At 41.0% G+C, this 72,089-nt stretch overlaps 1 protein-coding gene and 1 non-coding gene across 2 annotated transcripts; both read left to right on the forward strand.

Annotated features, from left to right (window-relative positions):
* Positions 1–25,832: 25,832 nt before the first annotated feature.
* LOC128265027 (deoxynucleotidyltransferase terminal-interacting protein 2) lies at positions 25,833–27,449 on the forward strand. Its single transcript, XM_053000793.1, has 2 exons — positions 25,833–26,545; positions 26,996–27,449. Exons 1-2 carry the CDS (start codon positions 26,072–26,074, stop codon positions 27,341–27,343), a joined length of 822 nt encoding a protein of 273 aa, XP_052856753.1. The 5' UTR covers positions 25,833–26,071; the 3' UTR covers positions 27,344–27,449.
* On the forward strand, positions 26,645–26,935 carry LOC128265032 (small nucleolar RNA U85). The gene has a single exon (XR_008268794.1). It is a non-coding gene; the product is annotated as a small nucleolar RNA U85 (small nucleolar RNA).
* Positions 27,450–72,089: the final 44,640 nt, after the last annotated feature.

Raw genomic sequence — 72,089 nt, forward strand, 5'->3', positions numbered from 1 at the left:
AATTACGCTACTAGCGAGCGGGAATTATTAGCCATTGTTTGGGCACTAGCCAAGTTACGCCATTACCTATATGCAGTAAGGGATATAAATATCTACACTGATCACCAGCCGTTAACCTTCGCGGTTTCATGAGTCTAATCCGAATGCGAAAATTAAACGATGGAAAGCTCGCATCGACGAGAGCGGCGCCAAAATGTTTTATAAGCCCGACAAAGAAAATCTCGTCGCGGATGCCCTCTCCAGACAGCAACTTAACGTTGTGGAGCAGGAAGAAGCCAATTCGTGTGCGGCCACTATCCACAGTGATATGTCGCTCACACACACCATCGAATCCACGGACAAGCCTTTGAATTGCTTTCAGAACCAGATAACTCTGGAGGAAGCAGGCTTTCCGTCTAAACGCAGCTTCGTCCTCTTTGGAAACAAGAGGCGGCATGCGATTAACTTTTCCTGCAAAGAGTCATTACTTGATGAACTCGCAGACATAATCGTTCCTAAGGGCGTAAACGCCATTCATTGTGATTTGCACACACTGGCAATGATACAGGACGAATTGGTTCGGCAATTTCCGGCCACCAAATTTTGGCATTGCAAAAACCGTGTAACGGATATTTTTGCAGTTCCTGAAAGGACGGGAAATCCTCACCGTCGAGCACAATAGGGCTCACAGATCGGCCCAAGAAAATGTTAAGCAGATACTCTCCGAGTACTACTTCCCGAAAATGACCAAGTTAGCGAATGAAATCGTCACTAACTGTAAGACCTGCGCTAAAGCAAAGTATGACAGGCATCCAAAAAAGCATGAACTCGGCGAAACGCCAGTCCCATCGCAAGTGGGGAAATGCTACACATAGACATTTTCTCTACAGACAGGAAATACTTCCTCACATGCATTGATAAATTTTCAAAATTTGCAATGGTCCAACCGATTCTCTCTAGAACAATAGAGGATCTCAAACCGGCGCTATTACAACTCCTGAACGTCTCCCAAAGCCAAGGTCATCTACTGTGACAATGAACCCTCGTTGAACTCACACACCATCCTGACCATGCTGGAAAATCACTTCGGAGTTAGCATCTCGAATGCGTTACCTCTCCACAGTGTCTCATACGGCCAAGTGGAGCGTTTTCACAGCACTCTGGTGGAGCTTACCCGATGCCTTAAAATCGACAAAGGCATCAACGACACCGTAGAGTTGATTTTACTGGCCACGACTATATACAACAAGTCTATCCATTCGGTCATCAATAAGAAGCCCGCCGACGTGGTAGTTACACAATCGACTGACCCACAGTGCGACATAGAGGATAGACTAAGGCATGCCCAAAATAAGCTAAGAGATAGGGAAAATGCCTCCCAACAAAACAGAGTGTTCAATGTCGGCGACAAAGTCCTAGTGAAATCCAACAGGAGACTAGGCAACAAGCTTTCGCCGTTATGCGAAGAAAAAACGGTGGAAGCGGACATGGGGACGTCATTATTAAGGGGAGGGTGGTCCACAAGGACAACCTTAGGTAGCCAAGCTTCGCTAGCCTGATAGTTTTTTCCGTATTTTTCATTACTTTACCGCTAGCCATTTGGCATAAGTTTTTCATCATTATTAATTTTAATCATGCTTTATTCTTATGCTTTGGTGGTGGGCTACCCCATTAGTTCAAACAATTACAATGTATTCAAATTACAGGTTCATACCCCTGCTTTTCCTTCTTGCCGCAACATCGGCACGTGTCACGGACTACTCTAAAGCTAAGTACATTCCCATTGTCGATGGTCGAATCTTAGTATGGGAGGAATTCGCGTATGTAAAACATTCGGCAAACCTCTCTGAATATAGGCGCGTTATAGTAGAAACGGAGGGGATGATCAACATGTTCCCCCAGTCGCATATGCAAAAACTTTTGAGCGTTGACATCGCTCACCTAAGCGACCTGCTCGAATCTCTGAGCATTCACTATAGAGTAGCCCGAAGCCTAGACTTCTTAGGGACAGCATTGAAGGTAGTGGCGGGAACGCCAGATGCAGAAGATTTTGAAAAGATTAAATTTAACGAATTCCAACTAAATAACGCAAACAATAGGCAAATAAATATCAACAACAAGGTTCAGGACCAAATCAATAGAATTTCCAACACCGTCAATCAAATTCTGAGGTCGGCCAAACAGTCCCAAGTCGACACGGGACATCTATTCGAAACGTTATTAACTCGAAATAGAATGATGACAATGGAGTTGCAGAATCTTATGCTTGCTGTAGCTCTTACCAAGGTCAACATAGTAAGCCCTAGCATTTTAGATCATGCAGACCTGGAGAATGTGTGGTTGGAAGAGCCCACCGAGACCACGATTAAAGATGTTTTGTCCGTAGCGTCCGTAAAAATCTTACAATCCGCTAACATTTTACACTTCATTATTAAATTTCCTAAGATCAAATCAGCCTGCAATAAAATAACTATTTTTCCCGTGTCGCATCACGACACCGTACTCATACTGGAGGATAACGTAATAGCGGAATGTAACAGGGAGATCTATGCGGTGAAGAATTGCTCCACAACACCAGGAGTTACCTTCTGCCAGCTGGCGCTAACAAGATCGGCCCATGCTGGAGGCACTGCGCACTGCGAAATCCAGCAAAGTAACTTGCATCCCGTCACCTACGTTGACGATAGGATTCTCATTGTGAACGATCGCCCGGCGCGTGTGAGTGTGGACAATGACTCTCACGTCCACTTAAGAGGCACCTTCCTCATCACCTTTAACTATTGTGCCACGATCAACGAAACCCGATACGTTAATTATGACGTAGCCCAGAAGAGGGCTCCAGGAGTAGCCAGCCCTCCTTCCTTGAATATCACCATGGAGCGCAACGTGCTCAGCCTTCCTTACCTTCAGCGTTTGGGTGAACGTAATCTGAAACGCATCGAAACTTCGGGAAGAGGATCAACGACTATCGATCACACCAGATTGTTCTAATTGCTGGAGCAATATGCTGCGCATTGATCTGTATTGGCCTTACTTATCGGCGAGTCACCCAGGCCAGAAAAACTGCGGTCCAACTAAAGAGGGTGATCGCCCAAATAGGGTCGGCCGAGGGCGGCCTCGTTCCTGAGGGGGGAGTAGTTAACTAAGTCTAACCGGGCGACGGCAATGACCGATCTCCGAAGCCTCGCTTTGGCCAAACTGCTGACACAGCGTCGGGCCGGAAGCTCGTGCTTAGCCGGCAAGCACTGCCCATTTAGTGGCCGCTATGGGTCTCTTTCTTTGTTAGCCTTAAGTTCAGATCTGTTTTGAGTTTACTGAAATAAAGAGCTGCTGCTCCCAAACTTTACTCCGGCCTTCGTCGTTATCATTTAGCAATACGCTTACTGCGCTTAAGGCCAGAAGCATAGGAGGGCAGTCATCCTCTCAACGTAAAGCTTCATTGGCAACACTCTGGTACTCCACAGTACCTTTATAGCATCCTCTTCCGGAGACTACGCGGATCGTAGGCGGCACCCCATTCTTGGCTGCCACCACCTACCACCTCTACGGAAAAATACACGGCCATTCAGCGACACCCGTTCACCAGGGCATCGGGACTGCGAAGACGACAGCCACCCGGCTACGGAATTAAACTAATTTGTACGTACACATAGGCGCGAGAAGTAGAGCGGGAGGAAGAAAATAAAATGTTACAAAAAGTTTCTCGTGCAATGTTACAAAAACAAACACTAGGAGCACTGGCAAAGCATGCACAAGAGAATGAAATTACCATTACAGTGCCCAGGGATTAGACAATTTAAAATAAAAGTCTTAAAACTCTAATAGTAGGGAGAGTTGGCGCGGGAGAGCGTCTAGTTCCTCCTTTGGAGGGACTGTAGCTCTACACTGGCAGAAATTACTAACGACTTCTTGACGTGAACACATATTGTTGCTGGTTCGATAGAATTCAAAATTGTTACCATGCCTCATCTCCAGCTTATTAGCCCACTATCGATATCTCTTAAGCAATGAATCACGAGATCGCGTCGCCCACCACTAAAAAGCAGTTTATATGAGATTGGCGGCACGACAACACAATTTATTAAATTTCTATTTCTATTTCGTATTCACTATGAAAATTGTTTGTTGTCCATCGCCAAAATAAAACTTTATCTGGAAAGCAAAGAAGTTGTAATTCTATTTATTGTTGTTGTTGTCTATTTGCCACATGGTGTGGCAACATCTTTATTAAATTTGTAATAGCTGGTCGTCAAAGTGCGCAGAAATTTCTGGAGAAATATTTTGCAAAGTTGTGAAATTCATAATTGTATACACATGAATCTGCGCAGTAAGAAAAAGTTGGGATTCGAATTGAGCGAAATAGCTGGAACATCTACTCCGACGCCAAAGAGTCAACCAGAATCAGAAGCAGAAATGGATTCCGACAAGGATAAAACAATCATGGATTTAAAAGAGAAGGTCCCCGAAAATGTTATCTTTCGGAATATGATGGACATGATGAAAAGCATAAAACATGCTCAATCAGAATTAACGGCTCGAGTTAATAGCCTGAGTGATGGTCAGGCAAACCAAGTCATACTTATTGAATCCCGTTTGGTGAACATGTGTAAAAGTGAAATCAGATCTGCTGTAGAAATGTTGGAAGAAACTACAAAGCGTACATTGGCACTCCCACATCCTGACTCGCATGGCGGCGCATACGTTCTTGTCGCTCATGGAGGCGCATACGTTCCTGGCGCTAATGGAGGCGCAGCTGATCTTGGCGCTAGTGGAGGCGCAGCAAATCTTGGCGCTCATGGAGTCGCAGGTAATCCTGGCTCGCATGGAGGCGCAGCTAATCTTGGCGCTACTGGAGGCGCATACGTTCCTGGCGCTAATGGAGGCGCAGCTGATCTTGGCGCTACTGGAGGCGCAGCAAATCTTGGCGCTCATGGAGTCGCAGGCAATCCTGGCTCGCATGGCGGCGCATACGCTCTTGGCGCTTATGGAGTCGCAGGTAATCCTGGCTCGCATGGAGGCGCATTCGTTCCTGGCTCGCATGGAGGCGCAGCTGATCTTGGCGCTCATGGAGTCACAGGCAATCCTGGCTCACATGGAGGCGCAGCTAATCACAACGGTTCTGGAGAAGCATTCAGTCGCGGACCTACTGGAGGATGTCATGGCTTCAACGTTGCTGGAGAAAACTTTCAACGTCAAAATATAAATGTCGGTATGTACGGGCTTGATAATGTTGGTGGTGTTAATGGGCATGGTTTAGGTAACAATAATAGCAATGTAGTTCAATATCAGCAACTCCGAAGTATACATCCTAGAAAACTTATAGATTTACCAGAATTCAATGGCAGTCCAGAATCGTGGCCTGTATTTTCAACCATGTTCTGGGAATCATCGAACGCATATGGATATACCAACTTGAAAAACTATTTGAGGTTGCAAAAGAGTTTAATAGTAGTGGCTAGAGAAGATGCTAAGGGTCTATTAATTAATCCGGCTAATGTTGTATACATTATGGAAAGACTTCAATTTACTTATGGAAGGCCAGAAATGTTAATAAATAGTCAAATGAACATGGTTAACCAAATAGCCCCGGTTACAGAAAATAATATAGAAAAGTTGGTCGTGTTCGCTTCTAAGGTAGACAACTTGGTTATATTTTTGAAATCAGCAAATGCAACTCAGCATTTACAGAATCCTTCTCTGATAGAGCTTAGTAGGTAAGATGCCACTCAGTAAGCGAGTTCAATGGATTGAATATTCATCGCCAATTCAGCCAAATCCTAATTTAGACCACTTCAGCAATTGGCTGAGCACTATGGCAAGAAGCATTGCAAGGGCAACCATTGCAGCCCCAGTTAATATTAAACAGACGAAGAATGGCAAATCTATTTTACATTCTTCGAATAATGCACCTAAAGGAAACAAAAAGGAATGCTATCAATGTCAGGGCAAACATTATATGTATAACTGCGATAAATATTTAAAAGCTGATATAGCCGAAAAATTGAAAATTATAAAAACTCTTCGCCTCTGTTTTGGTTGTCTTCGACACGGACACACTCTGCAAGCTTGTAAGTACAAACGCGAGTGTAAGAAAAATGGATGCAAGAAAAGTCACCATACTTCTTTACATTCAGACGATTCTCAAAAGGAAGATAACATTGAACCAAAAGAAGCTACGATTAACACGATCAAGCCAGCTTCTCGACAATTATTGTTTAAGGTATTGGCAGTTGAGATTATGGGGCCAAACAATAAGATCATACAGACTTACGCGTTCTTAGACGAAGGTTGGTCTGCTATATTAATAAACGAGAAATTAGCAGAACGTCTGGGTGTACTTGAACCAAAGAGAAAATTGACTTTGAACTGGATAGAAAACCATGCTAAAGAATTTTTGTCCATGGAATGCAATCTTCGCATAAGATCACCTGGAGCTGATAAGAAATGGTAGCATTGAAGGTAGTGGCGGGAACGCCAGATGCAGAAGATTTTGAAAAAATTAAATTTAACGAATTCCAACTAAATAACGCAAACAATAGGCAAATAAATATCAACAACAAGGTTCAGGACCAAAGCATTAGAATTTCCAACACCGTCAATCAAATTCTGAGGTCGGCCAAACAGTCCCAAGTCGACCCGGGACATCTATTCGAAACGTTATTAACTCGAAATAGAATGATGACAATGGAGTTGCAGTATCTTATGCTTGCTGAAGCTCTTGCCAAGGTCAACATAGTAAGCCCTAGCATATTAGATCATGCAGACCTGGAGAATGTGTGGTTGGAAGAGCCCACCGAGACCGCGATTAAAGATGTTTTGTCCGTAGCGTCCGTAAAAATCTTACAATCCGCTAGCATTTTACAGTTCATTATTAAATTTCCTAAGATCAAATCAGCCTGCAATAAAATAACTATTTTTCCCGTGTCGCATCACGACACCGTACTCATACTGGAGGATAACGTAATAGCGGAATGTAACGGGGAGATCCATGCGGTGAAGAATTGCTCAACAACACCAGAAGTTACCTTCTGCCAGCTGGCGCTAAGAAGATCGTGCGCCCAGGAGCTCCATGCTGGAGGCACTGCGCACTGCGAAATCCAGCACCTACGTTGACGATGGGATTCTCATTGTGAACGATCGCCCGGCGCGTGTGAGTGTGGACAATGACTCTCACGTCCACTTCAGAGGCACCTTCCTCATCACCTTTAACTATTGTGCCCCGATCAACGAAACCCGATACGTTAATTATGACGTAGCCCAGAAGAGGGCTCCAGGAGTAGCCAGCTCTCCTTCCTTCCTTACCTTCATCGTTTGGGTGAACGTAATCTGGAACGCATCGAAAACTTCGGGAAGAGGATCAACGACTATCGATCACACCAGATAGTTTTATTTGCTGGAGCAATATGCTGCGCATTGATTTGTATTGGCCTTACTTATCGGCGAATCACCCAGGCCAGAAAAACTGCGGTCCAACTAAAAGAGGTGATCGCCCAAATAGGGTCGGCCGAGGGCGGCCTCGTTCCTGAGGGGGGAGTAGTTAACTAAGTCTAACGGGCGACGGCAATGACCGATCTCCGAAGCCTCGCTTTGGCCAAACTGCTGACACAGCGTCGGGCCGGAAGCTCGTGCTTAGCCGGCAAGCACTGCCCATTTTAGTGGCCGCTATGGGTCTCTTTCTTTGTTAGCCTTAAGTTCAGATCTGTTTTGAGTTTACTGAAATAAAGAGCTGCTGCTCCCAAACTTTACTCCGGCCTTCGTCGTTATCATTTAGCAATACGCTTACTGCGCTTAAGGGCAGAAGCATAGGAGGGCAGTCATCCTCTCAACGTAAAGCTTCATTGGCAACACTCTGGTACTCCACAGTACCTTTATAGCATCCTCTTCCGGAGACTACGCGGATCGTAGGCGGCACCCCATTCTTGGCTGCCACCACCTACCACCTCTACGGAAAAATACACGGCCATTCAGCGACACCCGTTCACCAGGGCATCGGGACTGCGAAGACGACAGCCACCCGGCTACGGAATTAAACTAATTTGTACGTACACATAGGCGCGAGAAGTAGAGCGGGAGGAAGAAAATAAAATGTTACAAAAAGTTTCTCGTGCAATGTTACAAAAACAAACACTAGGAGCACTGGCAAAGCATGCACAAGAGAATGAAATTACCATTACAGTGCCCAGGGATTAGACAATTTAAAATAAAAGTCTTAAAACTCTAATAGTAGGGAGAGTTGGCGCGGGAGAGCGTCTAGTTCCTCCTTTGGAGGGACTGTAGCTCTACACTGGCAGAAATTACTAACGACTTCTTGACGTGAACACATATTGTTGCTGGTTCGTTAGAATTCAAAATTGTTACCATGCCTCATCTCCAGCTTATTAGCCCACTATCGATATCTCTTAAGCAATGAATCACGAGATCGCGTCGCCCATCACTAAAAACCAGTTTATGTGAGATTGGCGGCACGACAACACAATTTAATAAATTTCTATTTCTATTTCGTATTCTATATGAAAATTGTTTGTTGTCCATCGCCAAAATAAAACTTTATCTGGAAAGCAAAGAAGTTGTAATTCTATTTATTGTTGTTGTTGTCTATTTGCCACATGGTGTGGCAACATCTTTATTTAATTTGTAATAGCTGGTCGTCAAAGTGCGCAGAAATTTCTGGAGAAATATTTTGCAAAGTTGTGAAATTCATAATTGTATACACATGAATCTGCGCAGTAAGAAAAAGTTGGGATTCGAATTGAGCGAAATAGCTGGAACATCTACTCCGACGCCAAAGAGTCAACCAGAATCAGAAGCAGAAATGGATTCCGACAAGGATAAAACAATCATGGATTTAAAAGAGAAGGTCCCCGAAAATGTTATCTTTCGGAATATGATGGACATGATGAAAAGCATAAAACATGCTCAATCAGAATTAACGGCTCGAGTTAATAGCCTGAGTGATGGTCAGGCAAACCAAGTCATACTTATTGAATCCCGTTTGGTGAACATGTGTAAAAGTGAAATCAGATCTGCTGTAGAAATGTTGGAAGAAACTACAAAGCGTACATTGGCACTCCCACATCCTGACTCGCATGGCGGCGCATACGTTCTTGTCGCTCATGGAGGCGCATACGTTCCTGGCGCTAATGGAGGCGCAGCTGATCTTGGCGCTAGTGGAGGCGCAGCAAATCTTGGCGCTCATGGAGTCGCAGGTAATCCTGGCTCGCATGGAGGCGCAGCTAATCTTGGCGCTACTGGAGGCGCATACGTTCCTGGCGCTAATGGAGGCGCAGCTGATCTTGGCGCTACTGGAGGCGCAGCAAATCTTGGCGCTCATGGAGTCGCAGGCAATCCTGGCTCGCATGGCGGCGCATACGCTCTTGGCGCTTATGGAGTCGCAGGTAATCCTGGCTCGCATGGAGGCGCATTCGTTCCTGGCTCGCATGGAGGCGCAGCTGATCTTGGCGCTCATGGAGTCACAGGCAATCCTGGCTCACATGGAGGCGCAGCTAATCACAACGGTTCTGGAGAAGCATTCAGTCGCTGACCTACTGGAGGATGTCATGGCTTCAACGTTGCTGGAGAAAACTTTCAACGTCAAAATATAAATGTCGGTATGTACGGGCTTGATAATGTTGGTGGTGTTAATGGGCATGGTTTAGGTAACAATAATAGCAATGTAGTTCAATATCAGCAACTCCGAAGTATACATCCTAGAAAACTTATAGATTTACCAGAATTCAATGGCAGTCCAGAATCGTGGCCTGTATTTTCAACCATGTTCTGGGAATCATCGAACGCATATGGATATACCAACTTGAAAAACTATTTGAGGTTGCAAAAGAGTTTAATAGTAGTGGCTAGAGAAGATGCTAAGGGTCTATTAATTAATCCGGCTAATGTTGTATACATTATGGAAAGACTTCAATTTACTTATGGAAGGCCAGAAATGTTAATAAATAGTCAAATGAACATGGTTAACCAAATAGCCCCGGTTACAGAAAATAATATAGAAAAGTTGGTCGTGTTCGCTTCTAAGGTAGACAACTTGGTTATATTTTTGAAATCAGCAAATGCAACTCAGCATTTACAGAATCCTTCTCTGATAGAGCTTAGTAGGTAAGATGCCACTCAGTAAGCGAGTTCAATGGATTGAATATTCATCGCCAATTCAGCCAAATCCTAATTTAGACCACTTCAGCAATTGGCTGAGCACTATGGCAAGAAGCATTGCAAGGGCAACCATTGCAGCCCCAGTTAATATTAAACAGACGAAGAATGGCAAATCTATTTTACATTCTTCGAATAATGCACCTAAAGGAAACAAAAAGGAATGCTATCAATGTCAGGGCAAACATTATATGTATAACTGCGATAAATATTTAAAAGCTGATATAGCCGAAAAATTGAAAATTATAAAAACTCTTCGCCTCTGTTTTGGTTGTCTTCGACACGGACACACTCTGCAAGCTTGTAAGTACAAACGCGAGTGTAAGAAAAATGGATGCAAGAAAAGTCACCATACTTCTTTACATTCAGACGATTCTCAAAAGGAAGATAACATTGAACCAAAAGAAGCTACGATTAACACGATCAAGCCAGCTTCTCGACAATTATTGTTTAAGGTATTGGCAGTTGAGATTATGGGGCCAAACAATAAGATCATACAGACTTACGCGTTCTTAGACGAAGGTTGGTCTGCTATATTAATAAACGAGAAATTAGCAGAACGTCTGGGTGTACTTGAACCAAAGAGAAAATTGACTTTGAACTGGATAGAAAACCATGCTAAAGAATTTTTGTCCATGGAATGCAATCTTCGCATAAGATCACCTGGAGCTGATAAGAAATGGCTGCGGATCTACCTTTGCAATCGGTAGATGTCGAGAAGCTCACGAAAAAGTATGCTCTGCTAAGAAATCTTTCAATAAACGGATATACAGATGCAGATCCTTTGATTTTAGTTGGAATTAATAACTGTCACTTAATAGCAAACATTAAAAGTGTATACTTAGATACAAATCTAGTTGCAGCTAAAACACCGTTAGGCTGGCTTATTTATGGTTCCACCGATGACCCAGACAAAGGATCATCGCGATTATCTGTTGTCCTACACGCCCGTTCCAATGAAGACAACCCTGAACAGGAAATGCATGACATGATATCAGATTACTTCACTACAGAAAATTTTGGTGTAAAGATTCCAATTAAGCTTTTAGAATCTGCAAGTATATCTAGAGCCAGGGATATATTAAAGAACACATCTAAAAGACTAGATGGATGCTATGAAACTGGTCTTCTTTGGAAAGAAGATGTGATTAAATTCTAGGACAGCTACAAAATAGCTTTTCAGAGGCTACAGGGCGTAGAAAACAAAATGCACGGACTCGGGAAAATGGAGGAATATGACAAAGCCATTATGGATTTTATACATAAAGGATACGCGGTAAAAATGTCTGATCGTGAGGCCGCTCTTGTTGGACCACGAACATGGTACTTACCTCACTTCGGTGTCGTAAACATAAACAAGCCCAAAAAGATGAGATTAGTATTTGACGCGGCAGCTACGATCAACGGCATTTCTCTAAATACCATGCTTTTAAAGGGACCTGATGAAACCCCACCATTGACGACGATTCTTTTTAAATTCAGGCAAGACCAAGTCGCAGTATGTGCTGACATCAAGGAAATGTTCTTGCAAGTGCAAGATCGTAGAGAAGATCAAGATTCGTTGAGGTTTCTTTGGAGACATGGTAATCGAAATGCTCAGGTCGACCCATACAAGATGACTGTCCTTATATTTGGAGCAGCATGCTCGCCCTGTTGTGCTCAATACATAAAGAACATTAACGCACAAAATGCCGAAAGTTACAGGGAAGAGGTAATCGATGCCATTCAAACAAAGCATTATGTGGACGACTTCGTAGCCAGTTTCAAATCTGAAGAAGAAGCATTTCAGAACAGTTAGGAAGTTAAACGGGTCCATAATTTGGGAAAGTTTGAGCTCAGAGGCTTTGTTTCCAATTCCAAACGTATACAACAATCGCTTAATGTCTCAAGGAACACTGATTTGGTGGAACCAACGGTTCGAATTAACAGCGAATCAACGGATAAGATTTTAGGAATGTGTTGGGATAGTCAGTCTGATAAGTTTGTATTCGATCTCAAGCTTAACCGTGTCGACAAGGAAATCTTGTGTGGAATGAAGTGCCCTACTAAACGCCAACTGCTAAGTCTAGTTATGTCCATTTATGATCCCTTTGGAATGTTAGCAGACCTAATGATACACGGCAAAATCTTGATCCAAGATGTTTGGAGATCTGGGATACACTGGAATGACATGTTACCGGAAAATCTATTTGGCAAATTTAAGCTTTGGGTGCTTCAGTTAGAGCAAGCAAAACAATTTCAACTAAATAGATGCTATCTGCCAGAATTTTTGTCAGTCAAAAATAATATCGAATTGCACATTTTCGTGGATGCGAGCGAACAGGCTTTTGCAGCTGTAGCATATTGGCGCGTATCTTGTGGTGAAGGTGTTAAACTAGCCTTTATTGCCGGAAAGACCAGGTGCGCTCCGTTAAAATTGTTATCTATTCCCAGACTTGAGCTGCAAGCAGCGGTGTTAGGTACGCGTCTAATGAAAAATATTTTAGAAAGTCATGATGTTAACGTAAACAGGACAACGCTTTGGTCAGACTCTAGAAAGGTCATTTCTTGGATTCGATCGGATCATCGACAGTTTAAGCCTTTCGTTGCCCATCTGGTAAGCGAGATTTTGGAAACGACGTCAGGAAGTGACTGGCGCTGGGTTCCAACGCATTTAAACACAGCAGACAAGACTTCACTTTTTCATCAGATGACAGCATTGAAAGGCGTAAATCTACCATGAACGTTCATACCATATAGTTTTTGGATATCAGCCGATTCTCAAACTATCTTCGATTAAAGCGCATGATGGAATGGTCTTTGAGATTCATAAAAAATTGTCAGAATCAGACTCAAGGCAAAGAAAAAGGAGAATTATCGGCAGATAAGTTATTACTTGCTGAAGTTAAGTTGTGCAAAGTAGTGCAAAATCAAGTATTCGCAGAAGAGGTTGCAGAGTTACAAAGTTCAGATTCTGTGGCTAAGGGTAGTTCTATTTACACCCTTTCCCCAAGGCTGAATGCTTATGGCGTTTTAGTAGTTGCAGGAAGATTGGACTACGCCATTAACATTCCAATAACTCAACTACAGGCAATAATATTGCCTTCTCGACATAGCTTCACCGAACTAATTGTGGAATGGTATCATGAGACTTATCAACATCAAAATGATGAGACCATTGTAAACGAAATAAGACGCAAGTTGTGGATCACAAAACTACGAAGAGCGGTCGTTCGAGCAAAGTCCAATTGTCAATACTGTAAGAATCGTAATGCCAAGCCAATCACTCCTGTGATGGGTCAATTGCCCAAAGAGACAGTGACACCGTTTCAACGGCCCTTCTCATTTGTAGGAATAGACTACTTTGGCCCGGTTATGGTTACCATCGGAAGGCGGCAAGAAAAAATATGGGTTGCACTCTTTACGTGTCTGACAATCAGAGCCATGCATTTGGAACTGGCTGCCGATTTATCAACAGACGCTTGCATTTTATGTATACGGAATTTCGTTAACAGAAGAGGTGTTCCTATAAGTATACGATCGGACATGGGAACTAATTTCGTTGGAGCAGATAATGAGCTTAAAAAGATTAAGGACCTTTTTGAATGGGATTACATTAAATCGGAAATGTCAAATAAAGCTATCGATTGGCAGTTCAATTGCCCTTCAAATCCCAGTTCAGGTGGATGCTGGGAACGCTTGGTAAGGTCGACTAAACGAGTTTTAAGCGTAACGCTCAAGGAGAAAGCGTTTCACGTCGAAACCCTAAGGAGTTTGCTTATTGAAGCTGAAAATATAATAAATAGCCGTCCTTTGACTCATCTACCCATTAACATAGATGATCCGGAGCCTTTAACGCCCAATCATTTTTTACTCGGGACAACCAATTCAACTCAAACTCCAGGAGATGTTAACAGCTTCTGTCATCGTAAACAATACCGAATTGCGCAACAATTAAAGGATCACTTTTGGAGTCGATGGATTAAAGAATATCTGCCGACCTTGACTAGACGAACCAAATGGCATTCACGAACCAAGCCGATCGCCGTTTATGATATAGTAATCATTTGCGAGGATAATCAGCCCAGGGGATGTTGGAAAAAAGGAATTATAATAAGCACGATTCCGGCTAAGGATGGTTACATTAGATTGGCAGAAGTCGAGACATCTTCTGGGATTCTTAAGCGTCCAGTATCAAAGCTAGCAGTATTAAATGTGCTAGGTAAAGCCCCATAGTCGTTTTACGGTGGGTGGGATGTTGCTGGTTCGTTAGAATTCAAAATTGTTGCCATGCCTCATCTCCAGCTTATTAGTCCACTATCGATATTTCTTAAGCAATGAAGCAATGAACGAGATCGCGTCGCCCATCACTAAAAAGCAGTTTATGTGAGATTGGCGGCACGACAACACAATTTAATAAATTTCTATTTCTATTTCGTATTCTATATGAAAATTGCTTAATGTCCATCGCCAAAATAAAACTATATCTGGAAAGCAAAGAAGTTGTAATTCAATTTAGTGTTGTTGTTGTCTATTTGCCACATGGTGTGGCAGCACATATTATTAGAGCATATGGGGTTATTTTTATAAATAATAACAATACATATTAATTTAACTTTAAGTCATAACTATTTATATTTTGTTAAAATGCATTAATAATTTATCACTATTATTTTGCTCAATAAATTGATTTAACCTGGTGATTTTGTGGCAACGAAAATTTCATTTAGATTGTAGGTCTTATAGTGCTGATTAGTATAGAAAATATTTTTTCCCATACCTCGGATTTTCGTCTGGGCCCATCAAAAGTTATTTTAATTACTGGCTTAATTTTTCCGTCTTTAGATTTGGCAATCGTTTCAAAAGACTCCGGGCTCAAAAGACTTCGAAACTCTTTGGCATGGGTTCCAGCTGTAAAAGAAGAGTGCTTTCCACTTCTAATATTTATGTAGGTTAGACCTGCTTTAGGACCTCCCATTTCTCCCGCTTGAATTGTCACTCCTGCATAGACTGAAGAAATAAGCTTATGTATCGGAGCAATCACCCAATCGTGATCTGGGAGTTTTAACTTGTGCACCAAATGCAATAGGAGCGGGGCTTGCTTGGTGACCGCAGTAAGGGCAATTGGAACTTTGGCCTTGTGATCTTGTGACAAGAAAAACACTTGAGTTTGGCCGAGAACTGAAGCCAAGCTTTCAAGATATTCGATGGATCTGCGTGTTTCTTATGGAAATCAGACTAAAACGGTCTTTTTTCACTTCATCATTGAGAACTGTCAATGTCTTCACGCTGGTTATTTTGTTGATGCGCCGCAATTCATACGCAGCACTTCCGAACATAGCTATTTCTTAAACAGTTTTGTGTCATCTCCTTATGAAAATCTTTGAGACATTCTCAACTGCAGGAATTCAATTCTTTGATCAAAGCAATCAAATTGCCTTTTTTTAACCCTGTATCGCTCATGGGCTTCGCCACGTTTTTCCTTTCTTAAGTGCTTTGTCATTATTTCTTCCTATGTTTGCAGCAGTTCTTTTTCGATTTCGGTCCTCTGAGCAAATTTTAATATATTGTCATTTGCCTTTTTCTGAGCAGGTTTTGCGTAAACTTTATCCTTTTATACATTTAATATTATTTAATTATTTATGCAATTTTTTCTATTAAAAGGTTTTTTTTTTGGATATGTACACGTGTCGGTTCTAAGAATGTGTGAAATTTGCAACTTCGAATTTGTTTTCATGTACATGTTTTTCCGATGTATGAAAACTTCATTATTATTTACTTCCTTTTCACAAAAAGTACACTGTCTTAAATTTTTTGTTTTGTCGAAATTGAAAAATTTACGGCACGGGTTTGATTTTGGCCGTGGCTTTTTATAAGAGTGACAACCGTCTTGACCGATCATTCAAAGGCAACTGCAACTTTTAATAACGTAACAGAAACGTGAATGAAATAAAGTTAGATGTAGGCGTGTATAAAAAGTAGCAAAAAAATACGTTTCGCCAATTGGCGGCAAAAATTGTTCACATGTATTAGTTAATATCAATGCAATTAAGTATATCTTTACGCAAATTCTTGGCGCCAAAATTTGCTCACATGTATTGGTGCTGTATGTTTGGTTCTTTTATGTTGAACTTTTTTATTGTCGCGCCAATTTTAGCACCTATACACGTACATAAACTTTGGCGCACTCAATATACATACATACATGCATAATAAACAAATTTTTGTATGTTCGGGTTTCGGTTTCGGTTACCGGTTGAGAATAACGGTTAAGAAGCCTACATACCCTGCCGTAAAGTATCCACTTGTGTGGAAATGCTTTAAAAAATTGGTTTCAGGTCAAGGGAAGAAATTATTGTTTAAAATTTAAATTTAAAACTAATCTTAATTTAAGCAAAGTTATTTGAAATCAGATACTTGGCAAAAAAAAAATTTACAAGATGAAAGCAAATATCTTAAAAACAACGAAGCTATTCAAATTTTAATGTTTTATATCCTCAAAATGGTATTTTAATTTTAGTCAAAAGGACTCATTCCCTACCCTAACAGCTTCATTAGGAGTGTCGATCTAGCCATGTCCGATTGTTTTTCCACTCGTTTCTAAGCAAACTAGCCCATCAATTTTAAAGCTATTAGTAGAAGTTGAAACGAGCCGGATCGAACGACTATATCATATAGCTCCCATGGGAACAATCGGGAAAACATATGAATAAGCTATAATTCGGCTGTTTTTCGATTGATTTAAATACACTTCGATACAAAGTACTGGTTTATTGTTTCAGAATTACGGTTCTAATTTTGTCAAACAAAAACACCTCTTAGCGAGGTAAAAAGAGTTGTGACAATCGACCCTTAAACATATAAGAAATAAAATTTTGTGACGCAAAATGAAAAAATATTCGGCTAAATAAATACACTTTTTAAACGTTCCCATTCGTCACGCTGAGTTAAAATATGCTTGTGTAGGCAAGAACCTGGATTTAGGAATTGCACACAATAAAGAAATACCACTATAATTTTGAACATCCGACTTTCCTCCCTTTTTATGGAATGAATAAGTAAAAGAATGTTTCCAGATAGTTGGACCAACTGATGTTGAGGTAAACAATTGAAACAGTTTAAGAATCGGTTATCAAATAATTGGGGCACAAAGCCCGTCCGGCCCTGGAGAGTATGTTGGTGTTGTGGTCTCCAATTCCCTTAGAAGAGAACTTTCTGTTATTTGACCTGTTTAGACAAGAATCCGCACTATAGTTAGTTTGGAAGAACTTATCAAATAATTCAGCAATTTCAGAGGCAGAAGACGCTTGAGTTCAATCATATTGATGAAGGCACGGCGGAGTTTTTTCGCTTGACATTACAAAATTATATATATGCTTCGGATTATTTGAAAATTGTTCTTTACACCGTTTCAAATACATAGAATAGGATTGACTGCTAAGAAACAGTAATAAACAATGCTCAGCAGGACATCTATAATGCGACCAAGGCATTTGCCAACTTGGACGACAAGGAAGAGAAGCTGATTGCGTTGTTATGACGGGTTTGCAATGAAGACCACCACAGTTTCCAAAAAGGGCTTAAATCCCAGTATATGTGGGAGAGGTTTTTTATGCTAGAGATCCAGCAGTAATGCATTGTGGTACTGCGAGCAGAATTTGCAGCGTGCGCTTTAGTTTTCAGTCATTTTTATACAAAATAGATTTTATATTCAAAAGACATCAAAAATTGCGCCAACCTTGCATATAGAAAACAGCTGTTGTAGTGGTGGCACGAACAAAATATCGTTCAACATCTTTATTTTCCGGTATTTTTTTTTTAAATGTTCGGGGCGAATGGTTTTTAATCGCATTTAAAAATCGCATTTATTTTAAATGCGGCATTAAGCCTTATGGGATTGCCTGTGAAAATAAATGCGCATTAGACTAAATGCGTTTTAATGTGCCAATGGAATCAGGCTATTAAAGTGTTTTTTTTTTTAATCTTTGAATGTTTAAAATATAAGTGTTTGTGTAAAACACGGACGTCTGTTATGTCTTGGAGAAAGACTGGCCGGAACGCATTCATTCAAAAAATTATTTAAAACGGTATAGGATAATTTACTTTCCATATTTAAACAGTTAGGGATAAAGCTAATTTGTTGTAATAATAGGTTTAAAAGTCCATCAAAGGCGATGACAAATATATATCTGGGAGATTAAAATCTCTCAAAACAATCAAATGATCCGTGTCAGAAAGTAGAGAAAAAACAGATTTAATAGCAGACAAATTATGTTCCTAAATTATAATGTCAGATCCCGGGGACATACGAACAGGTTACAAAAACAGATAAGGCATGTAAGGAAACTTTTACACTTACAAATTCTATTTCATGGGGCTGAATTATCTCCGATCTTAGACTGGAGTTAACAGCAAAAAGCGCCCCACTTCCCCTATAAGAAACGCGATCGGTTCTTTAAGTGTTAAAGTTGTTTGGAAAACTTCGGAGTTGGAAAACTTCGGAGTTGGAAATCTCCGGTTTCAGCCAAGTTTCTATGAAGACTAAAATATATTTATTAAAGGCAGAGGAGTCAGCGAACTACCTAGGGAACTTAATATTAAGTCCCCATACATTTTGGTAGGCTAGAAATATAGAAGTGTTCAGTTTATTTGAACAGACTCTTTAATGGAGGGCCAATTATTTCTTAGTCTTTTAGGAACAAATTATTTTATTATCATTATTAGGCCAAACATTTTTATTATTTAGAATGTTAAAAAATTCTGGAGAAACGGATATTTTAAAAGAGAATATCTTGCGAGCGTATAAAAATGTAAATTGTTCAACTGTAATGTTTGGAGAATGGTATTTTTCTTGAATAAACTCAATAACATCATCAGAAGTGGTTTCGGGGGAAAATCGATAAGCAGATAATTTTTTTCTATGGGGAACAACAGAAAGTTACTTTTTACCACACCAACACCTTGAAAACTTTGAACAATTTTACTCCGACTTTCTGATGAAAAAAGTGCTTTAGAGCACGCAACTAAAACTTCTCCAGTGACTGGGGCTGATGAACTAGGTTCCGGTAAAAAGTATTTAAAATTGGAATTGGGGCAGATTCCTTTTCTGAAACTGAATTTAAAGAAGCGCCCGTTCTAATGGGCTCGATTTTTTTACGTTTAGGTGACTCACTTTTAGTTTTTTACTACTAAACTGTTAACTTACCGCGTTAAAAAAAAGTCCTCACGTGACCACTTGAGCCCAGACCGCAGATTAATGTAATCTCTTACTCTGCCAACAAATCCTGCACATTTTGCATGCATAATGTATATGTATATCTCTTAATGTAGATGAAAGCTGGCAACCTTTCTTGGAACATCTAACAGACATAATCATTAAAGTTGTTTTAATTTATAGTAAGTAAAGAAAAGATAAAGTAATTATTACGCAATAAATTAAAATAATAAATAAATACCCCAGTCAATTATATTAATTGTTAGCCGGCTCAAGGTCAGGATGTTGAAAAAAAAAACACAAAATTATTTCAATTTTGGTAATTTTGTCAATATATTTCGGTTGCACTTCGGCAACCGTCTTCAGGACAACTATAAAATAATTACAACGATTTTAATATTTTTAACAAACAGAAAACAATTTACATTTGACATACATTCAATTTACACGTCTGCGTCCGGTGACGTGGAGTTGTTAACTAATTTTTTCTTTCCCTAGTAAGTGTCTATATAAATGAGCGCAATTGTCAGTGTCCGTTTTGTAGTTCATCCGTATGTCTGTAGGTGCATCTCGCATCTTCGAAGTTCGGTGAGTGATTACTCCTGGCACAGTGGGACATGAGTGCTGTTTTTTGCGCGCTCGTATGATGTCTAGCGTTGAAGTCCGATTTATGTTGTGCTAGTCTAGTTTTTAATTTAGATTTTGTTGTTCCTATATATATCATGTTGCATATTTCGTTGTTGTTGCCGTTGCACGGTATTTTATAAATTACGTTTTTTTTTATCAATTTAATTTATATTTGATTTTGTTCTGTTGTATATAGATTTTAATGTGTGGTCGTAGCATTCCGATTTCGGATAATGCCGGGACGTATGTAATTGACATATATTTTTTGTTTTTATTGTTTTTAACGCTATTTTGTTTTGTTGTTTTGTGTTCCGATAATAATGTTTTTATTATGTGTTTTGGGAAATCATTGTCTGTCAACATTGATTTTATCTCCTGGGTCGTCTCTTCGTGGTAATCCGTGTCTGAAATTTTGAGCATTCTATGTATACAGCTTCTAGCTGTATTTATTATCATTTGTTTTGGGTGTTTGGAGTTGAAATTGATGATTCGTCTGGACGCAATTGGTTTCTTGTACCATTTTAATTTTAATCGATTTCCACGTCTAATTATCACTGAGTCCAAATAAGGTAATTGGCCGTTTTCTTCTAGTTCCATTGTAAATTTTATATTATTGGTGAAAGAGTTGAGCATGGTCAGTGTATTTTTAATGTCATCCTCTTGAATGATTGCGAACAGCTCATCTACGGATTTTGTCAGTAATCTTGGAGGTCGTCTTAATTTTTCTAACGTGTTGTCCAGGAGAGTTTCCATTATAATATCTGCAATGACCGGCGAGGCTGGCGATCCCATAGGCATTCCTTTTAATTGTGTGTACAAATTGTTTTCAAATTTGAAATATCTGTTTTCTTGAATACAAAATTTTATAATGTCCATAAATATTGTTTGCGGTATTTTACTGTGTTTTTGTATTATTGTCCATTTGTTTTTAATTATATCCAGGGCTAGATCTGTCGGTATACGCGGAAATAATGAAATTACGTCAAATGAAATTAATCTTTCATCGTCGCCAATATATGTGTTGTTGATTTTTTCTTTGAATTCTTCTGAATTTTTTATGTTGTATTTGGAGTCTAATGTTATGTTTTTTAATATGTCAATTATGTATTTGCATAGTGCATAGGATGGTGATCCGATGGAGGAGCAGATTGGTCGTAGAGGGGTTCCTTCTTTATGAATTTTGGGTAGTCCATATATTCGTGGTGGTAAAGCTGTGGTGGTTGTCAACTTATTTCTTTCGATCCTTGAGATCAATTCCATTTTAAATAGTTTGTCCACAATTTCGTTATTTTTTGTTTGTAGTCTAGAGGTGGGGTATTTCCTTAATGTCCTGTATGTGTTCATATCCTTTAATATGTCCTTCATTTTTTGGTTGTAGTCATCTTTGTTCATAGCTACCGTCTTGTTACCTTTGTCTGAGGTCAATATTAAAATGTCGTCATTTTCTTTAAGAAATCTCCTTGTTTGTCCCACTGTGTCTAGTATTGCACGATCAAATGCACTTTCTTTGTTTGATGTTTTGTGGTCTTTAATAAGCAAAGAGAATTGGGTTCGCGCCTCTTCTTGTTTCTCTTTGTCAATAATAGTTTTGAGGGTTTCCTCTCCGTCCGCAATGTATTTTAAGAGAGGGAATTTCTTCTTCAGTCAATTTGACAAATAAAAACACAAAAATTATAAACACAAAAGTAAAAGAAACGCGTTTAAACTAGACCAATGCTATAGCTTGTTAGAATCCGAGTAGTCAACTATTTGTAGGTAGACACTGATCACTTTCACCCACTCTTTGTGTTGAGGAACCTACACCCTTTTTCCACCACCAACACGGAAGGTTCGATGGAATCAACCGATGGAAATTTTGCAACTTGAATTTCTAATCTTAAATTTAAGAAGTGGTTTTCATTAACCAATGTCGAAAAAAACTTTGTCACGTTATGAACTAATGTTGTATCCCTGTAGTCCTGAAATTCCCTTCCCTGCTTTTTCTTGGCCGGCATGTTCGAAAAACAAAAACAAATCGCCTGGGCTTCATCTAGCGAAGTTCAAAACAAAGCAGGCTGACAAAATTCAGTCGGCACTTCTTCCACTGCCGAAGTTCGAACTTTTTTGCTGTGGTTTATTTCGAAGTAATTTGGAGCAGCTGCTGAAAATGGTAGAGGGTTGGACGGAGATAAAACGGATAAAAAAATCAAAATGTCAAGAACAAAAAGAACTGTGTAAACTTTTAAATACCCTTTTTTTGAAGCGCTAGTATATTTATTAATTTTTAAAATGATATATAAATGGTTTTCCGTTCGGCACCTTTCGGCACTTGAATTAAACATTCCTGTATTCTTAAAATGCTTAAGAATATTATGCAAAAAAATTTGTTTGTGCCTAAGAGTGCCATCATAACTAAAACTCTAACCAAACACAGAAAAGACAAACCAAGAAAGCTCCCAATTAAGTACTAAATACAATATTGATTTACACAAAACACAACACATACTGCATACACTTTTTGTTATAAAATGGAAGTTAATACATTTATGTAAAATATTAGGCATTAATAATAATTTAATAAGCTTAAAAAAAATTTTAAGGAAAGCTTCCCTTGCACGTTGTTTACGCTCCTATCATGCTCTCTCTTTCAATGCTGTTCTTCAAGAGGACAGATAGAGCAAAACAAAAAGATGAATACATTTATTTAGCTAGACCAATTATAAATAAAAATTGGTTAAATTAAGGGCGTAATTTTGACTTCGAATTTTTTATTTATGGCCTATGGAACCGACCTCTGTGCGTTGTTCAGAGTTGGATCGCTATCTAATAAAATGCTTATATTCTGAGTAGTTTCCCAAAAATTTCGGCAAAGTCATTCGAGGCAAGTGTCTGTTGTGCATGTCTGTAGTATTTAGGGTTCGGCTAAGTAATGGTCTTTGGTTCGGTGCACCAGTCGACATATAAAGAGATTTTTGGCCACACATTTATCCTCAAGCTCAGATCGCGAGAACAATACCGGATTAATTAACTCAGTCTATGTACATAATTGCTTAAAATGCCTAATCTGCATTCTAATTCACTGGCTCGAACTGCTCCGGCTTGTTGCGTAAAACCTCCCATGCCATCTATATCACCCTTGAAACTTTCAAGTCGCGAGAGTAAGATGTTGGCGCGATTATTGCCATAATCGACACAATTTTGCTGCCGATTTTAACGTCGTCTCGACGGCATGCTGAAACTGTACGTAATAACGTATCTAAAGTAAATCCATAATTTGGTGATCTAATTAAGATAATTCACAATCAAAGGAATGGTTGTCTAGTTTTGCGATAGGTTATGTCTAGTGTTGCGATATGTTATGCGTTGCAAAACTTTGCTTATATGTATAAGGCAAATATTTTTTAATCCTACATGTTAAATAGTGTAGAGCGATAATTACGAAACTTGAGCTTACCGCAATCAAGATGCTGCAACGGTTTTTTAAGCTTTAATCGCGCTGACCGGTAAACTGTACGTTACCGGCGTATGTACAACTATCTGGGCACGTTCCTTTGTATGTATTGGCACGGAAGAACGGCTCGGGCAACCAAAAAAAAAAAAGATATATGTCTGGGGGCGCCAAAAAATGTGTGCTCCAAAAGCCAGATTGCGAATTTTACTTTTTCCTAGAAGGAACGCACTCGGCTTGTTTCCAGAAGTATTGGTTTGTTACTGATTTTTTCGCCACTAAAACGAATGGTGAGGAGAGAGAGAACAGTTTTGACGCTACAATTCAATTTTCTACAAAAGCGTCGTTTAGTTAAGCCAAAAGCATAGTAATTATTGATGATGATTTTATTTAAAAGGTCTAAATAATTATTTCAAATTGAGTCACAGGTAATCTAAGTTATGAGTAAACAATACCCTTGCTTATGTTTCCATTTCACTTAAAAAAGCTCTTATAAAATTTTTAGTTATCTTATTGGCTTAGCAAAGATTACTGCTCATTAAAATTAGCAAAAAATGCTATTTAAAATCTGAAATGGGTTTTTAATTAATTTTTAAACGCTGAATAACTCCCAAAAGCGAATGTGTAGGGATAGATGTGTTGCATTTTAAACGAAGCGTAACCTCAAAAGCTATAAGGACTCCTGCCTCAATTATAAAAGTGATTGATTGATTTGATTGCTATATCATTTATCAAGATCGGACTATTCTTAGATGACTTCGAATATTGCTGCTATTTATAGTAAATGTACTGCCGTCCATAGTAATAGTAGTCTTCTTGCGCACGCTTTCCGGTGCTTATCGTCACTACGTGGACGGCCGTCCATAGTGATAGTATTCTATCTTTAAATGACAATGGCCAATGGACTGGGTCTTATCCCAAAAAATGCAAATGCTTAGTAATCGCATAGAAGCATCAATATCAATATACAAGCGATCTGCAAAGACTGATTTTAAACAACATAAAATTAAGTTACAAAGAGCATGATGTTTATCTAAGTTTTACTTTCAGGAGCACTTTGTCATGAAGTAGTCACATTACGACGGTTACTGGTCGAACATATGGACTCTTACGTCAACAGTCTGCATCCCAAGAATTTTTACCGCATCGTGTACGGTTGCTTGTGACCAAAACTGTCTTTATTTCGCCTTTGTTTTATGGTGTTGAAGTTTTTGGTCATTGTGATTCGCAAGGTATGCAAAAAATTACAGTTATTTTTAATGCTATCGTCGGATACTTGTTTAGTCATAGTCCATCAAATCATGTAGCACATCTGAGTATAATGATTCTTGGCCTAAACTTAAGTCAATGGATTGACTTCAAGTCTCTTATTTACATTCACAAAATTATATCAAAATTATATTAATTATTTTACAGATCAAACCACCCGTTGAACGGAAGTTGCATAAGGCTTTGCCGTTTCAAAAATTATCCAGTAATAACCTTGTTCCACAGAGATCCATCCACCTTCCACCACCTTTTGAACAGAAGGTTAATATGATTTGCCATTTCAGTCCTCTTTCCACGCAGTCCACCCTGAAAAACCGTTGGGATTTTTGAAAGAAGTGAAACTCCGGATTCCGCACATCCACCTTCCAATTAAGGCTGATCTTAACAGCTGTACCTCATCAAAACATAAACAAAGATGGCTGACCAATTGACTTTGTTTAGCTGTTTAATTCAGCTAAAATCGGAGGCTGGATGTGCTCTGTGGAAATTGGAGTTTTACATTTGTTAAAAACTAAAACCATTTCCAAAGGATGCATTCGAGAGAAAAAGACGTTGACGGTAGCAGTGTAATTGAAGTTTCACTTCTTCATCGACTTCTTATCGTTCCTCCAAAAAGACTGTAATGTGAATACGCTATAATGGGAATCCCTATTTAAACTTATATCACATTAGACTAATGCCCTCTTTCCACACAGTCCATTCGTTGGAAACGGTTGGAATTTTCAACTAATGTGATTTCAACAGAGCACATCAACCATCACCCTTCCGATTTCAGCTGATCTGAACTGCTGTGGCTCGTCTAATCATAAACAAAGTCAACAGGTCAACCATCTTTGCTTATGTTTTGATGAGCTACAGCTATTAAGATCAGCTGAAATCGGAAGCTGGATGTGCTCTGTGGAAACCGGAGTTCTATTTTTTCCAAAAATCCCAACAAGTTTTCAGGGATGGACTGCGTGGAAAGAGGGTTGCACCGCAGAAACATCGGCTGACTATCGCATATATTAGTCCGACAAAGTCCGTCAAATTTGCAACGGCAAAACCTTATGGAACATCCCTTCAACGAATGGTGGAAGCTGGATGGAGCTCTGTGGAAATACGCTATAAATGCGTTTTATTGGACCATTGGAATTGGGCTATTAATCGTTACTTTGAAAGGGGAATACGGGTTATTATACCATTTCCTCAGGCGATTTTAGAAAACATAAGCTGGAAAATTGCTAAAATCTTCTCTTTGCGGTGATGTCAGACCAATGTTCAGAGTTCTGTCAGCGATCCCAGCGATCCTGTATCGGTGTGATGTGGTCAGTAGTACTTAGATATACCGGCTCCTGGTAAACTATCGATAGTGACATCAACGATCTCACAACTCTAGAGGATGACACGTTTTTAGCGTTCTTAGTGAAACAGAAATGGTTTCAATGTTTTTAGTAGACAAGGCAGGCAACCAGGATTTTAATGACGAGCAAAAGCCCTTCATTGCATACAACAGTGAGCTACAGTTGCCAGAAAAGAAAAACGGCAGCATTGGTATAGACCAGCAGGCAGCCGAAGTGGGATTTTTTGGCTTAAGACTAAACTGTAAGGAAGTGCATAATATTGTAAGTCCTGTGACTGACACAATTAAAACGGCGTCACAGGTTAGCAGGCACTTAGACGCGCTAGCCGAAAAATTTGAAAAGGCAGTAGAAAACTCCGGAAAATCAAATTTCGTGAACCGGAAGAGGGTCTCATTGCTTGACAACAGTAATGGCACGGACATGGTCATGCGACGGGAAAACGTGGAAAGCAGCATGAAAGTTTCGAGGCGGTCGCTGAATCCAGATCTAGACCAGAGCAAAGCACTTATTAATGTGGGAAAGAGGCAGCAACTTATCCTGAACAGAGTGAGTATCAAGCAAGATCGTAAACGATTGCGCTTTGTGTATGAGGACATTTTCGACATCGGAAGTTGCTCACAAGAGCGTGAAAAGTGCAAAGCTCAGGCTGTGTAAGGCAGCCCCTGCGAAAAGACTCAAAGCACAAACTAGCTTATTCCCTTTCTTCCGTTGAAATCTTGGCTGCTGCACTGTAGAATTTAGCAGTGGCCGTAAGGCCAGCGAAACAACAAAAGCCACAGAGCAAGTCTGTTGTCAGTCGTTAAGTTCAAGACAGATAAATTTTGTTCTGGCATACAGATAATTAACCAAAATAAGCTAAGACTATTGTCGACACGCCAAGCTGCTTAGGCCTGAGCTATTTGCCTAATTGACGACGTCTTTAGTAATCTGAGAACAGGACCGTCGTCTTCAGCTCACTTGTTCTATTTCCGGATTCTAATCCTGTTTGTTTTTCAGGCTGAACGCGCAAAAACCAAGGGGAGCGGATGGTTTCATTTGCCCGCCACAGAAGTCACCGAAAAAATGCGAAATGATCTTAAAATCATTCAGATGCGATCGGTTCTCAACCCCAGACAATTTTACAAGAAAAACGACTTAAAAATTCTGCCAAAGTATTTTCAAGTTGGAACTGTTACGCAAACGGTTTCAAACACCTTTAAGGAACAAAAGGCAACGAAAACCAAGTCTATAGTTGATGAGCTGTTGGAAGACGAAAGCTTTCAAAAGTTCAACAAGAAGAAATATAGTGAGGTGATTCAACGCAAAGACGAATACAAATCATACAAAAAAAAAAAAGGAAACTAAATATTTGATTAACCATTTAACTTCGTTTTAAAATACAAATCTGCCTGTTAAAATACGAACACTAAAGAATTTTTACATACCCATGGGGAGCTGATCAAAAAGAAAATAGTGCAAGTTATCGAACACTTTGCTTTCTTTGACGAGCGGCGGTATAGGATTTTACAACTCAATAACTTCAAAAAAAATATCGCGTTTTGAATTGTTTACCGAAATTTATGACCGGAAAACATATAAACCCCTATAACTGTAGCGATTTGTGGGCGAGGCCAATGTTTGAAACAAACCTGCGTTGTGTAGTAATAACCAAAAATTGCGTGTCAAATCCAAAATATCTAGCTCTTGTAGTTTCCCAGATCGCGACGTTCAAACGAACATGGTTAGATAGATTCGGCTACAGATCCTGATCAAAAATAATTCTACCTGTTACTTTTTTGTGGACGAATACAATACAATCTTTTACTCTACGAATAACGGGTATTATTATAACTTCGATGTTTTGCAATACATGAACCGAAGACGTTGTGGTTGGTTATAAATTTCTTTGTGTTTCGACGTGAAATTTTCTGATTTGTTTTTTGCATTGGTTCTTATTATCTTGTAATGAATTCATGAATTGAAGAAGTTCGTTTTCTGGCTAAACTAATGGTCATGGTTGGTTATAAGGTTTTATAATTTTGCTTGAATATATTTACTTCTAGTCAAAAAAAATAATTCACATTTCAAAACTTTGGTTTAAATTTTATGAAAATCGGACGACTATATCACGTAACACCCATTGGATGATCCGCAAAAAAAATGAAAAAATTTATTTTTGATATTCTTCAAGATACAGTACTGTGAAAAAATACATTAACGAGACAAAGACATACATCTAAAAAACCTCGGTGTGCTGTCGTGTACAGTCAAAGTACCCGTAAAATCGAACTGTTTGGCAATTTTCTTTTTCTCAAAAACTAATGGTGATTGAGATATTTCAAGGACGGGGTAGTGCTCAGCACACCGAGTTTTAATAATCCTGCACCAATGCATTTCTTTGGCTGTTGCACAGTGTAATTAAATATTTTTAGAATGAAGGTTTAAATTTGATCCTAATTGGACTACTTATTTATACAGCTCCCTTAGAAACAATCGAAAACAAATTTAACTTCGCTGCTCTTAAAATGATTTATGTTACGGTTTTATATTTTAGAATAAGGGTTACATATTATTGAAGTCGGACAGCGATATCATATAGCTTTTAAAGGATCGTGAAATATCGATTTTAGATTGCATCGATGTTTGTGAGTACACTTTTGAAAACCATCGATTATTAAACTATGTTTTTAAAATTAAAAAATTGTTTTTTCAGTCCTAACCTTTATCTGAGATTATTCAAGAAATGGTTTTTAATAATTGTGTTTATTGACTGTAACCGGCTTCAGGCAGCTCCTGCGATTGCTTGTAACTTGGCCAGCCTTGCTTAAAGTCCTCTTTTTAAGTATGACGAGCTACAGCTGTTCAGATCAGCTGAAATCGCAAGGTGGAAATCGGAGTTTCACATTTGTTGAAAATTAAAACCGTTTCCAACGGATGGATTTTGTGGAATGATGGCATTAATCTTTGTTTATAAAAGTTTTTTGTTGAGATTGGTTCCTATTCTAGCCCAAATATGTCTATATATTTAGAATACAAATCGAGGAGTGTTTTTTTATGTTCTGGTCGAAAATTCTTTTTTAATTTTGAAATTATTATTTCTGTTCGCTCAAAGTCACTTATATTTGCAATTGTTTAGTTATTTAATGGTTCAAATTTGAATTTGTTTATATAATAGCATGATTCCATTGGCGCATTAAAACGCATTTAGCCTAATGCGCATTTATTTACACAGGGAATCCCATAAAGCTAAATGCAGCATTTAAAATAAATGCGATTATTAAATGCGATTAAAAACCATTCGCCCCGAACGTTTTTAGAAAAAATACCGGAAAATACCGATGTTTAACGATATTTTGTTCGTGCTACCACTACAACAGCTGTCTATATGCAAGGTTGGCGCAATTTTTGATGTCTTTTGAATATAAAATCTATTTTATATAAAAATGACTGAACCTGAGAGCGCACCCTGCAAATTCTGCTCTCAGAACCACAATACATTTCTGCTGGATCTCGGGCATAAAATAACTCCCACATATACGGGGATCCTTGCCCTTTTTAGGAACTTTGGTGGACTCCATTGCAAACCCGTCATAACAACGCAATCAGTTTCTCTTCCTTGTCGTCCATTTTGGCAAATGTCTCGGTCGCATTATGGATGTCCTGCTGAGCATTAAAGAGTTAAGTAAACTCACTCATGTTCATTAATTTTAATTAATTTTATTTGGATTTGCCAAAATTCAAAAGTAAACAAACCCAGATCATCTGTTTGTGCCACTCACATGTCGGAGTAGCATTAGCTAAATGCTAACGCGCCAATGGAATCAGGCACATTTAAAAAGTCCACTAATGCGGCATTGGAATCAGGCTATAAAATTCGTAAATACTTATATGCGAAATTTGGAATTGAATTTCCAACATATATACCGTTTTCTTAGTTAAGGATTAGGATTGGTTCATCTTTTGTAATTATTTTTATTAGTTTATTTGCTTCGCTCGGGGTGGAACAACTATTATATTTTATCATTAGTTATATTGTGAAAAAATTTGAATTTTTTGGCCTGATTTATATTGTGTGGTCTTAAAACGAACAAGTCACTTTACGTAGTAAAATCTAGTTGACAATTAAATATTTTAATTAAATCTATTCCTATTATTCCGTCTTCTGGGTTCGGAACATTTTTAGGTACAATGTGAATGTCATGTGGTAATATATATTTATATATATATATAAATTTATATTTTTTTTAGTGTTCATACATTTGAGAATACACATTGAAAATTTCATATCGTTCCAGTGAATACTTTCGAAGTTACACCCAAATTTTATGATGCGTTTCAGAACAAATGGTGTTTTTAAAGTCGGCGACCAATGTTAATCGAAAACGTCTCAGTCGATTAGTCTAAAATTTTAACACGAGCTTCTGAAATATATTTTGAAATATATTTTAAGCAATTTAACGCTAAAGTTTAGATAAAAAATAAATTTGTTTGTTTGAGAAACCGCTATTTTGTCAAAAAAAAAAACAATTTTATTTTTCTTATTGCTTCGATTAATTACTAAATTTGACAATGCTTTAACGACATCTCTTTGATTTTTTAATTTCGGAGGATCCAGTCCAAAGGTATAGAGGTCACCGCAAAACGCCTTTTTTGAGAAAAAAGTTTAGCTGTAGCTCCTTTCCAAACAAATATTTTTCCCATTGGGTCCTTGGTCTTATGTGTACAAAGTATCAGATTTAATCATTTTCTTAGGAACAATGATCAAAAACTCTATTTCTTCGGCCTTCTAACTGTATTGAACCCCTTAGTGACAAAAATGTTAGCTCCTGCAACATATGTTTCCAAGTTCATTAATAAGAATTGGGGAATTGCAATTGCAGAATGGCTTGCACTAGCTATGAAAATTGGAGATCCCTTTCGAAAGTTTACCGAAATATCATTTCTGTGGCTATTATTAATAAAACATTTATCTGTCTTTAATTATTATTTTTATTATTATGTTTTTTTTTCCGTTTATATTTTAAGTTCAGTCCAGATCGCTTGCTCTGCTTATGTAACGCCTTTTTATGATTTTATTAAGTTAAAAGCAGTTGAGCAACGTTTGAAGCTGGTAAAATTAATAGTAATATCCACATTGTTCCAATTGCATCTGTGTGATAAATTTACCTTAACATTATTCACAACGCCAGCAGTGTTGTCTTTTGGCTGGATATCGTCCGTCCGAACCGAACCAACCCATACGATGTTTTTTTTTTGTAAGTTTCATTTACAATACGTACTTTAGCTTAAAAATTTACGCGTTGCACACTATTAAATATTCGCTTCTGTTTTTTATTGTATGGTAGTTTTTTTATGGTTGTTAAGACATTTTTTGTTATTGCGCTCGAAAGCTGATTTTTATACCCTTGCAGAGGGTATTATAGTTTGCAACGCAGTGAAGGAGACATCTCCGACCCTATAAAGTATATATATTCTTGATCAGCATCACTAGGAGAGTCGATCTAGCCATGTCCGTCTGTCCGTCCGTCTGTCCGTCCGTTTGTACGCAAACTAGTCTCTCAGTTTTAAAGCTATCTGCATGAAACTTTCCCAAAAGTTGTCTTTCTATTGCAGGTAGTATATAAGTCGGAACGAGCCGGATCGGACGACTATAGCATATAGCTCCCATAGGAACAATTGGAAAAATAAATTAAAAAAATTAGAACTTTTATATTTTTTAATTTTTTTTTTGTGCTTCGAGATATAGTAATGGTTAAATATTTCAGAATTACGTTTTAAATTTCATTAAAATCGGACGACTATAGAATATAGTTCCCATAGGAACAACTATAAAAAAAAAATAAAAAAAAATTATAACTTTGGTTTTTTTAATTTTTTTTTAGTGCTTCGAGATATAGTATTGGTTATATATTTCAAAATTACGGTTTAAATTTCATCAAAATCGGACGACTATAGCATTTAGCTCCCATAGGAACAATCGTATAGCTGGCATAGGAACTATCGAATAATTAAGCTGAAAATCATCATAGCTTCAATGTTTTTAGACATACACGCAAGTAAATCATAATTTTAGCGTTTTCAAGAGTATTTAGTTTTTGAAATAGCTGCAAGGGTATATGAGCTTCGGCACGCCGAAGTTTGCTTCCTTTCTTGTTTATAATACATTTTGTTGTTATTAATTCGATTTTGTTCCTTCCTAGTTATACGTTTTTTAGATCCGTTTTCTTATACAGCTCAAAATTCTATGGTATATATTATTGTTTTTTATAAATTTTTAACCTGCCTTTCAAAAAAATGTATCTTTTCGGCCGTTAAAAATTACAATGTTATGTTATTATTATATTATATTAACTTATTTTCCTTCTTTCGTGATTGTTCATATGTCCGGCGCTCACCTTGGCGCGGCGGCGGTGCCGGTGCAGGCTTCGCACAGGAAATGTAATTTTATTTGTTTGTTGTAGTGCAGGTATATTCGCAATATATGTATATTGTGTCATTTTTTTTGACATTCAAAGCTAACGGTCGTGTTATTTTGTGAGCTCTGAATTTTGTTTGTTTTTGTAATAGCCCATCGGTGGGATGTACCAAAATGTATTAACCGTTCTCTTCGCGAGTGTTGTGATCTATATTAACAATTAGTTAAACTTTTGTGTTTTCTTTTCTGTTTTTTGTTATTTGGCAGATTATATTTTGTGCTTTGTCCGTCCACGCCGAGTGTTGTTTTTGTGTTGGAATTGCATGCGCTTACTGCATTACACTCCTGATCTCCCGCTCTTTCCCGCTTTGTTCAAAGTAGTTTCTGCGTTCTTACGGCTCTATTAACTGATCGCTTACAAATTTAAGTTCCCATTCCCTGGTATAGATTTAATACAAATATGAATGAAAAATTTCCGTGTTTCTACAAGAAATGCAGTCTGATAGTCAGGGCTGACCAGTCGAACAAGACTTGCTGGCTTTGTGAAAATTAACTGCACACTAAGTGCGCTGGTTTTACAGACCGAACAAGTGTTGACCTTTCAATGGGGCTCAATCTGCGATTTTGTTGTGACGCTAGTGTCGAGGCTGGGAACGAGATGAAATCGTTCATGCGCCAAACTAAAGGCGGCCGTTTAAAGCTTATCAGCTGTTTCGGTGATGCTCTGGAACTCGCAGTTTAACGGATCTACTGGCGTTGCAGCAGCCAACCAAGGCTGCTAAGATCGTCAGCTAAAAAAGATTCGGAACCGAGAGCGGATGGTGGGCAGCCAGGGACTTCTCAGGGACTTACTTAGAAAGCTGACTTTATTGTATTCTGGTAGTTTTTCTTTTTATCCCATAAACCTGGTTAAAACCGTAAAAACATATTTAGCTCGGAAATTTTCCCGGGTAAGAACACAATTTAAAGACTTCATCGTCCTTTCAGACGAGGAGGAGGAGTTTTGATTACTGTTAACTCAAACATCACGTCTGAATTACTATCTATTAATGCAATGAATGACATCAAACTTCTAGGCTTAAAATGATCGTTCCCCGGTAGTTTTATATATATTACTTGTTCATTCATTCCGCCAGAATCTGAGTTTCTGATTTATGCGAACCGCCTTTTCGTTACACAGTCCATTTTTAAAGAGCTTTCAGAAAGAGATCAGTCAATAGATTTAAGTGACTTTAATATACCATATGCAACTTATAGCCGGATTCCATTGACGCGTTAAAGCGCATTTAGCCTAATGCGCACTTATTTACACAGGGAAACCCTTAAGGCTAAGTGCCGCATTAAAAACAAGAAAGGAAGAAAACTTCGGCAAGCCGAAGTTCATATACCCTTGCAGCTATTAAATAGTTTTTATTTTTCCGATTGTTCCTATGGGAGCTATATGGTATAGTCGTTCGATTTTGATGAAATTTAAACCGTAATTCGGAAATATTTAACCATTACTATATGTCAAAGAACTAAAAAAAGAAATTAAAAAACAGCAAAGTTATAATTTTTTTCATTTATTTTTCCTATTGTTCCTATGGTAGCTATATGCTATAGTCGTCCGATTTTGATGAAATTTAAAAAAAAATTAAAAAACAGCAAAGTTATAATTTTTTTTCATTTATTTTTTCAATTGTTCCTATAGGAGCTATATGCTATAGTCTCCCGATCCGGCTCGTTCCGACTTATATACTACGTGCAATAGAAAGACAACTTTTTGGAAAGTTTCATACAGATAGCTTTAAAACTGAGAGACTAGTTTGCGTAGAAACGGACGGACAGATGGACGGACAGACGGACATGGCTAGATCGACTCGCCTAGTGATGCTGATCAAGATTAATTGTGCAGCCTCGCACTGTCCCTCGCCGCTGTCCGTGAGGGTGAAGACGTTGCGATCCAATTGCCACCGTGGCTGGTCCGGGGGAAGGGGTGAAGACGTAATTGCCACCGTGGCTGGCTGCTCATATGAATGTGCCGGGCGGTTGCCAATGGCTCTCTTCTCTCTTCTTACGAAGACTACGTTGGGAGTAACTAACTCCGTTGCTAACGGCCCTTAAGGCTCGGTAACCAATTTCAATTAATAGAATAAATGTTGACGGCCACTGCCGGAGTTTTACATTCAAGCCAATGCTCTTTATTAAATGTCCAAATTAAAAACTGAAAACATATATGACTTTACGTAAGCTATGCGCGGCCGGCAAGCCGACCGCTCGTGCAGCAAAGTGCTGACACTAGCAAAATCAACATAACTCACCATACCGTGCACCGCCAAGAACCAGGCACGGCCCCTAAAGATGTTTATGCTGATTTTGCAACTAAACACTAGGGTGATCCAATAATCACCCAAGATCTGTATCGACTTATGATTACTCCTTAACAGTGTTAACAACTCTCCCCTTAGGAATATGACCGTCCTCGGTCATCTGGAATTTGTCAACGGCTTGTTGGATCTCCCGTGCGTCTCGTCTCCTCCTCAGCATCATGATGAGTAGGAAGGAGCAGCTGATGAGAAGACTGGCTCCCAGGCCGACTGCGAACAAGTTGTCGATAGTTCCCGACGAATTTACTTCCCCCTTAAGCCCTTGGATAACCTCCAAGTTTTGGTTGTTAATTCTTTGGAGAAGTGGCATGCTTAGTGTGTGATCGTGGCCGATGATATTGAGTAACGGGGATGCCGCCATGCCCGGAGTTTTCCTTATGGCTTCACGTTGGTTCGAGTATTTAGTGCCATTGATGAAAGCCACTCGCTCGAACGTAATGAGGTGTGAGCCGTTGGGGGCTATTTCAGGGCCGTCATCAGTGCTGACTTTAGCTGGGCATTCATTGATTATTATTACTCCGTCATCTATTAACGTGATGGGGCTTAGGTGGCTGGCTTGCGTCTCTAATGTTAGACGCCTCTAGTAGGCTAATGATGGGGACTTTGAATCTCAGTTATTAGTATTCTGTTTCTGGCCAAAAGTACTTCGTACAGGTGGGAAGTGTCAACTATATTATTTTGTTTTGCCTTGATAATTTTATTAACGGCCTCTGTTAATTCATTAATTTTATTCTGCGTCTGCGTATTTATTATAGCCTGCCGGTTATTTGACTCAATTAAACGTGCCTCGGACATTTTTAGCATATCGAAGTCGGCCGCATCAGGTGTGCCCGCAATTACTTTGAGTGCGGTGCCTAGGAAGTCTAGGCTCCTGGCCATCCTGTGGTGTATTTTTAAAACAGACAATAAACTTCTAACATGTTCGGTATCGACGTCTAACAATTTTTTCATATGAGACTGTGGGAATAAATCGGACAACCTAGTAGTTTCTTCTATTATACTTGAAAATTCTGACAAATTACTTGAGTGTCGAAGCAAGTTTCTCTGTTCCCATACCAACGCAATTCCGTCCGTAATTGGGATATACTGCGCATGCGAATAATCCGTCACTCTAGCGCTAACTATAGTTAACGTTATTAATAAAATTCCCGCGATCCTGTAAACAAGCGAAAAGTTAAATCTACTGTTTTTAAACTGGAGTAAGTATGCTAAGGTGTAGTTTATATGAAAATAGGGTAAAAAAGGCAAGAAGAGTTGAGGGGTATTTTATCTAAGGTTGTCCTTGTGGACCACCCTCCCTCTAATAAGGACAGACGTTCCCATGTCTGCTTGTACACGCTCTTCTGTGTACAGAGCGGTAAGTTTATTTCCTAACCTCTTGTTATTTTTGAGGTATACTTTTTCTCCTACCTCAAAAATTCTGTTTTGCCTGGTAGGGTTGCATCTATCTAGATTGGCCTGTTGCGCCTTTGCATTAGCTGAGTGCACGGCCTGCTTAGGTGGTAGTCTTGTCACTGAATGTATTGTCTTGTTATATTCTACTGTGGCTCTCATAATAAGCTCAACGGTATCATCAACCTTTTGGTCGATTTTCATGCACCTAGCTATCTCAGTTAGGGTACTGTGGAATCGCTCCACTTGCCCATTTGAGCTGCTGTGTAGAGGGGGTGCATTAACAATGTCAATGTTATATTGATTTTTTAATAATGAGGTTATTGTCTCCGAGTTGAAAGATGCCTCATTATCACAATATATTGTTTTAATGTTTGGGAAAAAATTTATAAGTTTTAATATGGAGCTGCGGACATCGACTATGGCCCTAGAAAGTAATGGCTGTACTACAGCGAACTTTGAAAATTTATCTACGCAGGTTAAAAAAATCTCTTATCCGTAGAGTATATGTCTATATGCAGCATTTCGCCAGCATATGAGGGGGTTGGTGTGATACCCAGCTCTTGCTTCTTGGGGTGTCTGTTGTACTTCCCCTTGGTGCATGTTTTGCAGTTTACAACCACTTCGTTGGCGATTTTGAACATATTTGGAAAGTAGTAATCCTGAAGGACTTGTTTAACATTTTCCTGGGCTGCCCTGTGAGCGCGGTTGTGTTCGCAGATAATTATTTCTTTTTGTTCATTTGCATCCGTGATGTCATTCACGAATTTTTTGCAATGCCAAAACTTGGTTGCTGGGAATTCGGTCACCAAGGAATGTTGGATGCATGCTAGTGCGGAGAGGTCGCAGTAAATGGCGTTAACAACGTCTACGTTTTCCACCTCTTTGACCAATTCGAACAGCGAGTCCCTGTTATTGAATTGGATTATGTGTCGGTTTTTGGTCCCGAACACTATGAAGTGTCGCCGTAAAGGCTGTTCTGCTTCCTCCAGGATTATTTGATTCCTGTAGCAGTTCAGGGGCTTATCGGTGGTTTCGACCGTGTAGGTTAAGGACAGTTCACTATGAATAGTGGCTACGTCAGATTGGGGTTCGTTTTGTATAGCGTTTATGTTTTGTCGTGACAAAGCGTCGGCCACAAAATTTTCTTTTCCGGGTTTGTAGAATACCTTGGCGTTATGTTCTTCGATGAATGCCTTCCATCGTTTAATTTTGGCATTTGTATTTCGCTCGGATACAGCAAAAGTAAGAGGTTGATGATCCGTAAAAATCCTGATCTCTTTTGAGCCGTATAGATAGTTTTGTAGTTTTCCTATAGCCCAAACAATTGCCAATAATTCTCTTTCGTTGGTTGCGTAATTGAGTTCACAGTCTTTCAACGTACGAGATATCATTGTGATTGGCCTGCCTTTTTGGGACAGTACCGCGCCGATACCGCTTGCTGAGGCATCGGTGGTCAAATCGAAAGGAAGTTTGAAATCTGGATATGTTAATATCACATCTTCTGACGACAAAATGTCTCGCAGGCGCTCGAACGCTCTGCGTTGGGACTCGTCGAATTCGATAGCCACCTTTTTTGACATGTGTTTATTAACCGTGCCATTCTCTCCCTTAAGTATGGAGGTAAGTGGTCTGGCTATGGTAGCAAAGTCCTTAACAAAACTTCTGTAGTAGCTGGCCAACCCTAGAAAAGACCTGAGGCTGAATAAATTTTTTGGTTCGGTGTACTCCTGAATGGTTTTTATCTTTTCCGGGTCCGTTTTGGCTCCGTTTGATGTAACAATGAAACCTAAAAATTCTACACTTTCTTTGAAAAATTTTGTTTTTTCCGGTGCCACTCTCATGTTGGCTTCGCACAGGCATTTAAGGACTGTGTCAATGTGTATAACGTGGTCAGCAGCGTTTTCGGAAAAAATTATCACGTCGTCTACATAAACGTAACAAATTTTCCCGATCTGTTCACGTAGAACGTCGTCGATCGCCCTTTGAAAGATGCTTCCCGCATTTTTCAGTCCAAAGGGTAGACGGCAAAATTCATACTTTCCTCCGTGTATGGAGAAAGCAGTTTTTTCACGGTCTTTTTCTGCCAGATGGATCTGGTGGTACCCCGATTTTAAGTCTAGGGTAGTAAAATATTTTGCCTTTCCTAGGTTCGCTAAAATCATAGGAATACTTGGCATAGGGTAACGGTCGGCGATGGTTCGTTCATTCAGTTTCCTGAAATCGATCACCAGCCGTTTTTTCTTGTTGCCATCTGCATCAAGTCCCTTTTTGTCTACAACCCATGTTGGGCTGTTAAATGGCGACCTAGAAGGCCGGATAATGCCATCCTTTAACAGCTGTTTGATTTCTGTGTTAACGAAATCTGCTGCTCCCATGGGGTAAGGATATAGTTTGGAATATATTGGTTCGTTAGTTTCTGTACGAATTGTGGCGATGATCGAGGTGTTAAAAGGTAGCGCCTCGTTAGAGTGCGAAAACACTTGTTTCCTCTTAAGGATCATTTTTTTAAATGCTGCTTTCACTGAATTTGGGACTACTAAGTCATCGATATTTGTGAAATTCACGTTATCGCATTCGTGGTATTTGAGTTTCTCAGATATGTTTCCATACCTGATTACACTGTTATGTAAATCTAATGCCGCTCCCGCCTGCGTTAGCAAGTCGAAACCTATTATGGCATCAAAAGTGTTGATAGTATCGAGTAAAAAAAATTGAGCCTTTAGGCCGAATATGCGCATAAAGCATTTTTCTTTAATATTACTGGAGCCATGAATGGAACTCACAGTGAAAGGGGAGTCGACAGGCATTATGTTCTTTAGCTCCTTTAAAGGCTTTACATAACTCTTTGCCGCTCCAGTGTCTATTAGGATTCTTATAGTTTTCCCCGCCAGCCCTCGCTCAATGAAGGGCAAGCGGGACCTTCCTCTAAAAATTGACGAGGTCGTTACCGTCAAATGAGTCACTGTCATCGTCAATTGCATTTAGTGCGGCTGTGGCCGCGCTTTCATAATCTTGAGTTTCTGCCGCGCTTGCAGTTTGCTCAACGTTGTTAACCCGCTGGCGCCTTTGGCCAGTCATTCTCTCCGAAGAGTTTGGTCTTTTTAGGCTCTGCAAATTCGTGCTGCAGGGGCTCGTCCGCCCGTAGGATGCCGTCGTCGTTCGGTGCCGTCGTCGCTTCCGGCGGCGGGCGTCCTGTGGGTGAGAAAGAAAAGGCCACGTCGTCCCTCTTGGCTATGCTTATGTCTATGAGGATGAGACAGTTTGGAGGCCGCTTAGCTAACTACAATGTATTGGGCGGACGGGGTACTAGACCCTATCCCGAAAAAGACTCCGCAGTTAACTCCCAGACAAGTTTGCTCACACCAATGCGTAAGCCTTACCTTCTCAGCTCGCCGTCGGCCGCAGAGTCAATCTGTATGGGGCACCGGCGCCCTTTTTATATCCCTCCCGGCCCTTGCCAGTCACAATTAGTGTGACTGTAGTTTCCAAATCCTATAGCCAGTGACGTAACGCGTGTGGCTTGTGGTGGCCGTTGGTCAGTGTGACCGTTTCTTTTGTTTGGCGCGCCCGCCCGGATATTTAAATTTGAATATTTCCGTTTTAATTATATTTATTTGGGCTTCTTGCCTACTTAACTTCTTGCTTCTTGCATTTTACTACTATCTTAATCTATAACTACTGTTTATGTTTATTATTTGTTTATTCTTATATATTATGTTTATTCTGTGCGCTCCTGAGCGTCACACCTCCCCCCCTCTTGAGAAGGCACGAAGTGTCTTATAGTAATTTGGGTTCTCCTTCCAAAAATAACCTTCCACGTCTTTCGCTCGTCTTTTACCAATATGCTCTGCTGCTTTCCCTTTCTCCTTCTGTTCCATCTTTCTTTAATCTCGTCGACCGCCCTGGCCGACATCGTTGCATCCACCCCATCTCGTTCGTGAATAACTCCGCTTGTGGTGCTTGTGAGTCTGGGCGTGCCTCCGTCTCATGGCCTGCTGCCGCTCCCTCTGCCTGTGCCTCCTCCGCTTGCGCCTCCGTGTCCTTTGGGTGCAGCTCCAGGATGTCCCGGTCTGGCGACGGTGTCCTTGCCCGTTTTACCTGTTGCTCCTAAACATTCCTGTCGGCCAATGCCTCAAGGGGCCTGCGGGGAACATGGGCGATCCGGATCCTTTCGCCTCTAGCGGTCGCCACGGCCGTTCTTGCTGGCGGTCGGGCTGTCTGTTGACCCTCTGGTTGCGACGGCTCTTCTCTTTGTAGCAGAGCTAGCCTGCACATGGGTGGTCTGAGGCGAGTCGGTGCTGTCCTGATCTGTATGCCCGCCCCTGCTGGTCTCGCCGGTATTAGCCTCGCCGCTCGTCTTTCTTGCTGCAGCCGTGTGCTGCTCTCCCGGAACTTCTTCTTCGTAATATCGAATTTGTTCATGTTGTTGTTTTCTGAAATTAACAATACATCGCATGAGTTACCTTCTGTTTCTTTAATATCAAGGTTGGTTAGTTCATGGTTAGTGTCAATATATATTTTTAAATCTCCAATGTATGCGCGTTTTGCTTTCTTCGATTTACCGTCGAACAAAAATTGTCTACTACCCACGGCCCGTCATATTTCGGTGCTAATTTGGCGTTGAATTTTTCCGCTGCATTGGATAGGTAGTGTGTTTTGCACCAGACTAGCTGTCCTACACTTGGCTTCCATTCTCTTTTACGTAGGTCGTAATGGTATTTTTGTGTCTCTGCTCCTCCTTCCATGTTCTCGATCGCTTCGCTTCTGATGCCTCGTAGTCTCTTCCACCTCGCTGCCACTGTTTCTGTCGCTAATCCTGACCCTTTGGTGACCCTATCGAATAGTGCTCCCGGCAGTCGGAGTTCTCTTCCGTACAGTATTTGTGCTGGACTGAATCCCGTTGATTCGGATCTGCTGCTGTTATATGCTAGCATTAGCTCCGGCAGATTGTCGTCCCACCTAGTTTGTTCCTCCCCTGCCATTTGTGATATCATGGTTTTTATGGTTCGGTTTGTTCTTTCAGTTGGGTTCTGCTGCGGCGTATATGGTGCCGTGAATTGTTGCTGTATGCCCCACTGTTCCATGGCGGTCTTTGTTTTTCCTCCCGTAAACTGGACCCCATTGTCTGATATCAGTGTTTTTGGCGCACCAACTCTGGCGATTATCCGTTCACGAAATATTTTCAGGAATGCCTCTGCCGTTGCGCTCCTTATTGCCGCGAGTTCGGTCCATTTTGAAAACCTATCCACTATCACTATTAGTGTGGTGTTTCCATGCTTCGTGCGTGGTAGAGGTCCAACGAAGTCGACACATAAGGTTTCCCATGGTGCTTCGATTATTCTTGTCAGCATTTTCCCCGCGGTTTTTTTGTTGAGACAATTTGTATCGTTGGCAGCTCTCGCAAGCCTTTACGAATTTTACAATGTCCTTCCGCATTCTGGGCCAAAAATATCGTTGCATAACCTTCCTCTGCGTTTTTAATATCCCCATGTGCCCCGCTGTTGTGTTGCAGTGGTTTTCTTAAAGCACCGTTTGAATCTCGCTTTCTGAAATGCACAGCTTCCATGGTTGTCTATCCCTTTCTCTCCCGCATCTTTTGTAGAGCCTTTCTCCTTCTACTCTGAATTCCTCGTTGCTTGGGTCTTTGTGCGCCTCCTCGTATGCTTCCTTCAACCAATCGCCCTGACAGGTCGCGGTTTTTATTTCTACTGGTGGAGCCCTGGACAATGCGTCTGCTACTGCGTTCAACTTTCCTTTTCGGTATCTAATCTCGAATTGGAACGGTTGTAGTCCGAGTGCCCATCTGGCTACCTTCCCTGAAGGGCTTTCTATAGAGTTTAGCCATTTCAACGCTAGGTGATCGGTATCCTTCCAGATACATTTTGTATTTGTTGATGCTCCAGTAGATTGCCAGGCACTCTTTTTCTGTGGCACTATAGTTCCTCTCTTCCTTGCTCAGCTTCCGGCTTGCGTACGAGGTTAGTACTGCTCCTATCCCCAGATCGCTTGCGTCTGTCTGTAGCTTGAATTGTTTTGTGAAGTCTGGGCATGCTAGTACTGGTGCCATTGTTAAACTTTCTTTAATCTTCTCAAAAGCCTCTTGATGTTGGGTCAGCCATTCGAATTTTTTTCCTTTCTTTACCAGGTCGTGTAAGGCACTTGCTTTCTCAGTGAACATAGGGATGAATTTCCTGTACCATGATGCCATCCCTAAAAAGCTGTGTACTTCCTTAGTGCCTTTTGGGGTTGGTAATTCTTGAATGGCTGCCACTTTCTCCGGATCCGTTCTGATGCCTCTGTCGGTTACAATGTGTCCCAAGTATTTTAGCTCGGTTTGGAAGAAATGACACTTTTCCGCATTTATTTTTAGGTTGCCGCTTGTAGCCTTCTGAAAACCTCTCTTAATTTCTCCAAGTGTTCTTTTTTGTTCCTTCCGATTACCACGATGTCGTCCAGGTATGCGAACGCGAATGGCTCCATCTCTGGGCCTATGACCGTAACTAAAGCTCTCTGGAATGTGGCAGGTGCGGTTGTGAGTCCGAACGGCATGACCTTCCACTGGAACAAGCCTCGTCCCGGTACCGTGAACGCTGTGTATTGCCGACTGAGGCCTTCCATTGGTATCTGCCAATACCCCGATTTCAGGTCTAGCGTGCTTATGAACTTTGCTTCTCTTAGCTGATTTAAGATGAAGTCCATTCTCGGTACCGGGTAGGCGTCTTTTTCTGTTCTTTCGTTCAACAGTCGATAGTCCACACACATTCTCCACTCGTTGTTCTTCTTTTTTACCAATACTACTGGCGCGCTGTATGGGATGTGTGATGGTTCAATCAATCCTAGTGTCAGCAATTCATCCACTTGCTCATTTATTATCGCCTGTTGTTTCGGGTTCCGTGGGTAGTATCGTTGTTTTACCGGTCTGTCGTCCTTCATGTAAATTTTATGTGTCGTGATATTACTGTTTCCCTTCATTCCCTCGAATACTTGCCTTTGTTGTTCCACAAATTTGCTGATCTCCTCCTCCGTCGGTTCCGTATCGTCTGTGCTCTTCCCGGGTTCTTTTTCTTCTTGTGTTGTCTCTGCCTCGGTGATATCTAACTCCAGGTTGCCGCATTGGATTCTTGTGCGAGTTTTGGCCAGAAAGTCCACTCCTAATAATATTCCTCCTGTCACCTGATTTAAGATGAGAAAGTCCAACTCGAATTCTTCTCCTGCGAACTGTATGTTGGTTGTAAAATCTCCATCCGATCTTTGCTTTGATCCGTTCGCCAATGTTATTTCTGTCCTTCCCTTCCTTCTTTTCCATATTTTCTCAATTCGTTGTATCTTCTCTTGCTGATCACACTCCGTGAAGCTCCTGTGTCCACTGTTCCTTTTGCTTTTACTGGTCCGATTTTTACTGTGGCCAATATTTGAAATCCGTCACAACTTAATTGTTCCCATGTAGCTGGTATTTGTTTTTGGTCCTGAGCCGCCAGCGTTATCTGCTCAGGCCTCTGGCGTTTCCCGCTCTAGCTCTGCAACAGTCCGTTGTTCTTGTTCCATTTCTGCCGCATACCCAGCAAAACAGTCTTGGGGGGTTTGTGCAGGTTCTTGCGGCGTGGCCTGTTCCTCCGCATCTCATGCAGATTTCCGACGTCAAGTTCTGGTTTCCTGTTGTTATTGGTCTGTTGGTTCCTTCCATTGTTTCTATTTCTTCCACCTCTTCTGCCAACCTCAGGAATTCTGTTAATTCCGTCTCGTGTAGAGCTTTATTTTGCTTCTGCAGTTTCTGTATATCCGGTCCAACTTTGTCTCTTCTGAATACTTTGTGAATCTCATCAGTTTCCTCAGGTTCATTGCGTATTCCCTTTTTAGCTCTGTTTCTCGCTGCCGTAGTTGCGTTATTTGTGTTTCCAACTGTTCCTGATATCTTGGTGGCAAATGTATTCTAACAGTTCTTCCCTGAGGTCCTCCCATGTCCTTATCTGGCTTGGTGTGGTGTTCCACCAGTCCACTGCTACTCCTTTTAGGATGAATGGCATCGTCTGGATCAGGGCATCTTTGTGTATGCCGTAGCCTTTGGCCCATTCCTCCATCTTGCTGAGGAATTCCAAGGGATTGGTTGTTCTTTGGTAGCGGATCCCCCAACTCCTTACTCGGTCTAGGATTTCCACTTCTACCTTTTGTTCCTTCCTGTCCGGCATGTCTGGAGTTTCTGATTCCTGCCGTGGTGGGGTGTTGATTTGTTTCACCAGTAGGCCGATCTTGTTCGCTATTGTGTTGAGTTCCTCCGCTGGTGTGCTGCTCTGATCCGTTGCTCCTTTTTCCTTCTTGTGCTTCTCTGCTAGCTCTCACAGTCTTCGCCTGATCGTCTCCGTGTGGTTTGGGTTCCTTGCGATTGCTGATAGTATCTGTCTTAGCCCCTCCCCTTTTTCCTGTTGCGTCTAATCCGAACTCCCTTGCGTACTCGATCAGATCCGCCTTTGTTGCTACCACTTTAACCTGCTTGGGCGCCATATAACGATCCTGCTTTGCTGAGGTAGCTCAACGGTGTCCTGGTGTTCGTTCCAACATTTATTTATGTCAGGAGTGGTTGCTGGAAGAGTTCGACCCGGTTCCCAGAGTATGACACGTAAGCGGGGTTCAGTGAAATCGAATCGGTATGCGTGTACAAACGATAGATATAGTTCGTGCTGCAGGGGCTCGTCCGCCCGTAGGATGCCGGGGACTTCTGCGTCGTCGTTCGGTGCCCTCGTCGCGGCCGGCGGCGGTGGCGGCGGGCGTCTTGTGGGTGAGAAAGAAAAGGCCACGTCGTCCCTCTTGGCTATGCTTATGTCTATGAGGATGAGACAGTTTGGAGGCCGCTTGGGTCTACCAGATTCGAGCAGAGGGTGGAGGCCACTTGGGTCTACCAGTTCCGAGAAGAGGGTGGAGGCCGCTTGGGTCTACCAGTTCCGAGAATAGGGTGGGATCGGTTCGGCAGACGGCCGAGGAGCGCCTCGGAGAACCGAGTGGTGGAGTCCCCAGAAGATCGGGTGTCACTAATGACGGTCGGTCTTGGGGTGTGGGATCCCATAGGTCGGATATCACTGATGACGGCCGGTCTTGAGGGGGGTGGAGAAGGAATCCCAAAGGTCGGATATCACTGATGACGGCCGGTCTTTTGGAGGGTGGGAAGAATGGAAAGGGGGGGAAAAGCTAACTACAATGTATTGGGCGGACGGGGTACTAAACCCTATCCCGAAAAAGACTCCGCAGTTAACTCCCAGAGAAGTTTGCGATCACCAATGCGTAAGCCTTACCTTCTCCGCTCGCCGTCGGCCGCAGAGTCAATCTGTATGGGCCACCGGCGCCCTTTTTATATCCCTCCCGGCCCTTGCCAGTCACAATTAGTGTGACTGTAGTTTCCATATCCTATAGCCAGTGTCATAACGCGTGTGGCTTGTGGTGGCCGTTGGTCAGTGTGACCGTTTCTTTTGTTTGGCGCGCCCGCCCGGATATTTAAATTTGAATATTTCCGTTTTAACTTATATTTATTTCGGCTTCTTGCCTACTTAACTTCTTGCTTCTTGCATTTTACTACTATCTTAATCTATAACTACTGCTTATGTTTATTATTTGTTTATTCTTATATATTATTGCAAATGTTTAAAAATTTTTAGAGTCGATTTTTGGTAATTTTTTTACGTTTATAGCCTTTGAGATTCCTCAACTTTTGGTGTACAACAAATTTTTCTGCATGATTGTTTTCGAAAGCTATTAAGCAACGAAAATGGTTATTTTTCTCAGTTTCGAGAAGTTAACGCTGCTTAGGCAAGAATTTCCTCCTTAAAGTATCAACCTCCAATTTGGAGAAAATTTACAATTTACAAAAAATGGTTTCAGGTTAAACGAATAAACATTTTTATTTCATAATTGTAAAATATTAATGATTGTAAATAAAGAACAATCGATTCTAACAATTTTTTAAACTTTGCAAAAAAAGTAAAAAAAAATTAAAACTAAAAAATTTTTGAATTATTTCATTTAGAGCAATTATGATAAGGCTTCGTGACTAGCAGGCAAAATATTTGGATGAAGCGGTCCGAATGGAAACATTTAAAAAGTGTTTTTATTTAGTCGAATGCTTATTCATTTTCGTCACAAAATTTGATACCAGATATTTTATATGTTGAACGTGAGATCGTCCTGACTTATTTTACCTCGTTAAGAGGTTTTTTTGTTTAATATCTTTTAAAGTGCATTAAAATCCTTCCTCAGAATGTGAGGATCTGACTCTATAATATATATAATGTGTGTGGATACAAAAATGCCCGGTCTAATTTTACCTGTGGAAATATCCGGATTCCAGTGGCTCTTTTAAACGCATTTAGCTAAATGCCTGTTTATTTACATAGGGAATCCCAAAAGACTAAATGCTTCAAACCAGTCGCCCCCTTTTTTTTTTGGCAATTATTTTATTTTACACGCCTCACAAGGATAGTCCTTGTTTTCGTGTATGCGTAAGAGTGCTCAAAGATCCCAAAAATTCAAGTATCAATTGCAGGGCAGGTAAAAGCTTGTCAGTTTTCTAATGTTGTTATAAGAGGCGCCCGTGTCTATCACGAACAATAATCCACAGGTCCGCTGGGTGCCGTCTGGGGAGACGTCGTCGACCCAATGGTGTAGCAAGCCGTCTAGCCAGGCGGTTCATGTGATCCAGCAAGCGATATCTGTATCGAATTGAAAAGCTACAAATTGTCTCCGTAACCGTAACTCCCGTGTCCTGAAACAACACATGATTTTCCAGTCCATTCTGTCCAGTTTTAGCTGAGCCATACACGCGGTCAATTTGTCCTTTCCAACAAAGGCGACGGTCCAATGTTAAACCGAGGACCTTGTCTTCATGCTTAAGCTTATTCCCATCAAGATAGAGGCTACGCGAACGGCCAGGGCGGAGAGCAAATGTGGCGTGCTGCGTTTTGTCGATGTTGAGTGCAATGTTCCACCGAGAAGCCCAACACTCGAAATCATTTAAGAATGTCTGGAAACGCCGGGAGGCAGACGTTGGGGTACTACCAACTGCAAGAAACGCAGTGTCATCACCTGTCAAAGGCTTGTCGTACATCAAGAAAAACAGCAAACCAGTATTTTCAATCTTCCAAAGCACCCAGTACATGGTTTACTACTCTGTGCACTTGCTCAACAGCACAATGGCGACTACGAAAGCCAAACTGGTAGTCTGGAATGGCTTCATCAAACGCAGCTATTGCTAAGAGTCTAGCAAGCAGGATACGCTCAAAAATCTTAGAAAAAGTGGGGAAGGAGTCTAATCGGCCGATAGGAATCTGTGCAGCACGGGTCGTTTCCAAGGGGCTGGAAAATGACCAAGGCATTAAAGAGTTGGCAGAGCTGCGTAATGACTAGGCAGAGCCTTTGCTACCTTTCCGTCAATCGCGTCCATGCCAGGAGCCTTAGTGGAAACTAATCGCCTAATATGATCACGAACCTCATCCTCGTCTACTGGACGCACATCAACAGAAAAAAGAGAGTCCTACCCTAGAGATAGCGGTTTGGACTTCTTGGCTTGTTGCAAAGTCAAATTGAGTGAAGCGATTTTCCAAATCATCTGCAAATACTTCAGCAAACTCTGAGTCGCTGTGGGCCCAAGTTCCATCGTTACCTTTAAGTAAGAATTTCTGAAGCGGCCGTATTTTTTAGTTTGCGGGTGCATTTCCACAGCGCACACCCGTGATTTTTTATGAGAATTATAAAGAATTCAGGCTTGGCCAAAAAAGCGACTTTTTTAAGTTCTGACACAGCAGCTGCTCACCTTGCCATGTCGATGGTATGCCTCGTCCTCATCCAGACGCGGCGGAGCGCATGACCTTTTCTGGCCAAGGCAGCAATTTCTGGCTTCGAAGTAGACCAAGATGGCGGAGGAACACTTCTAGCAGGAGGGGCAGCTTGGTGGATCTGGTCAACTAGGAACTCAGCAAAGGAATCAACTTCGTCCACGGTAGTAAGAGAGGGATGGTCCTTAATCAGGGCAGAAAGTCGGGCACCGAAACTTTTGATATCCGAACCACGAGGTAGAAGCCTGGTTTTGGTAATGACAGGCAGCAATGCAGAGATATATCAAAAGCGGAATATGGTCAGAGGAAAGACCGGGACACTTCGACATAGCAAGATGCCTACATGGGATGCCTCTGTACAGCGCAAAATCAAAAGCCGTCGGAAGGTGGTTATTAATGTATGGAAAATGCGTATGGCCGCCAGTGGCCAGAATCTGCGTACTTGAGTTAGAAACAACCGACATTAGAGTGTTTCCCCGGGTGCACGAACGCCTGCATCCCCAGAAATGGTGATGTGCATTCCAATCCCCTCCAATAAGGAAGCGATTACCCACAGAGCTAAACAGGCGCAGATATTTATGAGCTGACCAAGAATGATGGTGACCATGAGGACAGTAGACAGCACCGAACGAAAATATTCCAAACCCAGTGACCAAATTTATGGCAACTGTTTGCAAATGAGGCTCTGATATTGTGGCGCTCAGGTAATAGTCGAGGAAGGACTTAACGATAACGGCAGCACCACCACGATGCCGATCATCAGGGTGGTTTGCGCAGTATACAGCATATCCATAAATACGGAAAAAAGAACGGCTCGTAAAATTTGTCTCCGAAATTCGCCCTAAAACGTAATTAGAAAAAATACTGCAATACATACTACTACTACTACTTCTACCACTACTACAAAAGCTGATTTCTTTTTGCATAGATGGCTCAATTTTTGATTTCTTTCGAATATGAAATCTGTTTTGCAATATAAATGACTGAAAACAAGAGCACACGCAGCAAATCCTGGACGCAGTACCACAGTGCATTTCTGCTGGATCTCTGTCGTCCGTTCAAGTTGGCAAATACCTCGATAGCAAAGTCAAAGTCAAATTTTAACGGCGGACTAACTGAGAAGTTTTTGGAACAGCAAAACCTTAAACAAAGATTATACAATAAATAGAAGCGACCATGATTAAATAACTAAAGGTAGTCTCGTCGGCTTGTTCACGGAAAAGGTTGTGTGCAGACGAATTTTCATAAACATTAACCCTTATACAAATTGACTTTTTGCAGGCTAATTTTGGCCGACAACGGTGTCTCACGGAGGGCTCATGAAACCGTCTGTCCAATTCATAGACAAAATTGAATAGTTGAATTGTATTTTAAGATAAGAATTAAATTTTAAGGTTCTTAGTAATCAAAAAACTTTTTCTACAAAAACAAAAACAACGACTATAACCCACTCAAAATTTTTAAACAATTTCTTTTATAAGAAGCAAATTTAAACCCCTGGCACCATCTAAGAGTAAATACACACTTTCTATTGTTGTCTTGCTTGCACTTAATAGGTAGAGGTTCCAGATTTTTGACGACGAGACTACCTTTAGTTATTGTATCATAGATGCGACATCTCATACAAAAAAATGTTCTGATTTTTTTGAAGCCAGATGGATGAGAGGGAGCGGAAAGAGTGAGAGATATTCTATTTTTAGAATTTGGTTTTAGGCCTTACACAATACATGCGCAAACGTTTTGCATGTGTATGTGGGTGCGTGCGCTTTTTCGTTAAATTACAGATTTTTTTTTCGGCAAAAGGGTCAGCGCTTCAAAACTGCTGAGAGAACAAAAAAACCATTAACTGTCTATTGTTATAAAAGCGCGTCCGTGGTCGTGATGGTTAAGACATTAGTTTATTTTGTTACATTTTTCCGGCAAAAGGCGTCGTTGTCGTATCTTTTTCTTATTTTTACCATTTCAGGTTGACCTTTAAGTCAACGGCTTAAATTTTATTAAAATCCAAAATCATGGAAACAATCGAAATTTAAAATAAAAAATAATATAAATATATATAAATACACTAAAAAAGTGTTCTAAAAAAAAATGAATACATCGGGGATTGATCCCGAGTAACATGGTCTTGTAGACGCACGCCTTAGCCCCCACGCCACATGACAATGCTGGGTCTGACAAGATGTAAACTGGAAACCAGATGTGCCGGCTTAACGACAAAACTGGGGGTTTCACCGCTGGAACCCGGCATACATCATACTTTTTTGTATGATTGTATAATCTTTGACATCATTCTATTGAAACTGGAGTATGCCAAACTAGCGTGCATGGACCAACTCGGTATATTTTTAAATTATACAAACCCTTCAATTACGGTCTATAATTTTAAATAACACGGAACAAAATTTCTTTTTTACGGTCTATAATTTTTAATAACACGGAACAGCAAGATAGCGGACATTATTTGCGAAAGCTTTTGGAATGTCTTTCTTTAAGAGGAATAAAACCATTTTTTTTACATAAATATGTGGTAAATTTTAAATGCTTTAACTCAAAGAAAGTCCACACCAAATGAACTAGTAAATTTTAATTACGGTGTATGAAAAAATATTGAAAATATCAAATGTCTTATTTGTGCTCTTAGTTTAGTCGATTATTCCTATTCGAAAATAACTTTCATTTAAAAAACACTTTGTTTGCGCACTTGGCGCTTTTTTTTAAATTGAAGTCACTAGTTGTAGAGCGAGAGCCAATAAAGCTTTCCCGTTCGCTGTTGCGAATTCGCCCCGTCTCTTGCCACCTTAGCACAAGCAAATTATTCGTGTCGGTTTGGCTAAAAAATTAACAAGTTTAATCTTCGGAAAAATAGATTTCGTCGTTGGAACTTTTCTGGTCAAGCAGTCGCTGCTGCAACTTTAATTGTTTAATTTGCTGCTGCCGTTAGAACATGGATTTTAAAAAGGAAGTTGCAATTGTCGAATCGGCCAACAAGGTATAGAGTGTTAAAAGTTGAAAGTTAATCTGTGGCGTTTTATTAATTGCGTTTTGGCCCATCTTTTAACTTTGTGCATTCGTGTAAAACTCTGTAGATAGTGAAATAATAGATAGTGATGAAAGAAATAAAAATTTGCATGTACTAACAATCATAATATTTATTTCGAATTATATGTGAATCGCTTTGGCTCATAAACACGAAATAAAACACTTGTCGTCGACCCAATTAGTGCAAACTTAATTGCCCCAATTTTTGTCGTAGTGAGCACCAATTTAGGATATAAATTAAACAGCTGGAAAAAAAAGTGCAAATTGTGAAAAGTGTAGTTCTCAAAAATTAGCGACCAAAACTTTCACCGCATTGAACATTATTCCGCGCATTTCAGAATTTTCCTACGCTTTTATAATTTTTGCGCGCCTTTCGGCATCAGGCTTATATATTCGTTTCCCTTAGTTATCGGTTATTTGCGTAGGAAGAGCCGCTAGCCGCGCACACCGACACCGCTGCCGCTATTTCGAGTTATCTTTGGTCGTTTTCGTTCTCGATCGCTGCAGCAGTGATATTTTCGGTCTGCCAAACGTTTGTTCGTTTTTTTCGGTACGCTTGAGCTTGAGCGTTAGCTCCCTTACAGTGCCTGCGTGCGGCATATACTGTCGCAGGGATTATATAAAAAAATATAAAACCATATTTAGATATTTTTCGCTGTAATTCTCTCGGCACTTAGCTCCCCTATACTGTGTGCGATCGGTATACTACTCGTTGATTTTTAATTAGATTATTTTACAAATAAATAATTTAATACCTCTTTCATACCAACAAAGTAAATACAAATAAACGCAATGGCAACTAAGGATATCGAAGAGCTTAAACACCAACGAGATGTTTGCATGAAAAGTATTAACCGAACTTATCGCCATTTAAAAGAAGCTAAAATATCAGTCAATCCGGTCGAGACTGAGTATCGATTAGAGATTCTAAATACGCACATTGAAAATGCTTCACCTTTGCAAAACCAAATAGATACAAAAGATGTATACCGCGAAGAGTTGAAAGAGAGGGCCGTAATGCTGATTTCGATTTTTAATAAGCGCAAACAAAATAATATCGAGAAATCCGCTCCGCCAGGAAATCGCCCGCTCTCCCAACTTTAAGCGGAATTATCAGAATTTAAAAATTTTATAAGCCTTTTCGAATCTTTCGTTGACAAAGATGACACACGATATTGAAAAATTCAATCATTTAATTTCGTGTTTAGCTGGAGACGCTTTAGGATCAGTTAGGGCCTTTCAAGTCACTGCGGAAAACTATCCCAAAGCCCTTGCTAGCCTGAAGCGGGTGTACGATAATGATTGTCTTATTTTTTTGACAACATATCGACACTTTTTAATTTTCAAAAAATTTCCCAGCCTTCAGCTACAGCCTTGAAAACCCTCATCGACACAGCCTTATATGACTCCTTGGGATGATAGACGCTTTACTAATGCTATTTTAATACATCTGGTAATGAGCAAGGTCGATGCAGGAACTAAAAGAAAATGGGACGAACAATTAGATTATTTTTCGCTTCCACTTTGGAGCGAGTGTGAGGCGGCCCTCAACAGGCGATACTAACACTAGCGGAAGAGGCTTCCAAGCCCAAAACTAGTTAGAGGACCCAATCTAAACCTAAGAAATAGGAAATAGGAGTTTTTCGTTTGTCGCTGCCACGAAAACGAACGACTCTGTTCAAAGCGTGTATTGCAACTCGGCTGTACATCAGATTGGAAACTGCGCCTTCTTCGCAGCCCTAACAATTCAGAAAAGATTCGATTTCGCTAAAATAGCACCCTTATGCATTTACTTCTTAACAAAGGGACACACGGCCAAAAAAATGCAAATCGAACAAATGAAGAGTGTGCAATTCCTCACAACACAAATCTCGCGTTGCCACCCCCTTCTCAGCCCACGCTCGAGTCATTCTTGCAACTGCTGTTTTGAGCGTTCAAACCAAAAGTGGCGAGTTTGTATTAGCTCGAGCGTAGCTCGACTCTGGTTGACAAATAAACTTTGTGACCGATGAGCTCGCTCAGAGGCTCCAAATTACAAGAGAGGACGTGTGCATGAGCTTGCGAGGCATTGGTGGAACTAATGCCCAAGCCACAAAAAAAAACACGCTTGTGAAGTCGCGAGTAGGGAACAGTCAGTTGTCGCCCGATTTTTAGATCATGAAAAATATTTCTGGTGTCAGTCGGATCAAGAGGTGAACACCTGCGGGTGGAGGGTGCCTAAAAATATTCAGTTGGCAGAACCATTCTTCTTTAATCCCCAAAATATAGTTATGCTTATCGGCGCAGATAAGTTCTTTGAACTTTTATTTATTGGCCATATAGAGCATGGGCCCGAACTCCCCACCTTACAAGAGACAGTTCTCGGCTGGATAGTGTCGGGGAGATGTGCCTCTAAAAATAAAGTAATGGCTGAAAAAATGGTACATCTCAGCTGCCAGGAGGGAGCTAGATTTTTGTAGATTTTTGTCGCTAGAAAGGAAATTGTCAAAGGACCCTTCGCTGAAAAAGATGTATCTTGAATTCATGGAGGAATATTTTTCAATGACAATATTCCGAATACTCCGCACTATTTCATTTCGCACCAATGCGTTCTTCGGCCACAAAGTACTTCAACTAAGTTTAGAGTAATTTTCGATGCATCGTGCCGTACTTCCACGCAGGTAGCGTTGAATGACATCTTGATGGAAGGCCCAACTATTCAAGAGAAGTTGTACTCGACTGTGCTTCGGTTTAGAATGCATGAGTCTGCCCTTGCGGCCTACGTCAAAAAGATGTATCGCCATGTGATGGTGGACGATGCTGACCGAAACTTTCAGCCCATAGTATGGAGACGAGATCCTTCGGAGTCCCTGAAAATCTTTAAGTTAAACACACTTCAATATGAAACTTCGCCAGCACCCTTTTTGGCGATTCGGTGTTTAATGTGGCTAGGAGAGATGGCGCAAGCAACTCATTCAAAAGGTTATTCAGAATGATTTTTATGTTGACGGTTTGTTGACTGGCGCCGGCTGAGTTGAGGATCGGCAAAGTCTTCGAGACGAAGTTTTTCAGGTCTTGCAAGAGGCATGTTGGTTGGTTACCGGTTCAAGATTACTTTCAATTTCGGTTGGATGACTCTTTTCTGGATCTTCGCGCGACAAAGCGAAATATTTTGTCGGTGACTGCTCGACTTTTCAACCCACTTGGCCTCTTGTGTCCTTTGGTCACAAAGGCAAAGATGTTGTTGCAGGAACTGTGGCTTAGAAAATTAGATTGGGATGAGTCGCTACCGATGCAGTTGGTGACATCGTGGGAGACGTTTAAAGCGGCGCTTCTGCTGCTGCCGAAAATTAAGGTATCGCTATTCGTCAACACAGATCCACAAGTTCCGATTGAAATACATGGTTTCGCTGACGCTTCCATGCGAGCGTATGGAGCGTGCATCTACGTTCGTACTCAAACTGCAGAATGTTTGTAAGTGTCTTTATTGACCGCCAAATCGAAAGTAGCTCCCCTCAAGACGAAAACTTTGCCTCGTCTTGAGCTGTGTGCAGCTCATCTTTTAGCTGATCTCTGTAATAGTGTCAGGCCATTGCTAAATTTTCCCAGTAAGAACGCTTCCCTGTGGACAGACTCCGAGATCACTTTACTCTTAATCAAAACCCATCCCTCGTCGTTGTCGGTTTTTGTTTCGAAACGGGTTGCAGAAATTCAGGAGTGGTCGGAGAAAGCAATTTGGAGACACGTTCCCACGAAAGTCCAAACAGCAGACATAGTGTCCCGTAGATGTGACGTAGAGGAGCTTACAACGTCCATTTGGTTCGGTGGACCTTCGTTCTTGCTAGACTCAGAAAATATTTGGCCTGTAAATAGAAATTTCGAACTGCCGGCTGATGTAGTGTCGACGGAGCTGCTCAAATAGGCACTAGCTCTCGTAGTCAGCCCAAAGTCAAATTATTTGCTTCAGAAAATATAGTCCTTTTCGTCGCACCTGAAGCTTCTGAGAGTTTTCGTGTGGGTTTTTCGTTTTATTCAAAGGTGCAGAAAGGTGTCGAAGCCCTTTGAAGAAAGTATTTCGCCAAGAGAACTGGATTTCGCTTTTGAGAAAATGGTCGAAGTTATCCAATTCACGAATTCAGAGACGACATAAGTAAAATTTGGAAATCTAAACCGGTAGCAACGAATATTCAAAAGCTAAACCCTTTTATACAGGAAAATAAATTAGATTGGTGTTCCTCGACATTGCTACGAGTTGGGGGTCGGTTATTAAATGCTCCTATCCGGTACGAAGCCAAATTCCCGTTATTGCTGTCTAAAAGCTGACAATTCGTAAGATCCTAGGTGTCATACTTGCACGTTACGAATTGTCACGCTGGCCCACAAGCTCTCGTAAGTCGTCTGCGCGAGAAAATATGGCTAGATAATGCTCAAGAAGTCTGCTGACGAACAGTTCGGTTGTACATGCGCTGCTTTCGCTGCAAGACGAAACTCTTGACGCAAATTATGGGGAACTTGCCAGCTGATAGACTTTGAGCTCTCCGCCCGTTCAATATTTGTGGCGTTGATTTTTGTGGTCCCTTCAGCACAACGAATCGTATCCGTGGTAAGCCACAGTACAAGTCGTACGTGGCCTTGTTCGTCTGTTTTGCGTCCAAAGCGGTCCACTTAGAATTAGTGTCTGACCTAACCACTGATGCGTTCTTGTAGGCATTTCAAAGGTTCGTGAGTCGCGGGATTCTGGAGAAGATGTGGTGCGACAACGCCACCAACTTCGTCGGCGCAGATCGGCACATGAGGGAGGAGCAGGGGGACGGTTTCGAAACATTTGCATCAAAAATAGGTTGCGAGTTTGCGTTCATACCGCACAGAACACAGCACTTTGGCGGACTATGGGAGGCAGGTGTAAAGTCTGCAAAGGACCTATTCCTTCAGATGGCAGGCTAAGACCTCTTGACCGCGGAGGATCTTGGAACTCTCTTCACCAGCGTGGAGGCCGTGCTCAACTCCAGGCCCCTCGGAACTCAGTGGCGCGTGGCGGACTTCAGGACGCAGGAGAGGGAAGAGAAATTATTGGAACATTACATCATTTGAACTCCATCGGAACCATTCCCTTTCGTCGTCGCATTTTCGCAATCTTTTACACAAGTTATTATCACAAATAAATCAGCCGAATTCTACTGCAGTAACACAAGATTCGCGTTCGTTTACACAAACTAGTATTAAATTTTCACACTTCACAAGGTGAGCCTAGAATTGCAAACAAAAGATACAGTTTATTAAGTGCAATATTTCACCATGGTGTGGGATTAAATGACGGACATTTTACATCCATTTTACGAAAAGGGGGCATCGTTTTTTGAAGCCGATGATGTAACAATAACTAAATCTTCTTGGCCTCGTAACAGCAAAGATCTTTATATACTTTTTTCTGAGTTCAGAATATTTCGTTTCCGTTTGGAGTCCCCAATATCAAGTACACATCGATTGAAAAGAAAGACATAATAATGAGACATCTTCATTTGCTGAGTTATAATTTCAAACTGTTTTATTTCATGAAGTTTCTTAGCCAGGAACATTGGTGTGATTCGTATTACATTCTTATCTATGGCCTACGCAGAGACCGCATCTGTTTGCCCTGAGCTAGAGAGCTTTATTTTGACCCCAGCACAAGTCCTTTGTGCAGCGTGGGAAACATTTTAAGTGATAATATTAGATAACATTTGCACTTACAGATTACAAGTGCTAGCAAGTGTTCCCTTGCATGGCTTAAGTTACAGATCGTAAATTATGGCTCTGGATCTGACAATGTGACATGCACAGAGCTCATAACATCTTATAATTGGGATTGTTATCTTATATCTAATTACCCATAGAATGGCTTGTTTATAGTCAAAAACATTCTGTGAGCGTTCGTATATTGTATATACATATTGTTTGACTCAAGTGATTGTCTTATATTTTTTGACAACATATCGACACTTTTTAATATGCAAAAAATTTCCCAGCCTTCAGCTACAGCCTTGAGAGCCCTCATCGACACGGTCACAGCCTTGTAAGACTCCTTGCTGTTTATTGGGGATGATAGACGCATTACTAATGCTATTTTAATACATCTGGTAATGAGCAAGGTCGATGCAGGAACTAAAAGAAAATGGGAAGAACAATTAGATTATACTTCGCTTCCACTTTGGAGCGAGTGTGAGGCGTCCCTCAACAGGCGATACTAACACTAGCGGAAGAAGCAACGGAAGAGGAAACCTCAGAAATAGGAAATAGGAGTTTTTCGTTTGTCGCTGCCACGACAACGAACGACTCTGTTCAAAGCGTGTATTGCAACTCGGCTGAACATCAGATTGGAAACTGCGCATTAACTTCTTAAGAAAGGGACACACGGCCAAAAAAAATGCAAATCGAACAGATGAAGAGTGTGCAATTCCTCACAACACAAATCTCGCGTTGCCACCACCTTCTCAGCCCACGCTCGAGTCATTCTTGCAACTGCTGTTTTGAGCGTTCAAACTTAAAATGGCGAGTTTGTATTAGCTCGAGCGTAGCTCGACTCTGGTTGACAAATAAACTTTGTGGCCGATGAGCTCGCTCAGAGGCTCTAATGCCCAAGACACAGAAAAAAAACACGCTTGTGAAGTCGCGATTAGGGAACAGCCAGTTGTCGCCCCATTTTTAGATCATGAAAAATATTTCTGGTATCAGCCGGATCAAGAGGTGAACACCAGCGGGTTGAGGGTGCCTAAAAATATTCAGTTGGCAGAACCATTCTTCTTTAAGCCCCAAAAAATAGATAAGCTTATCCATATAGAGCATGGGCCCGAACTCCCCATCTTACAAGAGACAGTTCTCGGCTGGATAGTGTCGGGGAGATGTGCCTCTAAAAATAAAGTAATGGCTGAAAAAATGGTACATCTCAGCTGCCAGGAGGAAGCTAGATTTTTGTAGATTTTTGTCGCTAGAAAGGAAATTGTCAAAGGACCCTTCGCTGAAAAAGATGTATCTTGAATTCATGGAGGAATATGTTTCAATGACAACATTCCGAATACTCCGCATTTCGCACCAATGCGTTCTTCGGCCACAAAGTACTTCAACTAAGTTTAGAGTAGTTTTCGATGCATCGTGCCGTACTTCCACGCAGGTAGCGTTGAATGACATCTTGATGGGAGGCCCAACTATTCAAGAGAAGTTGTACTCGACTGTGCTTCGGTTTAGAATGCATGAGTCTGCCCTTGCGGCCTACGTCAAAAAGATGTATCGCCATGTGATGGTGGACGATGCTGACCGAAACTTTCAGCCCATAGTATGGAGACGAGATCCTTCGGAGTCCCTGAAAATCTTTAAGTTAAACACACTTAAATATGAAACTTCGCCAGCACCCTTTTTGGTGATTCGTTGTTTAATGTGGCTAGGAGAGATGACGCAAGCAACTCATTCAAAAGCCGCAAAGGTTATTCAGAATGATTTTTATGTTGACGGTTTGTTGACTGGCGCCGGATGAGTTGAGGACCGGCAAAGTCTTCGAGACGAAGTTTTTCAGGTCTTGCGAGAGGCAGGTTTGGCGTGGGTTGGTTACCGGTTCAAGATTACTTTCAATTTCGGTTGGATGACTCTTTTCTGGGTCTTCGCGCGACAAAGCGAAATATTTTGTCGGTGACTGCTCGACTTTTCGACCCACTTGGCCTCTTGTGTCCTTTGGTCACAAAGGCAAATATGTTGTTGCAGGAACTGTGGCTTAGAAAATTAGATTGGGATGAGTCGCTACCGATGCAGTTGGTGACATCGTGGGAGACGTTTAAAGCGGCGCTTCTGCTGCTGCCGAAAATTAAGGTATCGCTATTCGTCAACACATTTCCACAAGTTCCGATTGAAATACATGGTTTCGCTGACGCTTCCATGCGAGCGTATGGAGCGTGCATCTACGTTCGTACTCAAACTGCAGAATGTTTGTAAGTGTCTTTATTGACCGCCAAATCGAAAGTAGCTCCCCTCAAGACGAAAACTTTGCCTCGTCTTGAGCTGTGTGCAGCTCATCTTTTAGCTGATCTCTGTAATAGTGTCAGGCCATTGCTAAATTTTCCCAGTAAGAACGCTTCCCTGTGGACAGACTCCGAGATCACTTTACTCTTGATCAAAACCCATCCCTCGTCGTTGTCGGTTTTTGTTTCGAAACGGGTTGCAGAAATTCAGGAGTGGTCGGAGAAAGCAATTTGGAGACACGTTCCCACGAAAATCCAAACAGCAGACATAGTGTCCCGTGTATGTGACGTAGAGGAGCTTACAACGTCCATTTGGTTCGGTGGACCTTCGTTCTTGCTAGACTCAGAAAATATTTGGCCTGTAAATAGAAATTTCGAACTGCCGGCTGATGTAGTGTCGACGGAGCTACTCAAATAGGCACTAGCTCTCGTAGTCAGCCCAAAGTCAAATTATTTGCTTCAGAAAATAGAGTCCTTTTCGTCGCATCTGAAGCTTCTGAAAGTGTTCGTGTGGGTTTCCGTTTTATTCAAAGGTACACAAAGGTGTCGAAGTTCTCAAAAAAAAGTATTAAAATTTGGAAATCTAAACCGGTAGCAACGAATATTCAAAAGCTAAACCTTTTTATACAGGAAAATAATTTAGATTGGTGTTCCTCGACATTGCTACGAGTTGGGGGTCGGTTATTGAATGCTCCTATCCCGTACGAAGCCAAATTCCCGTTATTGCTGTCTAAAAGCTGACAATTCGTAAGATCCTATGTGTCATACGTGCACGTTACGAATTGTCACGCTGGCCCACGAGCTCTCGTAAGTCGTCTGTGCGAGAAAATATGGCTAGATAATGCTCAAGAAGTCTGCCGACGAACAGTTCGGTCGTGCATGCGCTGCTTTCGCTGCAAGACGAAACTCTTGACGCAAATTATGGGGAACTTGCCAGCTGATAGACTTTGAGCTCTCCGCCCGTTCAATATTTGTGGCGTTGATTTTTGTGGTCCCTTCAGCACAACGAATCGTATCCGTGGTAAGCCACAGTACAAGTCGTACGTGGCCTTGTTCGTCTGTTTTGCGTCCAAAGCGGTCCACTTAGAATTAGTGTCTGACCTAACCACTGATGCGTTCTTGTAGGCATTTCAAAGGTTCGTGAGTCGCGGGATTCTGGAGAAGGTGTGGTGCGACAACGCCACCAACTTCGTCGGCGCAGATCGGCACATGAGGGAGGAGCAGGGGGACGGTTTCGAAACATTTGCATCAAAAAAAGGTTGCGAGTTTGCGTTCATACCGCACAGAACACAGCACTTTGGCGGACTATGGGAGGCAGGTGTAAAGTCTGCAAAGGACCTATTCCTTCAGATGGCAGGCTAAGACCTCTTGACCGCGGAGGATCTTGGAACTCTCTTCACCAGCGTGGAGGCCGTGCTCAACTCCAGGCCCCTCGGAACTCAGTGGCGCTCCCGGACCAGATCAGCCTGATCTGCTTGCGACGATGGCGAGGTGTGTCGTCTTTCAGGCACAGGTTTTGGCAGCAATGGTCCCGGGAGTACATCCCCAGCCACCAGCAGCGGTCCAAGTGACACCAGGGGGAGCCCAAAATCTTCGTGGGAGCGCTCGTCGTCGTCGCCGAAGACAATCTTCCGCCCCAGCAGTGGAGGATAGGCCGTGTGGTAGCGGTACACGCCGGCGCCGATAGCAAGGTTCGCGTGGAGGACTTCAGGACGCAGGAGAGGGAGTATCGTCAAGCAGTCCACCGACTGGCCCTGTTGCCCTTTCTGGGCTGAAGGACGTCGTCCCATCAGAGGGGGCGGTGTTTGCGCACTTGGCGATTTTATTTAAAAATAAAGTCACTAGTTGTACGGCGAGAGCGGGAGCCAATAAAGCTTTGGTCCGTTCGCTCTTGCGCAATTCGCCCCGTCTCTCGCCACCTTAGCATATGTTAAGTTCTAAGAGAAATTATTGGAACATTAAATTTATTGATCATTTGAACTCCATCGGAACCACTCCCTTTCGTCGTCGCATTTTCGCCAACTTTTACACAAGTTATTATCACAAATAAATCAGCCGAATTCTACTGCAGTAACACAAGATTCGCGTTCGTTAACACAAACTAGTATTTAATTTTCACACTTCACAAAGTGAGCCTAGGATTGCAAACAAAAGATACAGTTTATTAAGTGCAATATTTCACCATGGTGTGGGATTCAATGACGGACATTTTATATCCCTTTTACGAAAAGAGGGCATCGTTTTTTGAAGCCGATGATGTAACAATAACTAAATCTTCTTGGCCTCGTAACAGCAAAGATCTTTATATACTTTTTTCTGAGGCTCAGAATATTTCGTTTCCGTTTGGAGTCCCCAATATCAAGTACACATCGATTGAAAAGAAAGACATAATAATGAGACGTCTTTATTTGCTGAGTTATAATTTCAAACTGTTTTATTTCATGAAGTTTCTTAGCCAGGAACATTGGTGTGATGCGTATTACGTTCTTATCTATGGCCTACGCAGAGACCGCATCTGTTTGCTCTGAGCTAGAGAGCTTTATTTTGAGCCCAGCACAAGTCCTTTGTGCAGCGTGGGAAACATTTTAAGTGATAATATTAGATAACATTTGCACTTACAGAATACAAGTGCTAGCAAGTGTTCCCTTGCATGGCTTAAGTTACAGATCGTAAATTATGGCTCTGGATCTGACAATGTGACATGCACAGAGCTCATAACATCTTATAATTGGGATTGTTATCTTATATCTAATTACCCATAGAATGGCTTGTTTATAGTCAAAAACATTCTGTGAGCGTTCGCAACAGGTCATTTTACATATTATGTGTATGTGGCTGCTATGTGCAGCTAATATACTTACGCGTTAATCATTGAACATCAATCGTATTGAGCCGATACAAAAAATTATTTTTTTTGCCATGCTGGGTTTAAACTGTCATAGAAATCTAGTAGAATACTATTGCTTGATTGTGCTACTCTTGTAAATCGTAGGATCATGCTTGGAACTATTATTGTTCAGTTTTATTGTCGCTAATTCTATCAGCAAGCAGTAAACCGATATTAAAATATGCAGTTGATAAGGAAGGAAGAGTACGAACGATAGTCGACGCAAGTACGAGATCAGTGGCACTTGTAAACGACACACTGCTGCAAGCAAATTTTGAAGCTTAACAAATATCATAAAATAAAAGTTGTAAACGATCTGAAATATAAGAAATAATTGAATTCAATAAAACCTCAAATCCTTTGATTGTTTTTTCTTCCCTTAAGGCAATCACAAACAATTTTAATGCACAATCATGTCATAGGTTATATTTACTCCAATTTTGGCTTGCATGAACCTTTTCGCGTTCTTTGAAATAAATGTAATAATCTATATAATCAAATTTGTATTAAGTTCCTTCCTAAGATGGCTATAATTAAAAACGGCTAGATATTTTTTAACTGTTTATTTTTATTGAATAGCCGCAACATAGTGGGTAATTGTGGAAGATCACTTCCTTAATATGGCTGTCCCGGGAGCAATTTTAATTCAGAGTAAATGTAATCCATCATTTAAAAGTTCAGATAACAGTTTAACAAGTAATCACTAATCATAAAAAAAAGCCAAAAAAAGTCCTTTGAAAACAGTTTGATAGATTTAAAGACCCCATAAATTATTGTGGATCACCGACGCCCGGTGCGTTTTTGGAATACAGGTCCGGTCGTGATCACTGAGCCCAGCTCGGTTTGCGTAATTCTGGCCCATCTCAGTGAGTTCCTCCCAAAGGTCACGTTTCCGGCTAACGATGTCCGGCAGCTCGAAACTAACGATGCCCTACACTCCCACATCCCACTAGAAAACCCAAGTAGATCGTTCCTCTAAACGCCCAGAACACTACGAACCCGACGTACTCGAACGGCGGGACACGACGGCGGCAAGCAGTGCACAATCGGCCAATCCGCATCGCCAACGCCAAGCAGTGTGCGTTCAGCAATTGCGCAACGCCAGCACCAAGCAGTGCAACACATGGTCCTTCCGCCGCGCCGATCCCGCACGCCAAGCAGTGCGATACTCAACAAGTTGTGATATACTAGGCCTTTCCTCAGCGTCGGTATCACTCAACAGACAGTCCTACACTCGGCCCTTCAGCAGCGCCGACATCACTCACACGCGGCGAGTGAGAATTAGAAACGTAGTCATAACCAACCGTACTATTAAAATATAACCATACTCTGTAGCGTTCGATATGTGTTATTCTTTGGGAAACAGGGTCGTTACATCAGGATCCATGTATTTGGGGTTCTGATTACGAATAAAAGAGTCAAAGTTTGCGACGAGTCGGATTTCTTGGAATATAACGGTAAAACTATTATTTATGATTTTTTGGCAATTTCTTGCAATACATGACCTTTATCGAAAACACATAAAAACAAAAGTTTACGGTAAAAAAACATATGTACAGGGTTGCCCATATTCGACGGACCCATCTGACGACGCCATAACTTTTGACAGAGATGCCAGATCGCTTAATGACATACCGCGTTTGAAGCGTCAGTCCAAGCAGAATTTTACCATGGAACAATACACGCCACGCGAGAGTCATCGAAATGGCCGAAGATGACGATCAATTTTGGAACAAAATTATCAAGTCCGATGAAGCCCATTTCACATTGAATGGGACCGTAAATAAGCAAAAAAAAGCCACCGCGTTCGCCCGATTTGACGCCGCCTGACTTCTTCTTGTGGGGATATTTGAAGTCAAAGGTTTACGTTAACAAGCCAAGGACCCTAAACGACACACTGCTGCAAGCAAATTTTGAAGCTTAACAAATATCATAAAATAAAAGTTGTAAACGATCTGAAATATAAGAAATAATTGAATTCAATAAAACCTCAAATCCTTTGATTGTTTTTTCTTCCCTTAAGGCAATCACAAACAATTTTAATGCACAATCATGTCATAGGTTATATTTACTCCAATTTTGGCTTGCATGAACCTTTTCGCGTTCTTTGAAATAAATGTAATAATCTATATAATCAAATTTGTATTAAGTTCCTTCCTAAGATGGCTATAATTAAAAACGGCTAGATATTTTTTAACTGTTTATTTTTATTGAATAGCCGCAACATAGTGGGTAATTGTGGAAGATCACTTCCTTAATATGGCTGTCCCGGGAGCAATTTTAATTCAGAGTAAATGTAATCCATCATTTAAAAGTTCAGATAACAGTTTAACAAGTAATCACTAATCATAAAAAAAAGCCAAAAAAAGTCCTTTGAAAACAGTTTGATAGATTTAAAGACCCCATAAATTATTGTGGATCACCGACGCCCGGTGCGTTTTTGGAATACAGGTCCGGTCGTGATCACTGAGCCCAGCTCGGTTTGCGTAATTCTGGCCCATCTCAGTGAGTTCCTCCCAAAGGTCACGTTTCCGGCTAACGATGTCCGGCAGCTCGAAACTAACGATGCCCTACACTCCCACATCCCACTAGAAAACCCAAGTAGATCGTTCCTCTAAACGCCCAGAACACTACGAACCCGACGTACTCGAACGGCGAGACACGACGGCGGCAAGCAGTGCACAATCGGCCAATCCGCATCGCCAACGCCAAGCAGTGTGCGTTCAGCAATTGCGCAACGCCAGCACCAAGCAGTGCAACACATGGTCCTTCCGCCGCGCCGATCCCGCACGCCAAGCAGTGCGATACTCAACAAGTTGTGATATACTAGGCCTTTCCTCAGCGTCGGTATCACTCAACAGACAGTCCTACACTCGGCCCTTCAGCAGCGCCGACATCACTCACACGCGGCGAGTGAGAATTAGAAACGTAGTCATAACCAACCGTACTATTAAAATATAACCATACTCTGTAGCGTTCGATATGTGTTATTCTTTGGGAAACAGGGTCGTTACATCAGGATCCATGTATTTGGGGTTCTGATTACGAATAAAAGAGTCAAAGTTTGCGACGAGTCGGATTTCTTGGAATATAACGGTAAAACTATTATTTATGATTTTTTGGCAATTTCTTGCAATACATGACCTTTATCGAAAACACATAAAAACAAAAGTTTACGGTAAAAAAACATATGTACAGGGTTGCCCATATTCGAAGGACCCATCTGACGACGCCATAACTTTTGACAGAGATGCCAGATCGCTTAATGACATACCGCGTTTGAAGCGTCAGTCCAAGCAGAATTTTACCATGGAACAATACACGCCACGCGAGAGTCATCGAAATGGCCGAAGATGACGATCAATTTTGGAACAAAATTATCAAGTCCGATGAAGCCCATTTCACATTGAATGGGACCGTAAATAAGCAAAAAAAAGCCACCGCGTTCGCCCGATTTGACGCCGCCTGACTTCTTCTTGTGGGGATATTTGAAGTCAAAGGTTTACGTTAACAAGCCAAGGACCCTAAACGACACACTGCTGCAAGCAAATTTTGAAGCTTAACAAATATCATAAAATAAAAGTTGTAAACGATCTGAAATATAAGAAATAATTGAATTCAATAAAACCTCAAATCCTTTGATTATTTTTTCTTCCCTTAAGGCAATCACAAACAACTTTAATGCACAATCATGTCATAGGTTATATTTACTCCAATTTTGGCTTGCATGAACCTTTTCGCGTTCTTTGAAATAAATGTAATAATCTATATAATCAAATTTGTATTAAGTTCCTTCCTAAGATGGCTATAATTAAAAACGGCTAGATATTTTTTAACTGTTTATTTTTATTGAATAGCCGCAACATAGTGGGTAATTGTGGAAGATCACTTCCTTAATATGGCTGTCCCGGGAGCAATTTTAATTCAGAGTAAATGTAATCCATCATTTAAAAGTTCAGATAACAGTTTAACAAGTAATCACTAATCATAAAAAAAAGCCAAAAAAAGTCCTTTGAAAACAGTTTGATAGATTTAAAGACCCCATAAATTATTGTGGATCACCGACGCCCGGTGCGTTTTTGGAATACAGGTCCGGTCGTGATCACTGAGCCCAGCTCGGTTTGCGTAATTCTGGCCCATCTCAGTGAGTTCCTCCCAAAGGTCACGTTTCCGGCTAACGATGTCCGGCAGCTCGAAACTAACGATGCCCTACACTCCCACATCCCACTAGAAAACCCAAGTAGATCGTTCCTCTAAACGCCCAGAACACTACGAACCCGACGTACTCGAACGGCGAGACACGACGGCGGCAAGCAGTGCACAATCGGCCAATCCGCATCGCCAACGCCAAGCAGTGTGCGTTCAGCAATTGCGCAACGCCAGCACCAAGCAGTGCAACACATGGTCCTTCCGCCGCGCCGATCCCGCACGCCAAGCAGTGCGATACTCAACAAGTTGTGATATACTAGGCCTTTCCTCAGCGTCGGTATCACTCAACAGACAGTCCTACACTCGGCCCTTCAGCAGCGCCGACATCACTCACACGCGGCGAGTGAGAATTAGAAACGTAGTCATAACCAACCGTACTATTAAAATATAACCATACTCTGTAGCGTTCGATATGTGTTATTCTTTGGGAAACAGGGTCGTTACATCAGGATCCATGTATTTGGGGTTCTGATTACGAATAAAAGAGTCAAAGTTTGCGACGAGTCGGATTTCTTGGAATATAACGGTAAAACTATTATTTATGATTTTTTGGCAATTTCTTGCAATACATGACCTTTATCGAAAACACATAAAAACAAATGTTTACGGTAAAAAAACATATGTACAGGGTTGCCCATATTCGACGGACGCATCTGACGACGCCATAACTTTTGACAGAGATGCCAGATCGCTTAATGACATACCGCGTTTGAAGCGTCAGTCCAAGCAGAATTTTACCATGGAACAATACACGCCACGCGAGAGTCATCGAAATGGCCGAAGATGACGATCAATTTTGGAACAAAATTATCAAGTCCGATGAAGCCCATTTCACATTGAATGGGACCGTAAATAAGCAAAAAAAAGCCACCGCGTTCGCCCGATTTGACGCCGCCTGACTTCTTCTTGTGGGGATATTTGAAGTCAAAGGTTTACGTTAACAAGCCAAGGACCCTAAACGACACACTGCTGCAAGCAAATTTTGAAGCTTAACAAATATCATAAAATAAAAGTTGTAAACGATCTGAAATATAAGAAATAATTGAATTCAATAAAACCTCAAATCCTTTGATTGTTTTTTCTTCCCTTAAGGCAATCACAAACAACTTTAATGCACAATCATGTCATAGGTTATATTTACTCCAATTTTGGCTTGCATGAACCTTTTCGCGTTCTTTGAAATAAATGTAATAATCTATATAATCAAATTTGTATTAAGTTCCTTCCTAAGATGGCTATAATTAAAAACGGCTAGATATTTTTTAACTGTTTATTTTTATTGAATAGCCGCAACATAGTGGGTAATTGTGGAAGATCACTTCCTTAATATGGCTGTCCCGGGAGCAATTTTAATTCAGAGTAAATGTAATCCATCATTTAAAAGTTCAGATAACAGTTTAACAAGTAATCACTAATCATAAAAAAAAGCCAAAAAAAGTCCTTTGAAAACAGTTTGATAGATTTAAAGACCCCATAAATTATTGTGGATCACCGACGCCCGGTGCGTTTTTGGAATACAGGTCCGGTCGTGATCACTGAGCCCAGCTCGGTTTGCGTAATTCTGGCCCATCTCAGTGAGTTCCTCCCAAAGGTCACGTTTCCGGCTAACGATGTCCGGCAGCTCGAAACTAACGATGCCCTACACTCCCACATCCCACTAGAAAACCCAAGTAGATCGTTCCTCTAAACGCCCAGAACACTACGAACCCGACGTACTCGAACGGCGAGACACGACGGCGGCAAGCAGTGCACAATCGGCCAATCCGCATCGCCAACGCCAAGCAGTGTGCGTTCAGCAATTGCGCAACGCCAGCACCAAGCAGTGCAACACATGGTCCTTCCGCCGCGCCGATCCCGCACGCCAAGCAGTGCGATACTCAACAAGTTGTGCTATACTAGGCCTTTCCTCAGCGTCGGTATCACTCAACAGACAGTCCTACACTCGGCCCTTCAGCAGCGCCGACATCACTCACACGCGGCGAGTGAGAATTAGAAACGTAGTCATAACCAACCGTACTATTAAAATATAACCATACTCTGTAGCGTTCGATATGTGTTATTCTTTGGGAAACAGGGTCGTTACATCAGGATCCATGTATTTGGGGTTCTGATTACGAATAAAAGAGTCAAAGTTTGCGACGAGTCGGATTTCTTGGAATATAACGGTAAAACTATTATTTATGATTTTTTGGCAATTTCTTGCAATACATGACCTTTATCGAAAACACATAAAAACAAAAGTTTACGGTAAAAAAACATATGTACAGGGTTGCCCATATTCGACGGACCCATCTGACGACGCCATAACTTTTGACAGAGATGCCAGATCGCTTAATGACATACCGCGTTTGAAGCGTCAGTCCAAGCAGAATTTTACCATGGAACAATACACGCCACGCGAGAGTCATCGAAATGGCCGAAGATGACGATCAATTTTGGAACAAAATTATCAAGTCCGATGAAGCCCATTTCACATTGAATGGGACCGTAAATAAGCAAAAAAAAGCCACCGCGTTCGCCCGATTTGACGCCGCCTGACTTCTTCTTGTGGGGATATTTGAAGTCAAAGGTTTACGTTAACAAGCCAAGGACCCTAAACGACACACTGCTGCAAGCAAATTTTGAAGCTTAACAAATATCATAAAATAAAAGTTGTAAACGATCTGAAATATAAGAAATAATTGAATTCAATAAAACCTCAAATCCTTTGATTGTTTTTTCTTCCCTTAAGGCAATCACAAACAACTTTAATGCACAATCATGTCATAGGTTATATTTACTCCAATTTTGGCTTGCATGAACCTTTTCGCGTTCTTTGAAATAAATGTAATAATCTATATAATCAAATTTGTATTAAGTTCCTTCCTAAGATGGCTATAATTAAAAACGGCTAGATATTTTTTAACTGTTTATTTTTATTGAATAGCCGCAACATAGTGGGTAATTGTGGAAGATCACTTCCTTAATATGGCTGTCCCGGGAGCAATTTTAATTCAGAGTAAATGTAATCCATCATTTAAAAGTTCAGATAACAGTTTAACAAGTAATCACTAATCATAAAAAAAAGCCAAAAAAAGTCCTTTGAAAACAGTTTGATAGATTTAAAGACCCCATAAATTATTGTGGATCACCGACGCCCGGTGCGTTTTTGGAATACAGGTCCGGTCGTGATCACTGAGCCCAGCTCGGTTTGCGTAATTCTGGCCCATCTCGAAACTAACGATGCCCTACACTCCCACATCCCACTAGAAAACCCAAGTAGATCGTTCCTCTAAACGCCCAGAACACTACGAACCCGACGTACTCGAACGGCGAGACACGACGGCGGCAAGCAGTGCACAATCGGCCAATCCGCATCGCCAACGCCAAGCAGTGTGCGTTCAGCAATTGCGCAACGCCAGCACCAAGCAGTGCAACACATGGTCCTTCCGCCGCGCCGATCCCGCACGCCAAGCAGTGCGATACTCAACAAGTTGTGCTATACTAGGCCTTTCCTCAGCGTCGGTATCACTCAACAGACAGTCCTACACTCGGCCCTTCAGCAGCGCCGACATCACTCACACGCGGCGAGTGAGAATTAGAAACGTAGTCATAACCAACCGTACTATTAAAATATAACCATACTCTGTAGCGTTCGATATGTGTTATTCTTTGGGAAACAGGGTCGTTACATCAGGATCCATGTATTTGGGGTTCTGATTACGAATAAAAGAGTCAAAGTTTGCGACGAGTCGGATTTCTTGGAATATAACGGTAAAACTATTATTTATGATTTTTTGGCAATTTCTTGCAATACATGACCTTTATCGAAAACACATAAAAACAAAAGTTTACGGTAAAAAAACATATGTACAGGGTTGCCCATATTCGACGGACCCATCTGACGACGCCATAACTTTTGACAGAGATGCCAGATCGCTTAATGACATACCGCGTTTGAAGCGTCAGTCCAAGCAGAATTTTACCATGGAACAATACACGCCACGCGAGAGTCATCGAAATGGCCGAAGATGACGATCAATTTTGGAACAAAATTATCAAGTCCGATGAAGCCCATTTCACATTGAATGGGACCGTAAATAAGCAAAAAAAAGCCACCGCGTTCGCCCGATTTGACGCCGCCTGACTTCTTCTTGTGGGGATATTTGAAGTCAAAGGTTTACGTTAACAAGCCAAGGACCCTAGAAGAGCTCAAGGACAACATTCGTGAAGAAATAGCCGCTATTCCGGCCGAAATGTTGGCGAAAACGATGGAAAATGCTGCAAAAAGGGCACAATATGCCATCAACGCCAGAGGCGGCCATTTGAAAGATATCATATTCAAAAATTGATGTAAACAAATCTACTTGGAACAAATTAAATGATTAAGATTGCCAACCGCCAAATTTTTATTTTTTTCTTTGATTTTTAAAAAAAAAACATGGGTCCGTCGAATATGGGCAACCCTGTACATATCACTGGTGATAAATACAGTACAGTTTAAAGGTGATGACTTTATTTAAGGTCTTGTCATAGGAATTCATGTGGCCCCGGGAGTTCCGTTAGTGCGAATTACTTCCAGGACGACGTAGTTTTATTATTTTAATGCTTTATTTATTATTATATATTTGAGTTAATTACAAACTGAGTGTTGTGTGGTGTTTTAAACTTTAACGAGTTTACAAAGTGGAGTGTGTCTCCGTGGACTGCTTAGCGTGAGATTTCGGCATCAACTGACTTTATTAGAGTTTTTCTCTCTTGATCTGTTAAACGCACGCATACATTAGCGATCTCTCTCTGTGTTGTCAGAACAGACGTCCACTCCGTGTGTTTCTCTGTTCTTGCTCTTCTGGTTTATTCCTGATTCCTACATTCGGCCCTCCTGACGTGGTGTTCGTCCCGAACTCCTTCATAAACTCAGATACTGTGGAAGTTTTCAAAGGTCCTTCGCTATCTCCCACTTTCTCCACATCATACCTGCCATGCTTGTGAACTTTGACGACCTTATAGGGACCAAGATACTTTCCTTTCAACTTTAAACCCACCCCATACTGAGTACGTTTAATCGCAACTAAGTCATTGACTTTGTATTGCTTTTCCTCTTTCCTTTTTGAATCAAAAGCTCTTCTGTTCTCCTCCTGTAAAGCTTGAATGTTTTCCCTGGCTTGTTTGCGTATCTGTTCACGCTCTTCGTCCAACTCTACTATCAAAGACTGCTCCACCTGTTCTTTGAGTTCTGCAATGTCAACTACACGCATGTCCACACCTGTTAGCAACTTGAACGGGGTTACCTTTGTGCTCCTAGGCTCGATATTGTTTATTAGCTGCTGTACTCTACCCACATGTTTGTACCAATTCCTGGATTTTCTAGGCTCATCTTTGACAACATTGGCACCACGATCTTATGCATTCTCTCAACCTGCCCGTTACCTCGAGGTACACCTGTAGCGATCAATAAATGCTGGATCTTCTCTTTCTCGCAGTATTCCTTGAATAGGTGCGATGTGAAAGCTGCACCACGATCTGACACGATCCTGAAGAGATTTCCAAATATTATGGCCTGCCTGTCTAAACAGTTTAGCACCTCCTCAACTCCAGTACTACGCGTCGGATACAACCAAACGTATTTCGAAAATGCATCGACAACTACTAAGATATGATTATATCTTTTCTTGGTGATCTCCATCGGCCCTACGTGATCTATGTGATAAGTGACTAAAGGTTTGTCCCCCTTATCGATAGGATTTAGATATCCTTCCTGTTTTCCGGATTTTGCGTTAACCAAGATGCACTCCACACAGCTGCCTACAACTTTAGCTACTTTATCCCTCAACTTTGGAATGAAATAGGATTTCTCCACCAGCTCCTGTGTTTTCTTTGCCGAAAAATGACCTTGCTTATGAGCAATCTGTATAATCTCAGTCTTCATTTGAGATGGAATTACAATCAACTCTCTGTCTGGGTTTTTAAACAATATTTGATTGACGATGTAATAATCCTCATGCCCCTTTGTTTCAACTAGATTCCTGATTACCTTTGTC

Source organism: Drosophila gunungcola, unplaced genomic scaffold, assembly GCF_025200985.1.
Source record: "Drosophila gunungcola strain Sukarami unplaced genomic scaffold, Dgunungcola_SK_2 000089F, whole genome shotgun sequence".
Taxonomy (NCBI): domain Eukaryota; kingdom Metazoa; phylum Arthropoda; class Insecta; order Diptera; family Drosophilidae; genus Drosophila; species Drosophila gunungcola.

Coding starts and splice junctions, on each gene's coding strand:
- LOC128265027 (XM_053000793.1), top strand. CDS start 26,072: ATGGTTTCAATGTTTTTAGTAGACAAGGCAGGCAACCAGGATTTTAAT. Junction 26,546..26,995: donor AGCAACTTATCCTGAACAGA/GTGAGTATCAAG, acceptor TTTGTTTTTCAG/GCTGAACGCGCAAAAACCAA.